The following is a 57,724-nucleotide window of genomic DNA, read 5'->3' as shown; positions in this document are numbered from 1 at the left end:
ATTTTGTAGGTGGCACAAGCACAAGTTGCGAGATCAAGCCAGGAAGCGCAGGAATGTATGGCGATGGAGAGATGGATTGATTTGGCATCCCTAATTTTGACGTCTGCGGATTTGGTTTTCTCTAAGGTTGCTGAGAAAGGTAGCTCCTCTGTTGGTTTCGTCTTTTGGAATTTCATCGGTTTCTTGATAAAGTATTATTTTATTTAGTCTTGTTTGTGCTCAGTTTGATGGAGCATATGAAGTCGCTAAAGCTAAACTTTTGTGGAATTTGACTCTTTTTTTTTCGAGGTGTTTGTGAGCTAGTGGTTGTGTTTGGATTAAACTTATGCTGGGTTAACTTGGATAGATATGAAAACTTAGCTTTGTACTTTGTAGAGTACGATGTGGTGCCTGATCATTATGGTCATTAGTTCTTTGATTGGTGTAGATATCAATTAGCTTTTTTTATTATAGAATCGATCAAATTCTGGATTAATAATTTGTTATAGCTCCTGCAGTGTTAGGCTCTGCTATCCAATATCCTATTATCTTTCCTTACTCATGTCTACCGAACACCTCCAAGTAGGATTCTGCACCGGTGTTGGATACTTCAGAGCTCTAACACCTCTCAGTATCGCTAGATTGTTTCTTTTCAGTTCCACTATATTCCCATGAGGAAAGCTTTTAAAGTGCAGAATTATAGTCAATAATATGTGTTAAATGTTTTCGTGCTACAGTTTGTGTGTTAATACAGGCTGAAAGTAGTTTCTGATATTCTGCTTGATGTGTGGCGTCTGAGGAAGACCCTTTCTAGTTATAGCCTTATAGGTTCCTTACCCATTGTAGTTGTAAGAGCTTAACTGGTACAATTGACCAGGGTAACAACTAACGAATCTGCCTTTTATTGTACGCAGTATCTTTTAGCGTATGTTTATTTTGTATGCGGTTGTAAGAATAAAGGCTCTGATTGTCAATATCCTGAAACTGTTTGCCTGTTCGGGAATTTGGTCCATATCATACTAATATTCCTGTTATCTTGCTAGAGTGAGTCAATATTAGGTTTAGCCATCGGTATTAAACCATGTGATCTTTGAGGCATGTATCATTTAGAAACATGTGGAAGTAGTTGTTCTTGTCAACTATGATTTTAAAGGTAGGGTTTCACGGAAAATGAATTGCAGAGTCTTCTTAGGACAGGCTAGCATCTTCCGTAGATGCCATCTTCAAGGTCGTAAGTTAGTTGTTATTTTAAGAGACTGCTAACTGATTTCACCAATACCGACCTCACTTCTCAAGAATCTGCCTTTTGAGTTTGGATTGGGTAGGATTTGTTTCCTTACACTGAGTTACTCTTATTCTTCTTTTACCACAGATACTGAGTGCATCTACACTGTAATTTGCAACCTTGTCACGAAGTCTGAAAATCCAGAGGAGGTTTTGGAGATTGTGAAGCTTATATCTGCTAAAATTATTCAACATCCTAATGAGAAGCCTACTCTGCGACTATGTACATATATTGCTTTCCAACCCCTCCCCCCTTTATCTTATGAAAGTGGGCAGAGTTTCTCATTAAGGAATAGACTTTGGAAGTTCATTAAATCTGACGTTTGATGGATTTTCACTGCCAATTTTTGTCAACGTGCTTGTGAAGTTTTGTTTTGGTATCTGAACATAAATTGTCTGCATTGTTTGAGTAGGTATCTGAGGTGAAAGGTGATGATGTGATTTGCCTGATCAACAATTCTGCAACATTGGATGGCACTCTTTTCACTTTGCATGCTTCTCAAGTTCGTATAGATATACCCACTTTGTCAGAGAAGGACAAGGAGGTGTGTAATCTGTGTTAATTTTGCTCTGAGAGTGTTTTTATCATGCATTTTCCTGTTCATATGAAGTATAATTTAATGATGAGAGCTTTGTATCCTTGTCCATATCAATTTTTTTGGGAGTACTTTTCCGTTGTGAAAAATCTTACCATATCAAGTTGGAAGATGTTTGTTGTTTTTCTTGGAGCACCTTTTCTAGTGAAGCCTTTTTCCACTTTCTGCAAGTAAATCAATTTTCTACAAGTTTCTGAGTGTTGATTCCCCTGCCATGTTAGCATCGTTAATGATATGGTAATATTGATGAAACTGATCGATGTATATAAGTTTGAGTATGCAATGATGTATTAAATCCTTCCCTGATACAAGGCTGAGAAATTTTGTGGTTGGAGACATGATGCTTGAGTCCCATGACCTTAAATAATTTGATGTAACAGGTCAAGTTATCATGGACATGGATTGTGTTTAATTTAAAAAGTGAAAATGCAAGAGATCAGCTTGGTAGGGTGTTTTCTTGTGGTTTTTCTTTGGTGGGTAGGGTCTGTTGATAATTGATTTAAACTACAGTGGAAGGTTGGGAGGGAGGCCAAAGATGAATTGGATAGAGAGAGCTAAGAATGACATGAAGAAAGTTGATTTGCAAGAATATGTAGCAACAAATCGAAGCAAATGGAGGAGGAGGATCTTTCATAGATGAGAGATTGATTTTTGGCTTCATGCAACCAACCCCATCCTTTTGGGATTAAGGCTTTGATTTTCTGTTTTTATTGATTTTTTTTCTGAATTATGGCGTCCGCTTGGGATGTATTTGAAGTACAAGCTGGTTTCCTGTAAAATATGATTTGGAGGTTGTAGCTCTAAAGTCTAGATAAACCAATTCACTGAATTGACAATCGGAATTTATTCAATTGATATGAAATTAATCAGGCAGCGGGCTTTTATAATATATATATATATATATATATATATATATATATATATATATATATATATATATATATATATATATATATATATATATATATATATATATATATATATATATATATATATATAGGGGAGGGATCCGGTGAGAAGGACACTTTGCGTGAGAAACGTGAGAAGTAATCTAGGCCACCCGATCAATAAAATCCGACCATCCGTTTGCTGCAAAATTTAGTACTAGAGTCCAGCGTGAGTCACAATTCCACGTGAGTCACAATTCCACTTCTCGATATTTCAAACAAGACCGAAATAAAAACATCAAAAGTAAAAACTATTAGGTTATGATACATATGACAATTCATAAATCATGCGGAAAAACCATAAAGCCAGGAAAACATATTATTTACACATAATCATTTAGCATAGTTTAGATGCATACTCTTTGTTGCGTGCCTTCCCTAGCTGCGCCCGAACCGAACAAGAACAAGTCTTTAGGACTCCAAGTGTCGTCCCTCCGTAGATAGTCCACAGCACGTCCGGATCCGCCTTAAGATTGACCAACTAGAATCGCCCTTAAGGTACTCTGAATTTTCGGCACTTTATAGGCAATTGTATGACTGAATTTTGCTCTCAAAAACTCACTTTGAATACTTGAATGCTCGATATAAATATGTGACCCTAGGCACCTATTTATAGAGTTATGAAAAAGGATTTGGAATCCTATTAGGATACTAATTTATTTAATTATAATCCTACTAGGACTCTAATTAAATAAACTAAATCTTTTAGGATTAGATTTAATCATATGACAAATCCCGGTAGCTTTAGGATTCGAGTAGCACACAAACACACACGCACGCACAGCAGCCCACGAGGGGCGCCATGCGCGCGCGCGCAGCCCGCGTGCTCGTAGCCCACTGCCGCAAGCCCACACGCTGCCGTAGCCTTGGCGCGCGCTGGGCCTGCCTTGCGGTGGGCCTGGCGCAGCCTTGGCTGGTGCGTTTGTGGCGCGCTGGCTTGCTGGGCGATGGCCCGGCTTCGTGCTGGGCCTTCGTCTGGCAGGCCTCGTCCGATGCTAATTCGTACGATGCGCTTCCGATTAATTTCCCGATTCCGGAATTCATTTCCGATACGAACAATATTCAACATTTCCGATTCCGGAATCAATTTCCGTTTCGAACAAATATTTAATATTTCCGTTTCCGGAATTATTTTCCGATTCCGATAATATTTCCGATTCTGACAATATTTCCGTTTCCGACAATATTTCCGATTCCGGCAATATTTCCATTTCCGATAATATTTTCCGATACGTACCATGTTTCCGTTTCCGGCAACATCTACGACTTGGATAATATTTATATTTCCGATACGATCCATATTTCCGTTTCCGGCAATATCATCGTTTCCGGAGTATTCATTTCTTGCCTGTGACGATCTCAGCTCCCACTGAAACCAAGATCCGTCGATTCCGAATATCCATAGATGGAGTATTTAATGCCATTAAATACTTGATCCGTTTACGTACTATTTGTGTGACCCTACGGGTTCAGTCAAGAGTAAGCTGTGGATTAATATCATTAATTCCACTTGAACTGAAGCGGCCTCTAGCTAGGCATTCAGCTCACTTGATCTCACTGAATTATTAACTTGTTAATTAATACTGAACCACATTTATTAGACTTAACATTGAATGCATACTTGGACCAAGGGCATTATTTCCTTCAGTCTCCCACTTGTCCTTAGGGACAAGTGTGCATTTCCTAATTCCTTTGTCGCTCGATGCTTGCTCTTGAACATAAGGTAAGAGTTGTCATCCTTATTATGTCCAGAGGTGTTCCTCGGTTTCAGAGTTCAAGTGATCAAATAAACAGATAATCATAGCCTATGATTCATCCGAGCACGGCCATGCATTTCACAGTTTCTAGCTCTCCGAGTGGCCTTGTACAACTTTTAAGCATCTCATCCCGATTTATGGGAGGACAATCCCAATCTTGCGATCTTGAGATTAGACTTCGTTTGATAGGTGATTACCTGAGCGTTGCCTTTATAGCCTCCTTTTACGGTGCGACGGTTGGTCAACGTCAAAGCAACCAGTTCTCAAACAAGTAATCTCAAATCACTCAGGTATTGAGGATTTAGTGTCTAATAATTTTAATGAAATTTACTTATGACAGATTTTCATCTCTTACAGTAAAGTTTCATAGGTCTTGTCCGATACTAGTCTTCCCAAAGTAAGTATCTATGCAAATGATTATGACATTGCCATGTCCACATAGTTCAAGAAACAGAACTACTAGTCATCTTGCATTCTAGTCGTCTAATGTTTTCTATGCGTCCAATTTTATAGAAAACTCCGACTAGGGACCATTTTCAACCTTTGACATTCAAGTTCACTTGATAGACATTTCTTAGTCACAGGACTGGTCCTGACAGTCTATCTTGAATATATCGTCAAATTGAAGGGACTCATCATTTAATAAACCACAAATTAAATGGAAAAATGAATTCTTTTCATTTATTGTGAATGATTAACCAATAATGTTTTACAAAGATTTAAACTCTAAAACTTTAAAACATTAAACAGGGTCATCAAAGCCATTCTCCAATATGCTTGATTCCCATAGCTGCAGTGTGCGAGTTGTGCTTCGCCTGCGGCAGAGGTTTAGTCAATGGATCTGATATGTTGTCATCAGTTCCAATCTTGTTTATCTCGACTTCTTTTCTTTCAACGAACTCTCGTAGAAGGTGAAATCTACGAAGTACATGCTTGACTCTCTGGTGGTGTCTAGGCTCCTTTGCCTGTGCAATAGCTCCGTTATTATCACAATACAGGGCTATTGGTCCTTTAATGGAGGGGACTACACCAAGTTCACCTATGAACTTCCTTAGCCATATAGCTTCCTTTGCTGCTTCATGTGCAGCAATGTACTCCGCTTCAGTTGTAGAATCCGCAATGGTGCTTTGCTTAGCACTTTTCCAGCTTACTGCTCCTCCGTTGAGGCAGAAGACAAATCCAGACTGTGATCTGAAATCATCTTTGTCGGTTTGGAAACTTGCGTCCGTATAGCCTTTAACAATTAATTCATCATCTCCACCATAGATCAGGAAGTCATCTTTGTGCCTTTTCAGGTACTTCAGAATATTCTTGGCAGCAGTCCAATGCGCCTCTCCTGGGTCTGACTGGTATCTGCTCGTAGCACTGAGTGCGTACGCAACATCCGGGCGTGTACATATCATATCATACATTATTGAACCAATCAATGATGCATATGGAATCCCATTCATTCGTCTACGCTCATCAAGTGTTTTTGGGCACTGAGTCTTGCTTAGAGTTATTCCATGAGACATGGGTAGGTAGCCTCGCCTGGAGTCTGCCATCTTGAACCTATCAAGCACCTTATTGATATAAGTGCTTTGACTAAGTCCAATCATCTTTTTAGATCTATCTCTGTAAATCTTGATGCCCAATATGTACTGTGCTTCTCCTAGATCTTTCATCGAAAAACATTTCCCAAGCCAAATCTTGACAGAGTGCAACATAGGAATGTCATTTCCGATAAGTAATATGTCGTCGACATATAATACTAGGAAAGCAATTTTGCTCCCACTGACCTTCTTGTATACACAAGATTCGCCTGCGTTCTTGATGAAACCAAAGTCACTGACTGCTTCATCAAAACGTATATTCCAGCTCCTGGATGCCTGCTTCAATCCGTAGATTGACTTCTTTAGCTTGCATACCTTTTTAGCATTCTTTGGATCCTCAAAACCTTCAGGCTGTGTCATAAACACAGTTTCTGTTAAAACGCCGTTTAAGAAAGCAGTTTTGACATCCATCTGCCATATTTCGTAATCGTAATATGCATCGATTGCTAACATTATCCGAATAGACTTTAGCATTGCAACTGGTGAAAAGGTTTCATCGTAATCCACACCGTGGACTTGCCTGTAACCTTTTGCAACCAATCTAGCTTTGAAAACTTCAAGTTTCCCATCCTTGTCCTTTTTCAGTTTGAAAACCCATTTGCTTCCAATGGCTTGGTAGCCATCTGGCAAATCGACCAAATCCCATACTTGGTTTTCAGACATGGAGTCTAATTCAGATTGCATGGCTTCTTGCCATTGCTTGGAGCTAGGGCTCGTCATTGCTTGTTTGTAAGTCGCAGGTTCATCACTTTCAAGTAATAGAACGTCATAGCTCTCGTTCGTCAAAATACCTAAGTACCTTTCCGGTTGAGATCTATATCTTTGCGATCTACGCGGGGTAACATTTCTAGTTTGACCATGATTCTCACCAGATTCTTCTAAAGATCTCTGAGTTTCATCCTGAATGTCATCTTGAGCATTCTCTAGAGTTTGTTGTTCGACTCGAATTTCTCCGAGGTCTACTTTTCTCCCACTTGTCATTTTGGAAATGTGATCTTTCTCCAAAAAGACACCATCTCGAGCAACAAACACCTTGTTCTCAGATGTATTGTAGAAGTAATACCCCTTTGTTTCCTTTGGATAGCCCACAAGGATACATTTGTCAGATTTTGGATGAAGTTTGTTTGAAATTAATCGTTTGACGTATACTTTACATCCCCAAATCTTTAGAAAAGACACATTTGGAGGCTTTCCAAACCATAATTCATATGGAGTCTTTTCGACAGCTTTAGACGGAGCTCTATTTATAGTGAGTGCAGCTGTATTTAGTGCATGTCCCCAAAATTCTAATGGAAGTTTGGCCTGACCCATCATTGACCTGACCATGTCTAGCAAGGTTCTGTTCCTCCGTTCCGACACACCGTTCCATTGTGGTGTTCCAGGAGGAGTCAATTCTGATAGAATTCCACATTCTTTCAGATGGTCATCAAATTCATAGCTCAGATATTCACCGCCTCTATCAGACCGCAGTGCCTTAATCTTCTTGCCTAATTGATTCTCTACTTCACTCTGAAATTCCTTGAATTTGTCAAAGGATTCAGACTTATGCTTCATTAGGTAGACATAACCATATCTACTGAAGTCATCAGTGAAAGTGATAAAGTAGCTGAAACCACCTCTAGCATTTGTACTCATTGGTCCACATACATCTGTATGGATTAAACCCAATAGTTCATTTGCTCTTTCTCCAACTTTAGAGAAAGGTTGCTTTGTCATTTTGCCAAGTAAACATGATTCGCATTTACCATAATCCTCTAAGTCAAATGGTTCTAGAATTCCTTCCTTTTGAAGTCTTTCTAAGCGTTTCAAGTTTATATGGCCTAATCGACAATGCCACAGATAGGTGAGATCTGAATCATCCTTTTTGGCCTTTTTGGTATTTATGTTATATACTTGTTTGTCGTGATCTAATAAATAAAGTCCATTGACTAATCTAGCAGATCCATAAAACATCTCTTTAAAATAAAACGAACAACTATTGTCTTTTATTAAAAAGAAAAATCCCTTAGCATCTAAGCAAGAAACTGAAATGATGTTTTTAGTAAGACTTGGAACATGGAAACACTCTTCCAGTTCCAAAACTAGCCCGGAGGGCAACGACAAATAATAAGTTCCTACAGCTAATGCAGCAATCCGTGCTTCATTTCCCACTCGTAGGTTGACTTCACCCTTGCTTAACTTTCTACTTCTTCTTAGTCCCTGTGGATTGGAACATAAGTGTGAGCCACAACCTGTATCTAATACCCAAGAAGTTGAATTAGCAAGTATACAGTCTATAACGAAAATGCCTGAAGATGGAACGACTGTTCCGTTCTTCTGATCTTCCTTTAGCTTCAAGCAATCTCTCTTCCAATGCCCCTTCTTCTTGCAGTAGAAGCATTCGGATTCAGAAGTGGGTTGACTGACCTTCCTCTTTACAGATTTGGCGCCAGTTTGCTTAGTTGGGCTGGCCTTGTTGCCACCTTTCTTAGCATTCCTCTTCTTTCCAGATTTCTTGAACTTGCCCCCACGCACCATAAGCACATCCTGCTTATCACTTTTGAGCGTCTTTTCAGCGGTCTTCAGCATACCGTGAAGCTCAGTGAGCGTTTTTGTCCAGACTATTCATACTGTAGTTCAGTTTGAACTGATCATACCCGCTATGAAGAGAATGGAGGATGGTGTCTATAGCCATTTCCTGAGAAAATTGCTGATCCAGCCGACTCATATTCTCAATGAGTCCAATCATTTTGAGAACATGTGGACTTACGGGCTTGCCTTTCTTAAGCTTGGTCTCAAGAATTTGCCTATGAGTCTCGAATCTTTCGACTCTAGCCAGATCTTGGAACATGTTCTTCAACTCACTGATGATTGTGAAAGCATCTGAGTTGATGAACGTTTTCTGCAGATCCGCACTCATGGTGGCGAGCATTAGACATTTCACATCCTTGTTGGCATCAATCCAACGATTGAGGGCTGCCTGAGTGACCCCGTCGCCTGCGGCTTCGGGCATCGCCTCTTCTAGGACATACTCCTTTTCTTCCTGCATAAGAACTATTTGCAAGTTCCTTTGCCAGTCAAGGAAGTTCTTCCCGTTCAACTTCTCCTTTTCGAGAATTGATCGAATGTTGAATGAATTGTTGTTTGCCATATTTAAAACTACAATTGAAAAGAATAAACAAATAAATAACCATTCACAGTTTCTCTTAATAAACTTAAATTCTAGCATACATGCATAATTCAATGTTTATTAAGCATTTTATTCAAGTTATGTGTTCCGGCAGGTGTGAATAAAATGATTCCAAGATCCTAAAATCATTGAAGAACTAAGCACAGTTTGTCGACTTAATCCTAAAACATCTTAGGTAAGCAAAAGCCTTTTGCTAATAGTCTAGAAACTATTCTTGGTTGATAGGTACGTCTAAGAACTTATTAGGTAAACCTATCGATTTTGCCACGACATAAAAGGACTCCTTACTTATATCGTTGAGTTTCACCAAAACTAACATGTACTCACAATTATTTGTGTACCTTGCCCCTTTAGGACCAATAAGTAACACCTCGCTGAGCGAAAACTATTACTAGATTGATGTAAAGGATATCCAAGCAAGTGTATATTTTGGCATGACACCTTTTAACTCAATTTTTAAGTTTGGAGCTTAAGGCTCTTACTATGTTGGTTAGATTTTAAGTGAACTAAAATCCTTAATCATGCAACATAATCAAGCTTTTGATCTCATGCATTTTAAGACATATTTAAAAGCAATAAATAACTTAAAACATGCATAAGATAAATGTGATCTAGTATGGCCCGACTTCATCTTGAAGCTTTAACTTCAAAGTCCGTCTTGAAAATCTCCGTGGGAGGCACCATTTTCTTCAAATAGGATAAGCTATAATTAAAACTAATTACAACTATTTGATGGTACACAGACCATATTTGAATTGAAAAACAACTTTGGTACTTTAGACCAATTACATTCAAATTAATGGTACGCAGACCATATTTTCTATCCTATTTGGGCCATACTAGTCACTTCATAACCTGCAAAACAGTACATATACAATATATACCATTCACCCATTCATTATCATGAATGGCCCACATAGCTGGTTAGTAAAACAATTATGCATCACGTAAACATTTGCAGCAATTAATCAAGGGCACCAATAATCTACAAATTATTCAGTCCTTATTAATTCTAATCAAGTTGTTTTAATCTTAAGGTTTTGTAGACCTAATCAAGAGTTTATGACTAAAAGGGCTCCCACTTAAACCAATAAATTCATATGCTTTACTAATTTTAACCATAAAAATGTATTTCTAGTCTAACCGGAAACATACAAATTTAATTAAAATTTAAAGCTCATATAAATTTATAATTGAATCCAAAAGTTTAATTTAATTTCAAACGTATTTAAATTAATTCATGATTTTAATTTTAGTAAAATAATTAGAATAAATAAAATTTATTATAATTACAATATTCAAAATTAAAATCCAAGAAAATAATTTAAATTATTGATTTTAAAATTAATTAAAATTACGTAAACTGAAAATTTCAAATTAAAATTTCAAAACGATCTAATCTCAACGCAACAACCCCACGCAACGTACGCCCATGGGCCACACGCACACAGCCATCGCTGGCCATGTGCGCGCAGCCCATGCGCTGCGTCGCATCGCTGCTGCTGCTTTCCTTCGCAAGGCATCACGCGAGCTGGTGCTCGCTGCGCGCGCCAGCATTCGATGCACGCGAGCCATCGCTCGCTGCGCTCGCTCGCCAGCGCTCGCTTCATGTGAGCCAGCGCTCGCTGCGCGCGCTCGCCAGCGCTCGCTTTATGCGAGCCAGCGCTCGATTTGTGCGGGCCATTGCTCGCTGCGCGCGCTCGCCAACGCTTGCTGCGCGAGGCATCGACGCTGGGCGTAGCACTCGTGGCACGCGAGCTTGCGCTCGCTGCGCGCGAGGCTCCGCACGCTTGCGCGAGGCAGTGCGCGCTGTGGCGCAGCTCGCTTGCTGCCCACACGCGACTGCTGTGCCTTGCTTTCGCCCTCGCTCATTCGTCCATTACTCACAGCCCACGACACAAGGCAAGGCTGCTGCCTTGTGCTCGTGCACCATGGCCTTGCTCATTGCATTCGTGCCGCATGGGCGACGAGCTCCCTTGCTCGTCGTCACATGCCCGCACTATACAACACCCCTTAAGGGTAACACGTAGCGTCCATTGCTTTGTGCGTGCAAGTTATATTGGCGAATCGCATAAAATTTAAAAAATTTATATTTAAAATTAATGACAAATTAATAAATAATATTAATTTCATAATTTTAGGGCGAAAAATCGAAAATTTATTATTCAATTGATTTCCGATTAACATGGATTCAAGTCTAGGTCATAAAAATTTAAAATTTATCATAAATTTACAATTTTTATGGTGGTTTTTAATCATAGGTATCTAATTAAATTATAATTAATTATGAAAATCAAATTAATTCTAAATTATTCTAATTTTCAACAAATTAATCATAATTACAAATTAGATTGCATAATTAACAAGGCTAGGCATTCAAACTTGTTAAACATATACAGTAGGTCAATCAAAAATTCAAGATTTATCAACAAGAATCGCAAATATTTAATTTAACATCTTAAATTTACAAAATTTTGCATTCGTAAAACTAAAACCTCCGAAAAGTCATAGTTAGGCTTCGAATTTGAGAATTCTGGGTTCGGCAGAAAATTACTATTTTTGTCAAAATTTTAGAATGCCTTTTACATGCGGAATTGACACAAAAATCACTCGATTTGGATGAGTAACGAAGAAACTGCCGAAAAACTGCGTACGTATAATTAAATAAACGCAATTTGCAATTAATTAACAATTACGAAAATTAATCACCCCTTTTAATTCTTGCAAATTTGTAATATTTAACCATGTTCATGCAATTTAGATTATGAAAATAATAAGGGGCTCTGATACCACTGTTAGGTTATGATACATATGATATTACATAAATCATGCGGAAACAACCATTAACCAAGGATTACATATTATTTACACATAATCATATAGCATAATTTAGATGCATACTCTTTGTTGCGTGCCCTCCCTAGCTGCGCCCGAACCGAACAAGAACAAGTCTTTAGGACTCCAAGTGTCGTCCCTCCGTAGATAGTCCACAGCACGTCCGGATCCGCCTTAAGATTGACCAACTAGAATCGTCCTTAAGGTACTCTGAATTTTCGGCACTTTATAGGCAATTGTATGACTGGATTTTGCTCTCAAAAACTCACTTTGAATACTTGAATGCTCGATATAAATATGTGACCCTAGGCACCTATTTATAGAGTTATGGAAAAGGATTTGGAATCCTATTAGGATACTAATTTATTTAATTATAATCCTACTAGGACTCTAATTAAATAAACTAAATCTTTTAGGATTAGATTTAATCATATGACAAATCCCGGTAGCTTTAGGATTCGAGTAGCACACAAACACACACGCACGCACAGCAGCCCACGAGGGGCGCCATGCGCGCGCGCGCAGCCCGCGTGCTCGCAGCCCACTGCCGCAAGCCCACACACTGCCGTAGCCTTGGCGCGCGCTGGGCCTGCCTTGCGGTGGGCCTGGCGCAGCCTTGGCTGGTGCGTTTGTGGCGCGCTGGCTTGCTGGGCGATGGCCTGGCTTCGTGCTGGGCCTTCGTCTGGCAGGCCTCGTCCGATGCTAATTCGTACGATGCGCTTCCGATTAATTTCCCGATTCCGGAATTCATTTCCGATACGAACAATATTCAACATTTCCGATTCCGGAATCAGTTTCCGTTTCGAACAAATATTTAATATTTCCGTTTCCGGAATTATTTTCCGATTCCGATAATATTTCCGATTCTGACAATATTTACGTTTCCGGCAATATTTCCGATTCCGGCAATATTTCCATTTCCGATAATATTTTCCGATACGTACCATGTTTCCGTTTCCGGCAACATCTACGACTTGGATAATATTTATATTTCCGATACGATCCATATTTCCGTTTCCGGCAATATCATCGTTTCCGGAGTATTCATTTCTTGCCTGTGACGATCTCAGCTCCCACTGAAACCAAGATCCGTCGATTCCGAATATCCATAGATGGAGTATTTAATGCCATTAAATACTTGATCCGTTTACGTACTATTTGTGTGACCCTACGGGTTCAGTCAAGAGTAAGCTGTGGATTAATATCATTAATTCCACTTGAACTGAAGCGGCCTCTAGCTAGGCATTCAGCTCACTTGATCTCACTGAATTATTAACTTGTTAATTAATATTGAACCGCATTTATTAGACTTAACATTGAATGCATACTTGGACCAAGGGCATTATTTCCTTCAAAAACATACTCCTTTTAAGTTTTAACTCCTGTCTTCAACCTCCATACCTCAACCCTCTCTCTTGTTTTATGATGATTGTTTTAAGATGATCTTGCATGGAGTATGTGATGATTGAGAACTTCATACTTATTTCTTATTTTAGTTTGTTGGCTTCAGCTTACTAAAATTTATGTACTTTAAGGTTTTTGCTGCAATTTTCCTATTCTTCTTATCCAAATAAACAACTTGTTGATGCTCACGTTTGTCTTAAAAAATCACCATGATACAGAAGCTGATTTCTTGATCCGAAAGGAGTAAATCCATTTGTAACTTGGTTCTTTAGCTGCTTTTGACTTTGTTTTGCATGTACTTGGTTGTCTGTACCTGTGGTTTATATAAGTGAATCAACCTGCCAATTTCCTGTTCTAACCTTATCTATATGTGTGTTTTTTTTTGGGTGGGAATTTATTAGTTTATGCAGATGGAAGATCTGTCTTGACATTCTATAAAACCAATGGAGTCCCATATATGATGTTGCTGCTATCCTAACGTCAATTCAGGTAACAAGTTAGCCTTGAGGAATTTCTTGGGATTTTAGGCACATATTTATAATTAGTATCTCTTGTTTATAGTAGTAATTAGTATCTTCTTTTACATGCTTGTGATTCACTGAAGAGTTCATTTTGATCCATGTTGAGAAAGAGCAAAAAAGTGTGTTGAAATGGTTTTATTCAATAAATATTTAAAGAGCTATAGGAGAGTTTCATCTTTTGAATCCTCGTTCTATCTAGTGCTTTAAGGAACTCCAAGTATAGAGAGGTGTTCTTTTATTCTTATTACATGATTAATATGCATAGTTTTAACTTTCTAAAACTCATTCCAATCTATTTATATACATTTAAGGCTCATTGGGTTGTTATAGGTCATGTTTAGAGCTAAAATGACATTTACGCTCCCAACTTTGAACTAAAGAAACTAAGGACTCATTTTATTCTTATTACATGATTAATATGCATAGTTATAACTTTCTAAAACTCATTCCAATCTATGTAAGCACTTTTAAGGCTCATTGAGTCGTTAGAGGTCATATTTAGAGCTAAAACGACATTTTCACTCCCAACTTTGAACTAAAGGTCCTAAGGACTCATTTTATTCTTATTACATGATTAATATGCATAGTTTTAACTTTCTAAAACTTATTCCAATCTATGTATGCACATTTAAGGCTCATTGAGTCGTTATAGGTCATATTTAGAGCTAAAACGACATTTCCGCTCCCAACTTTTAACTAAAGAACCTAAGGACTATTTGATTCTTATTACATGATTAATATGCATAGCTTTAACTTTCTAAAACTCATTTGAATCTATTTATGCACATTTAAGGCTCATTGGATCGTTATAGGTCATATTTAGAGCTAAAACGATATTTTCGCTCCCAAACTTTGAACTAAAGATCCTAAGGACTCATTTTATTCTTATTACATGATTAATGTGCATAGTTTGAACTTTCTAAAACTCATTCCAATCTATGTAAGCACATTTAAGGATAATTGGGTCGTTATAGGTCATATTTAGAGCTAAAATAACATTTCCGCTCCCCAACTTAATTTGAACTAAAGAACCTAAGTACTCATTTTATTCTTATTACATGATTAATATGCTTATTTTGAAGTTTCCAAAACTCATTTCAATCTACTTATGCACATTTAAGGCTTGTTTGGTCGTTATAGGTCATATTTAGGCTAAAATGAGCATTTTCGCTCCCAAATTTTAAATAAAGAACCTAAGGACTCATTTTAAACTTACTAAGTGTTTTATATGCTTAGTTTTGACTTTCTAAGACTCATACCAATCTATTTATGCACATTTAAAGCTCATTGGGTCGTTATATGTCATATTTAGCATAAAATGACATTTTCGCTCCCAACTTTGAACTAAAGAACTTAAGGACTTATTTTAAACTTATTACATGATTAGTATGTTTAGTTTTAAGTTTCCAAGACTTATTCCAATCTACTTATGCACATTTAAGGATTGTTTGGTCGTTATAGGTCATATTTAGGCTTAAATGAGACATTTTCGCTCCCAAATTTGAACTAAAGAACCTAAGAACTCATTTTATACTTATTATACATTTAATATGCATAGTTTTAACTTTCTAAGACTCATTCGAATCTATTAATGAACATTTAAGGCTAATTGGTTCGTTATAGGTCATATTTAGGCTAAAATGATATTTTCGCTCCCAAATTTGAACTAAAAAACCTAAGGACTTATTTTAAACCTTTTACATGATTAATATGCTTAGTTTGAAGTTTCCAAGACTTATTCCAATCTATTTATGCACATTTAAGGTTTGTTTGGTCGTTATTGGCCATATTTAGGCTAAAATAAGCATTTTCTCTCCCAAATTTGAAATAAAGAACTTAAGGACTCATTTTAAACTTATTAATGTTTTACATGCTTAGGAATAACTTTCTATGACTCATTCCAATCTATTTATGCACATTTAAGGCTCATTGGGCCGTTATAGGTCATATTTAGCCTAAAATGACATTTTCGCTCCCAACTTTGAACTAAAGAACCTAAGGACTCATTTTAAACTTAGTATATGGTTATTATGTTTATTTTTAAGTTTCCAAGACTTATTCCAATAAACTTATACATATCAAATTTTTGTTTTTGTAAGGTCTATACTCCGAGGACTGCGCCTTATGCTAGTGAGGAAATTGATGTGGTTCGTGAGCAATGGGCGATGTTTTTTTACCAGCAAGTATTTATTATTGACCTGAGGAAGCTTGATCGAGTTGGTTTAGATGTATAGAACAATCTTTTATGTTAAAATGCATGCGTACGTTGAAATTGGAACGTATGTATATTTAAATGTATTAGTACGTGCACTTTGGTTTTGGAATATATACAAAACTACAATTATTGTTTATATATTTGTTATACAGGTTGCAATATTCTATTATTGTTATGAAAGGTTTCTATTATTTGGTGCAAAATCCCTAAACAAAATCAGAATTTTCCCGCCAAAAGTGCTTTGTTGCAACGTACATATATATGTGTACGCTGCAACAAGGGTGTAAATTTTGGCAAATTTTCAGACTTGTTGCAGCGTACAAATAGATGTACCCTGCAACAAGTGGAGTTTTTTACAGCGTACACTTCTTTGTACGCTGCAACAAGTCAATGTTTTTGCCAAAATTTTGACACTTGTTGCAACGTACATGCATATGTACGCTGCAAAAAAGTACTTTTTGCAGCGAACATTGTACGCTGCAACAAGTTCAGACTTGTTGCAGGCCCCCCAGTTGCAGCATACGATGTATGCTGCAACAGGGGTCTAAAAGCCCGCTGCATTAAGGGTTTTTTCTACCAGTGTGACGAGAATTTGACTGCAAGATAATTAATTAAATTCATGATTATCACAATGAAAACGACGAAATATTGTTGACAAGAGCAAAGATGACCAATAAACAAAACAACATTGATTATCACGTTTATGTTCATGTTGTACATCCCAACATCAAGAGCAAAGATGACCAATAAACAAAACAACATTGATTTGTGTGGTCTTGCTTCGTTGTTTGGTATAAACTTGTTCTCACTTTCATAAGCAAAGATACTAATAAACAAAACAACATTGATGTTGGGATGTAGAACATGAACATAAACGTGTTGTTTATTAAATTTGTGTGGTCTTGCTTCATTGTTCGGTATAAACAACACCTTTCACTTATAAAGTTTTTCTATTTTTCTGTTAGCATAATGGGTTCGAATTTAGTATTTGTAACAATTATCTTTCAATTATAAAGTTCCTCTGCGTCATAATGGGCACGAATTTAGTATTTGTAAGTTGTAACAATGATGTAGAAGAGCTTCAAGCCTGCAACCTAATCCTACAACCTTTAAAAGCAAGGAGTTGCATTTGACTATTCATTCAATAGTGAAGTACCTAAAATGCCCTTCAATTTCTTCCAAATTTTCGTTTTGTCCTCTTTCTCAGATGTAGGCACGTGGTTGCATCTCTTTACATTCAGCCCTGACCTAGGTCTTTCTTCCTCTTCCTTTTGTTGCTCGAGCTTCCCCTTTCTCTTTCCTCCTGATTCTCTTCTTGGTATAATCTCATCCCCCATCTCCTACTCAAATTTTTTCGACCACACAATTCACGAATGAAGGGAGGTTGGATCTATTAGATTGAGAAATTAGGGTTTAATTCAACTATCGCAAAGATTCTCTGCCTTTGAATGGTAAGCTCTTCAGATCTGAAATTGTTATCATTTTCAATTGTTTTAGAAGATTTACCAGTTTTTTCTTCGATTTCCTCTTTTTGTTCTTCGTGATTGTAGTTGTTTTTCTCATTTTCAGAAATTTCTTGGTGTTTTAAGGTTAATGTTGTGTTTTGCAATCTGATTGTGGATCTGTTGATCTTGAATTTGATCTCGATTGCATTTTGTAGGGTTTCTACTTCTAGATCTTTTGATTGGTTGATGAGGCGGTGAAAGCAACGGAGCTTCAAGTTTCTTCAAGTTCAGTAGGATAAATTACACGAAAAAACCCTCACTCTGCCCAAGCCAAGGTGATTACGTTTCTTGACTCTCTCCCTTTCTCCTCTGCTGATTGCGTTTTTTAGGGTTTATGATATCATTTTTGAAGCTAGGGTTTTGTTTGATTGGGTATTTGAGTTGGCATAGACAAACGTTTTCGAATTTAATAGTGTAGATGTGTGTAATTGTAGTTGTGATTTTTTATTGTATTCATTATTCAATTGGTAAATTTGGGTATATTGAATTGATTGAAATGGTTAGTGGGTTGGTAATTAATTGAGCTAATAATCACTCATTATATAGAATTGATTGGCTGTTGTTTTAAGATGTGGAAAATTAAGCGAGCTCAGGGATTTGATTAAGTTGCTGATTAACCCGTTTCATCTTCAGTACGTTTTTACTTCAATTTATTCACCTAGACTTTAATAGTTTTTTCCCCTAATTTGCTATTTATTTTTTACTTCGTTATTTAACTCCTTGTATGTTGCATTTAATCTATCTTGATTCATACTCCTAATTTGGGTATTATTCAATCAATTATGGAGTCACAAATACATTTGTAGAATGTGAAAATATGTCAGAAGATTTTAATTGGGTTTTGCTTGGAGAATCTCGAATCTGGAGGCTTTTGCTTGGAGATTTTTGTTTGAAGAATGAAATTTGAGTTTGTAGGTGGTGTATGATAAATATAGCTGCGTAAAAACTTTAAGATACCACAATAGGGAAATCTTAATTCTTAGTTTTGTTACTGATGATATACTTAGCTAAGGTTGCAGATGCGATCAATCGACTGGAACAAAATTTCATTGTTAAAATCACAATGTTAGAATTTAGAGTTATTTTGGCATGTAAAATGAACTTATGAGTTACTTGAATTTGGAGGCTTTCGAATGAGCTTTGGAAAATGAAAATCGGGTTTATAGGTGGGTTATGATAATTTCTTTATCAACTAAATAAATGGCAGAGAATTTTCGATATCCTGCTAACCTTATTGCTTAAGAGCTTTTATATGAAATACTAAGCTACAAGATGAACTTAATTGATGGTGCTGAACTGTTGATACAAAGAGATTGTTTAGGGGAAAGGACAGAAAAATGATCCTAAAGTAAACCCTGAAGTTGTAGTTGGGGGTGGATGTTGAGAACAGGGTGTGGTCTTGAGGAATTGTTGTAATTCTTGATTTTTTTTTGAAAGTATGATTTCGGAGATATTATCGGTGCATATAAGCTATCCTCTCTGATTGAGCCACCTCTTTGGGCAAAGGGGAATTGCTCCAATGATATTGGATTACATTTTATTATTGAATTTTAGGGAACCCATCTTTGCCTGGCCTTTATTATTTCTCCATTCATATTTTTGGTGACTGCCTCAATTCGCATTGGAGTTTCGGTAGGGTTGAGGAAAAAAAAACTTACAGTACTTTTAGCATTTCATGTTATTGAGTTTTTAGCATCCTCCGGATTCCGCCTAGCTTTATAAGGTTTTTATGTGCTTGCGCACCTTGACACTCAATCAAATTTTGCTGACACTTGAAATAATTGAAAGCCTATTTTCTAGCTGTTCCGTGTTTAAGAGTTTAACATTTTCATACTATGATGGTTTGGACTTGAAAATCAATGCTCCTAATCTTAAGTACTTGCACCTAGAAGTTGTATTCAAAGATTTATGCCTAGAAGATACCCCACTGCTGAATGTAGTTTCTATCTCTTTTTATATGAACATTTTGTGGATACCCCACTGCTGAATGTAGTTTCTATCTCTTTTTATTCAAAGATTTATGCCTAGAAGTGTTGTACTCAGGAGCATTTTGTGGAACTCTCTGGTTGCAATTTTGTCAAGCGCCTTGGTGGCGTACCTAACATCAGAAAGCTAAGTGGATATGTTTACTCTATGAAGGTAACATGAGTACATTACCCTTATTTATCAACTCGAAAATACGATTATGCTGCATTCTTATTTTGTTATGCCAGTTAACACATGAATTCCAGCAATCTTAATTTTGTAATAAAGTAATTAAACGAACAAAATAACACCTGCTGGTAATTACTAAAGCATACGAGTAATAAGGGTTTCTTTGTTTTGTTTCTCGTGATAGGAAATTTGTATTTTCAGAGACATTTTCGCCTGCAAACAGGCCATACTGCTGCTTACACTGGCAAGTCGAGCTGTATATGGGTGCTGATGGTGTAAATCGTGTAATGTCTCGCCCGTACCCTCACTACACCAGTATTTATCTCAAAACGAGTGTTTTTATTATGGTGGAAGAGGACGACATTTTAGTTTGAAGCGTGCAAAAAAGGCTCGTATTCTGGTAACTATCCCTTTTCTTAAGCTAAATCAAATCTGATCAAGTCGCGTGATAAGGTGATCTAGATCAGGTTTTATTTAATTTTCTCTTGTAGTTGGTATAATATAAGCATGATAAGTACGGAGTATTTATATAAGTAGGGTGTGATGTGATGCTATGTATGTGTGTAATAGGTAATGGGTAATGGGCATGATTCAAGTCTAAGATTGCTGAAACCTAAAGCTTTAAGTTTTACATAGATCACCTGCATGTCAATATAAAATTTGCTTGCATAACCGTTATTCGTTCAATTCATTACGTCTATGTATTAGCTAAAGAAATATATTGTTGGACAACGTATATGAGGCTGCTTTTCTGCAATCTTAGACTTGAATCATGCCCATTACCCATTACCGACTTCTTTGGTATTTGTTTTGAATTGTCACCTTACTTTAATAGACTAATTAATGCTTTTCTGCAATCTTAGACTTGAATCATGCCCGACTGCTTTTTTGAAGTCAAGAAGTGGTATCCTCTTTTGAATTGTCGTGCGTAAAATTACCAATTCTCTTTATATGTGTAGAGATGAAATCATGTACGTAATATCTGGAATTTATTGTTGTTTCCGGAAAAATGACCTCTATGAAGTTGTTGAGCGCATAGCTAAAGGTGAGCAGACATGACAAAATGTAGTTCTCGTTTGTGAATTAGCTATGAACCTGTGATGATATGTTTATCTCATTTTAAGTATGTTATACCTGCTTTTATGTGTAATTTTATGTCTCCAATCCCCAAATCCCCCCATCAGCTTCTAAAACCTCAAAAGCATCATTGTGAACCCGTAGTTGGCTACTAAAATCATATAGTTGGAAAAGCTACGTAAGTTAATTTTCATGGAAATATGCTAATGGAAGTATGGAACTACCTAAGAGACTAAAGGAGAGAAGGCCCCTCGATTTAATTGTTTTTAATTAGTTACCAAAATCATTGAACTTGGGAAATACGCTTATGTGCTCCCACTGAAGAGGAGGTCTTACAGTTCGCTACTTCGTCAGATTGTGAATGGTTTATTGCATTCCCCCCCCCCCCCCCTCTATTTACCTCTTTTAGTTCTTTAAATAAGTTTTTCTTAATTTCATCTATTGCAGAATCCATCTCAAGCATAAAGTACCATCTTCGGCTGGATATAAATACTACAGTAACAAGCATGAATGTGGATCATGGCAGAAGGCAAAGTGTCTTCATTCCAGATACATAATAAATATTCATCGTACTAACTACTCAAACTCTGTAGTGTGCGACTGGAGACCTTAATGGGCACATGTGAGCCCTTGTAGATAAGGTAAAACTCAGTTTAGCCACTACTTCATTTTCAGTGTTTTAAATTAGCATAGTTTCTGAAAATATCTGTTGAGTTTTGCTAAATATGAACCAGAGCTCACGACATGTGTAGTAGTCATTGCCGTTTAAGTTAGATCTTTATCTGAAAGGAAAACATGCATGCATCGGTAGATATCGATTTTGTGAACTTTTGTAGACGAAGTAAACAATTAGAGACCATTGCCTGTGTTTTTTACTTCACGCCTTCACGGTATACCACAACATGACTAAAATATGCAAGTGGCCAATGAATAGATACGGTTCAGGGCAGCTGCTTGGGTTAGGGATATCACTGAATGCCTCATTCTCTTTAGATGTAGTTTCACTCTTGATGCAGTCCTTGCCTTTATTGTGCCAACGTTTAGCTGATTTAGATTTAGCACAAATTTAATGATTATGGTTGTATGGATTTGTGGTGGATCCTGGAATATGGGTTTATTTATGAATAGGGTCAAGAAAATACAGGAGGGTTAGGCTATGGCTTCAGTGCTACTCATGTCCTTCAGAATGGTGGTGGATTTGTTAAGGGATGGTCTGACTCTAATGGGTGTCTTCTAAGCTTGTCCTAAGTTATATTTCGTACTTCATTTTTAGCTTAATTCTCCTACATTCTGTTGTAGATGCATCATTTTGTACAAAAACTCTGTCAGATACTCAGATTTATTCAAAATATAGATATCCAAGTTGGACATTATTTTAGTTAGATGGGACTGAATGTTACCATTTAGTAAGAAATCAGCAGATTATTACTTATGAGAGAAAATTTACCATCATATCTATGCTTTTGTTGCTTTTATCATCTTAAAATATCTGATTGAAAGATGTCTACTCCTTTTGCAGCTTGTTCGCAACAATCCTCGTAAATTCATGCCGTCACAAGCAGATGAAGAAACTCATCAGTTATCCTACTCATAGAAAACACTTGAAATATATCATTACCCTTCTGTGAGAGCCGTTGAAGGGGAAGGTGATGAATCTCTGGTTAGTTGCAACACTATCCATTATATAGAGTAGAGTTGTCCATTGCTAGAAGCAATTATTCTTTCTTTTATTGATTTATTATTTTATCTCGTTATTTATAATTTAACAAAAGTGTGACAGGAGTGGTATGGACATAAAACAAGACTACTTTAAAAAAAAGAATATAGATGACTCTTAATCGAGTAGTTCTATAACAAGTATGATTGGTATTCACTTATTGTTCTTGTTCTAATTTGATACTTTTAGGCTGGAACGATTGCTATTAGACATAAGACACCCCCTTGTTTCAGATTCAATGTTCCACCGAAAGGAATATTCGCAACCTGAATGTTAAATCGAAGTCCTGAATTATGGATGTGAACATAACAACTGAATTATGGGTCTAATTCATTAATAGAAAGCACGTGGTTTTGGGTATCAGAAAATCCCGGCTATATTCAATACACTTCTGATTTTTCAAAACTGAAAGCTTTTTTTTTTTTTTGAAATATTACCTCAAAGTAATTGTTTATGTAAAGAACATTACGAGTAAGACGGTCATAAATAATACATGAAGTCAAAAACAGGACAAGACATGTCTATCAGATTTTGGTTAAAAGTCTGCTGGGAATTTCTTGCTTACGTAAGTTACTTCTGCTTCTTTCAAGAACAGCAACCTTCATTGATCATAAGATTTATTATATTAATCATATCTTTTGAATAAAGTTTCAAACTCCGTATTATACCTGTATGGTGTTTGATAGGGCTTATTCTTTTTTTTTTTTTGATAACACAAATGAGAAAGAACAACTAGGGAACCTTCCTGGCAGTAGTGGCCAGGATGTGAGCCCTTAACACAAATAATCTAGCCACTTTCTTAATAATGCAAGAGTTATAAGTAAGAGCTAATTTCTTGACATCTCTGAGTATTGCTCTGCATTCCAGCGGCGCAGCAGCCTCATCTTTGTGTTAGATGCAACAAGTTAACATATAAAAAGTAGTTATAATTTCTTTTCTGCAGTTATAATATCTTTTTGTGTTAGATGCAACAAGTTAACATATAAAAAGTAGTTTTCTGTGTTAGATGCATGTTGTCTTCAAAAAATTACCTGAAAGAACTGAGGCATGTATTGAATAACTAATTGTCTGTTTGATTTCCAAATTTCCAATTTAGATATCTTGATAACAAGAAAACTGCTGAAGAAATGGAGCAGCAATTCCAGAATTCTTTAGCCATTGATTACAGTTTGAAAGATGGAGAGACCCTTGTTCTTCAGTTGAAAAAAGTAAGCTCGCTATTTGTCTGTTTCCTCACTGATTAAATAAATAATTTGCTACTCGAATGAATGATAATCTGTTTATGCTCAGCATTTTATTGTTAGAAACCTGGTGGCAATATAAAGCTGAAATCCTTTGATGAGGGTGTGAACAACCTATGAATAACAGATAAAAGTAAAGCTAAAGCTCCCTTGTTTTCTATCAGACCGCGAAAAAATAAACCATGAATCTATATATTCTTGCTTAATGTCCGCTCAGAATAATAATAAATTGGTGTAGCTTAGTGGTTAATCTTCTTGCTGTAACTCTATCCTTTGAACGCAGAAGTCTTGTGTTCGAGTCCCGACCCTACACTCTTCAAAGCTGTAACACTTTTTTCCTTACCCGTGACCATTCATCTTCATGGTTTCTTACTTTCTAAAATGTTTTTGGCTTTGTTTTTTTACTTTTACCATTTTCTGATGTTTTCATGATTTATTTCTTGCTCTCTTTTTGTTTTTTTCTTCTGATTTTAGTACTGTATTTATATTTTATAATTGCTTAATTTCATTGCATTTTTTAGGGGTCTAATTATATAATAACAATATGCCCCCATAAGTATTGAAAAAGATGCAACTTTTTTTTATACAATAGTGTAGTTTTGTCATTCTTTTTGTTAGTAATTTGTAATGAATCAGATTTCTTATAACATGTAAAAACTCATCGTATACACTCGTAATAATTTTTTTCTTGAGATGAATCGCTGTAAATTATTGTTTGGACTGATATATTGATTTCTATTGCTCTTAAGCCTACACACAAATTCCTAAATCTTCACTGCATAATTTTGTTATGGATATTAAGAAAATTTATTACCTAATGTTCCCTAATTCCTCTTAACAAAAGGGGCAAAATAGAAGGATAAGCAATTTTGTTTTTTAAAAAAGTAAAAAGTTGGACCCCCATTTCTATATTACTGAGTCCTCCACAGTCCTCCACCACCAACCCTCTCACCAACTTCTTCTCCTAAAACTCCTAGATCCCCAAGTTCTAATCCTAATAAAATATTCGAAGAGGAGAAAGAAGATCCCAGTAAAGAGCAGGTTCAACCTGATTTTAATTTTAAGGAAAATCAAAGTTCAGAAGATACAACAGATGAGGACTTTAAGGATTTTCAAGCAGCTGGCTGATTTTTTAACTCGTATAAATAAACTTCTGTTCATAAATGAAATTTCTTTCGGACAAGGCTGGTGTACATTGTGCATGATCAAGTGTTGATCCAAAGTCTATGCTATGCGAATTTTTAAGGCAGGGCAGTGTTCAGAAGGTGAGGAAAGGAGAAAAGATTGACATTTACACAGATGTGTGGTGATGGTGAGTTGTTAAATTGTTAACTTTTGGCTTAACCCAACTTTTTCGCTCGTTTATGTGATAGTTGATAGACGACATACAACGGGAAACAGGTACAAGATAAAGCTATGGATGATAGGAAGACATAACAAGTTGGGTTAATACGTTCTTTGTAATTATTTTTGTGGAGATGGGGGGTGTTTAGGGGTGACTTTTATGTATACTCTTATTCAGAGTTGGGTCTAATCTACTCAGCGCATTCTGTCCTGCTCATATCACTTAGTTTTTGGTTGTGTCAGCTGTTCTTAGTTGTTCTCTCAAAGTACTAGCAACACTGGTGCCACAGTTCTATTCTCCGAAGTGTGCTGATGTTTTTGTGTTCTGGCTTGCATGAAGTTTGCTGGTCCGTGGCAGTGCAACAAGTTAGCTCAGGGTTGCTGGGTAGTCTGGTTGTCTGTTGCTGGTTGTGTTTGTTGCTCCGTGAAGTTTTAACCAAAGTGGTCAGGTTGACTTGGTGTGGTGTTGTTTGCTATAAAAACATAGTCCCAATGAGTTTGCATAATAGCCCCAGAATTGTCGTAACTGATTTCTTATTTATATACCTCATGTGTTTGCATATTTGTAATTTTTTATCATTTCAGATCCTCAGTTGTCGAAAATGGAGGTGTTGCAACATGATATATCAGCTCCCTTACAAAACTAATGTTATTAGTAATCCTTAAACAATAGGTTTCTTTCTAGAAATGCATGGTTATAATACTAATTAAACATGCTTGATATATTTTAATAAAAATAACTACGCCATATGTTTGTCCCTACCTTGGGGGACGGCGCGCGATAGCGCGTCGGCCAACAACTAGTATACTAAAAAAACAAAGAAGCTGCAGTTAAGGTTTAATGAGTTTTGAAACATCCTATACAATAGAACTAAGAAGTCCATAATTATAATCTTCCGTTTCGTCTTTCCTGAATTATTTTCAAGGCTTCCAGCATCAAATTCAGTTTAAGAAATCGAAGGAGATAACATTACTGGGCAAGTTTCAAGCCTCCTCTGAGTCGCTGGTAGTCAACAGTTGTTCCATTTCATCATCTTATCAGGTGTTCATGGTTTAAATTACATACTTGGTGTTGTGATTAGCCACTTTATTTAATTAAGAATGCCTAACATTCCACCCAAACCTCAGTAATGAGGATTGGATCAATACAGCACCTCCTCTCTAATTCGAAGTCCTGATGACACTTTCTATTCACATCAGAAATTTCCACTTCCATGACGTATTCAAGTACCACAGTAACTTATATACTTACGTAAATTGGTGCAAGATTAATACAATGTTCTGCAGACTCAATTGCACGTTGTTGCAAGAACGCATAACAATACTTGTTAATTAAACAAGGTGCTGCTACATAATTACCATGACAACTGAAAAGACAGAGTTTCCCCTTTGAGAGCTCCATAAGATTTAACCGTTCTCCGGGCTTCAATTGCCCAATTATCCAAGAAAGTGGTCAAGTTGTTCAGTGTCAAAATGTCAAGTACAGTACCACTCTTCAAACTTCCCACATTAATCAACTTTATATCCTTTAACAAGTGACGCCAGCATTCAAAATTCCGAGAGCAGTAACAATCTGGTTCTTCTTCTGCCACCAAGCTTTTCAATATCCCCTGCAAAAACAGAGATGTTAACCAAAATATGCACTCCCTGAGAAATCCAACAGATAAATGACTACATGTAGGATTTCCTTTTTTTTAAAAAAAACTCTATTTTAAATTTTGTGTAAGTAGTAAAAATCTCCAAAATGCATTCATCTTAGAGAAAAAAATTCCACTCTTTCCCAAGCTTCAGGTGAAAAAATATATACTACAACAACAACAACAACAACAAAGCCCTTAGTCCCGAAATGATTTGGGGTCGGCTAACATGAATCGTCGTAAAATATAAATTCTTATATCTCATGCATCTTCAAATTCGAAGTCATATGAAGTATTAGCAGAAGCATATTCGTTACTCTCTTCTCAACGTATTCGTATGTTTGCTAAATTTTACACCACCATGCACAACTAAACAAGGAGCTACTGTATTAAAATGCAAACTAATAACTCGTCATTTGTCAACTGTGAACAAATAAAAAATGATAAATATTTGGTGAGTTTTTGAGCAATGAACACATACCTTCAAAAATTCAGGTGAATAATAATTAAGTTCTAATGACAGAATTCTGGGACGTAAGTTCCAGAATAAGCCATCTAAAAGAGCTGCATAGTTTACTGATGTCAATGTATGTGTAACCAGCTTCATATTGTTGAGTTCAAAGGGCAGAAGCTGGATTTCCTTATAGTCCTCAGAGTTGAAGGATATCTCTTTACCCTAACAAACCAATAAACATATAATCCCAAAATGAGCAAAGAGATAATTCTTATGGACTTAAAATAGCTATTATGAAGTTGAAGGGTAGACATACTGATGTAGCAGTCATAGAAAGACTCAGGTCTTGGAATTTGTTATCTCTGAGAAAGTTGTTCAACCTCATGAACCAGATACTGTCCATATTTCCAAGACGAACAGAAAGTTCTGCAGTCCGATAATCAGCAACACTGTTTGAATATAAGCGAGGCATGGTCTTACCACGATATTCAAATATATGTACATTAGGTGTATCAAACTCTGCTTTCACCAGTTTAGTGCAATTGCTAACCTGTATCACCTTAAGAACTCGACTTGAGAGCTTCATAACTTTTTGCAATACACATCCACCCAAAAACAAATGCTCGAGCAGGGGAAAGGATGAAATCATTTTCTGGAGCCACTTTGCATCTATGGGAATGCCGCACAGAGACAAACGTTTTAGATTTTGGCAAACAGAACTGACAATGATTTCACATGCCGTCTTATCTTTATCAACACTACAAAAATCGAGTTCTTCCAACGTTGGTACCTTAATGCTAAACTTCTTGACTTTGAGGTCTTTATGAGGATGGTACACCATCTTCTTCAGCTTATCATGATCACTAATTTCAAGATTCTCAAATCCCAAACAATTCTTCAAAGAGAGTACTTCCATCGAACGAATGGAGAAAATGAGATCTTGAATTGTATCCTGATCTATAGAAACATCCCTAAGATACAGCTCAACTAGAGAGCAGAGTCTAATAGCACTCTTGTCAAGACGGCTGCTTAATAGAAGACAACCCCTTAAAGTTAAAACGGCTAATGATTCTGTTGCAAGCAACTTCATAGGTAGGTCATATAATCTTTCTCTTCCCACAGTAAGATACAGATCAAGTTCTTGAACACGCAAACCAGCAATCAATTCCATCCAAGTATCAACACGAGTGGCCAAATCGTTACTCACAAGAGTAATATGAAGAAGAAACTTCTTTACACAAAGATTCTCCTCATGAAATCTACACAGTTTCTCATCAACATAACTCATGAACTTCACTCTTCGATTAAAAATCTTGCGTCGCTCATCTTTAGGCATACCAAGCTCCTTGGGATTAAGTATATCCAATTCTCTTCCAAAAAACCATTCATCACAATCTAGGATAGGGAAAGTTTCACAAACATATCGCCACCTCTTGGATATAAGACTAGTTTGGGCGGCCTCTTTTGTCGAAAGATATGACAGTATTTGGTGAAGAATGAAGTCGGGTAGTTCGGAGATTCGATCAACATAACTTATTACCTCACCCATATCACTGTTCAAACATTCAAATCAATATCCCATCTCTCACGTTAAGTTATTCAAATGTTTCTAACTAACTCAAAGTACAAACGAATACAAATACATACACGGTTCTATAAAAAGAACAGCATTCAAAGCCGAAATATCAAATAAATGATGCAATACAAGGCCTGACAACGTTCCTAATTGACGCCAATCTTTTCTAATTCCCGTTGTAGTCCCGTTATCGCTTTTGGGTCAATTGGAAACAACCTCTCCGCAATTGCAAGGGTAAGATTGCGTACACCCGACCCCCCTTACCCCGCTTCTTACGGGAGAAGCGGGAGCCTCTTTGAGGCAATGGGGTAATGATAATGATAATGATAATGATAATGATAATGATAATGATGAAGTTTAATGTTATGTGTGCCTCGAATCCTCGTTGAAGGATATTTGTGTCATTATAGTGGAATGACTGACTTCAAATGGACATATCTCATGATTTACTCATTAGATTGAGTTGATTCAAGTTGGAGGTGAAAGCTTGGTTTAATAGTTTCTGACGCGTGGTCATAAGCTCGTTTGGATGAGAAACGACGAAGTTATGACTGTTTTACGAGAAATTGCCATGAAGCAGGAGAAATTCGACCAAACATGTTTGAGGTTCGACCAAACCTACTAGAAGTTCGACCATACCCTTTGGTGGTTCGGCCAAACCCAATTGAGAAGAAAAGAGGCAGAAGGTTCATGGTTTTGGAGGTTCGGTATAGGTTCATCCAAAATTCCAAACTGTACGGGCGGGCTTTATTTTTTCTCCACAAGCTTCAATCGATGTGGCTTTTTCTTGTCCCTTGGATTGTATTCATGCCTAACACTATAAATACCAAATGTAATAAAATTTCAAATCAAGAGAGAAGTGTGAGCGAAACACAAGTGAGGTTGAAACCTAAGATCTAACCACACCAAGAATACTCTCTTCTCACCTTTGACAATTCCTTTTTGTAATTCTTTCTCCATTTATTGTTTTCATTCATTGCAACATTACATTGTCATACAAATAAACACTTAAGCCCAATAGGTCATTCATTCATAACATTTAACATTCTCATACAATAACACATGGTCAACAAATCCAATATCATTCTTATACACTAATATGAGAGGTTTGAAGATTAAAAATAATCAAATCAAAACAAAACTACACAATCAAACAACTCCACTGAGGTAATTTATAGCAAAAAAAAAAAAAAAAAATTCCTAAAACTGATCTAAATCGAAGTTCAAATCGATCAGATATTTCAATTATAACAAAAATCAAAATTTGAAACCCTTTTGTCATGAAAAAAGTACAATTGTTCAAAAATCGAAAGCACCCATTAACATAATATTAATTGCTTGGCAGTAAATTCATTTGATCGATATATGAATTCTAAACACATAATTCAATAGAAATTCATCTAGCTTGTATGATCATGATAAAAACATAACATATAAATCGAAGAAGCAGACACGAAAGATTACCAAATTAATCAAGAAAGAAATATACCGGGAAAATTGGGGGGGAGGATTCGTCTCTGTTGCCGGGCAAATGGGGTGAGAGAAGGAGAGAGAAAGTTGAAAGAGGACACTTCTATGTTTGAAAGCGGTTTATCCGTTTCACTTGGCAATTGTCTGGCCTATGATCGGGCCGGGCCGGGCCAATTTTCGTGACAAAGACCAAAACTCGAAACGTGTTGAGAATATGGCTCTGCAGCCTCTATTTGTGTTTGTGCGTGTGCAGCTGGTGCAGTTGGTGAAATGCACAACTGTTGGTCCTCATCTTTGCGAGGAAGTATATTCGGATAACCTTATGTAATAGTATAATACTGTAATACTCTATCCGGTTCCGAATACTTGTACCTCTTTCTTTATAAAGTCGTTTAGGATTACTCGGTTTTATAAATGATAAACTTTTATAAATATTATATCAACTACCCTCTTCACATGTCATTTTGTGATCTCATGCACTCTTCCCCTACCCCTTTAAAAAGTTGACACATATATCTATCTATATTAAAAAATACTCCCTCTGTATTTAATTAAGGGATACACTTGCCTTTTTCGGCCGTATTTATTTAAGAGATACACTTGCCATTTTTAGTAACTTATCAACCCCACCATCTAATTAAATAATATATCTACACCCCACCCCACCCCCACTCCCTAAACTGACATGGTTCCCACTTGTTTTTTTTAATTAAAATATCTACTAAACTCCACTTGTTTTATTACTTTATTTCATTTAATTCTTTTTCTTAATACTCGTGTCCGACCAAGTGTATCTCTTAAATAAATACGGAGGGAGTACCACACTATCAACTACTCCCTCTGTTTCTTTTTGTTTGTTACGTATTTCTATTAGGTTGTTTCACAATGTTTGTTACATAGGATAATCTATCCTTTTATAAATTTATTATACTATCATTTTTTGTGCCAAATTTTAATTTTAATTTTAATTGGTCTAATTTTTTCAACTCATTAAATTTCTTTACAATTTCCCAAATATGTTAAGTTAGCAATCTTTGTGCTTTTTCATTATTAGTTCATTTTGATGAATAAAACAATCTTATTGGTTGTTGTAGTGATTAGTGGGTTGAGGTTTTTTTGGATTTATTTTTTTAATAAAAAAAAAAAGAATCTTTATTATATGTTTGGACTTCATTTTATATTTACTCGCTATCATACTTTAGATGACAATGATATAAATATACCATGGTGCGATATTTAAAGAACCGTGAAAGTACAACTTTTCATTTTATATTTAGTCGCTATCATACTTTAGATGAGAATGATAGAGAAGGGCAAAAGACGCTACAATTTGTGATGAGGATGTCTATGTTATTGGGCCTAAGACCGATCTTCTCAAAAAGCTCGTAGATAACTTTCGTGAGGTAGGACTCAAGGCCCGGCTCATCTCTAAGCCCGTTCCCTCTTGGATCCGCATGTTCCCTCTAGGATCCGCATCTGGAAATGGGCAGACTTGGGATAGTCTTTGAATGTGAGCCTAGAATGCCCAACTGTTATAACCAAACGCGTGTCACGAATCATTGAGAACAAACCCACAAATATAATATAGGACAAATAGCAAAAACAATAATAATAGACACAAGTGTTTATGAGGAAATTTAGATTTCCTCTGTTCTTACAAAATAACACAATAACCACTCAATTGATGATTCCTATCACCAATGTATTTTCCCCTCTTATTTTCTAGCTAGGTCTAAACCCCTTTTATAGGATAAACTAGAAACTCACGTCTACTAGAATTATACTTGCTCCCCAAGTATAAATAATTCCAGAGATTGTTACATACCAAAATATATCTACTTTCCTAATTACAATTCTAATTATTGTAGGAAACAAGATATTAAATCAAACAAGTCCGTTTCGTATTTTTGTCAACTTAACTAAGTTGTGTTTATTTCCTAACACCAACAAAGGTCGAAAATGAGGCTCACCTTGAAGCAATTAAGCATAGTCTGAGAGATATATAAAGCATAGTGTATAAGGGAAAAGTACGTAGAGCTTAGCATTGATGTCGATCGACTTGGTCCAAAGTTTATCGAGAGCAATTTAATTTCATGAAGGAGCTACTTTGTTAGTAGTTCTCGAGCCTTACTCAACCTTAGTCCCAAACTCCCAGTCATCATATCTCCAATAATAGTTCCCTGCAATGATTAACAATAGTAAGATTAACATCAATAGCTAATTCAGTTTCAAACGGGGATTTTGATTGTCGTTGATAAAGCTCTAAAGATCAACCTTTCCACCAACTAACTCATCCATTCACAACGACATTCAACTTTAAAAGTTTGATTTACGGAAGAAAAATCTTTACTCGATCCTCTAAATTTTCCATATCAAATGTGCCTATGATCTTCATCGTGATTCCCTACACTTTCGCTAGAATCTTGCACCAATGTTTTGACCGTACAAACGCATGCATCAAAAAATATACCACCCCCGTTTGAAAATGATCTTTACACTTTTCGTTTTAGTCTGTTTTATAATATTTTTTTACTTTGTGCTTATACAACTTCAAATTAGAGTTGTATCTAAACCATACATTTTAAAATCAATGGCTCATATTAGTGGGAAGGGGAAATCAAAGGGTGGATATTGATGAGAAAAAATAGGTGGGTTTTGAAAAGATAATATATGAGCCATTGATTTTTCATACAGTGGTTGGTATTGCCCAAACTCTATCTTGTAGAGTTATTTTAGAACTCTAAAGGATCCGAAACCTTATACATTTATCTGACTTCATGCATATTTTATTATATTCAATCACCTACCTTTTTACACATTCTTCCTCTTTTTATCATAATATTTATGTAAATAGTAATTATAAAGATCATTTTAAAACGGGGTATTACATACGAGCAATTAATCAATTGTTCAACAAAGTGCAATTTTTTTTTTCCTCCAAGAATCAAAAGTCAAAATACATTTCCGACCTTTGAATATTTTGTTTGTTCCCTTAACAAGGCCAGGCAGCCAATTACACAAACTACGTACCCCCTTTTTCATAAGCATGCACTTGAGAATAAGTTCTTCATCTTACTACTACTTTTCTTTAATTTATTCACACATTCGCATCAATTTTTTGACAAAATTGATCGCTTAAAGATCATTTAATGATTAGTACAACTATGAATCTTAATTATCAACTTCCCCTCTCTTTTCATCTTTCCGCTTATTAGGACATTAATACGTTTACTAATACATGCAAATTCTACACTTTCTAACAACTTGTAGTAAATCTATCATATTTTTAATCCCAATTTACTATTTTACACTTTATGTCTATTTACCACCGCCCCTATCCCAATCAGTAATCACAAATTCTTATTTACATGGGGTGTACGATAATTATCGTACACCGAAGTTAAAGTTAACTTAAAATGCTTAAAAGTTACCCGTATGTATGCAAAAGTTATCAATTTTTTTAGTGATTAAATTTTTCAATTTAATAAAAAATATTTCTTTAAAATTACTTATAATGTATAAAATTAATTATTTTACCTTTTAAAATGTTTATCTATCAACTTTTTTTAATAATATAAAAGTTGGAAAAAACTGGGTAAAAGTTAAAGAAAACTGGGTAAAAGTTATGTTGGTGTACAATAAATTTATTGTACACCTTGTGCATGTAAGACCTTTTGATCAATAATTCAGCAAGATTTCGACCCTAAGTTATCCTCTTTTCTAAAATTTCTCATACGATTAAACATAATCAGCTTCCTATGTAAATCCAATAAGCACTAAGGTTTAATTTTCTATATTCGGACATATCTTCATGTTGATAAGGCTTTATATACTTTGATTCTTGTTTCTTCGATTAATTGGAGGCTTAGAGTTAATAAATAAGCTAGTCTAAATTAATGATGAAGACGATCAACAACAATATTATTATAGTCGATCAAAGTGATAATTTCTTATTAATCTTGAGATTATGGCATCTATTCCGTTTAATTAAAGTCGAAAGTTATATTTTAAATTTTGGATTGTTATAATTCTTATGCTCTCTTTAAACTTTAATTAGTAGGATTATTATAAATATAATTAAAAAGACTAAGACCCCATATGTCTATGGACTATATGATCTGTCATTTCAGTACAGACACTATATGGAATGTATCTAAGAAAAAAAAAAACGCAACTTGCACTCTTTAAGCCGTGTAACAACAATAACATGACATGCTTATGTGTCATGAAAATAAATTTGAAACTAAAATATTTAACTTATAACCTATTATACATGTTACAAAAATAGTAGAAAAATCTTAATATTCTAATTTATTATAAATATAATAAATGTTTGTTTTCTTCTTTGTATCGACTAGTATCGACTATCTTATTTATATATTTTCATAGTAAATTTTTTATATTGTTAGTAAAAATATTTTGATGATGCATGGCCTACGTGGCACTTATATGTATTATTTAAAATCCGACACGTAAAATTGCGACAACTAAATGTTGTCGTAATTTACGACCTTTATCATTAAAAAAAAAAGAAATTTATCATCATTATAAAAAAAAAAAGACATTTATCATCATTCATAAAAAGAAAAGAAATAGTGATATTGATATTTATGTTCCATTTGTTTCGATGGATCTCCGATCCTAAAATTACATTGCTAGAATACTAGTCCTTATCAAAGACATAAGCAAGCATTCAAACACGCAGGGGCGGACCTACATGTACCTTGAGGGGACCAAAAGGACCCCCATTTTTCTGGAAAAAAAAAATAATAAAATATGAAAAACTGTATATTAGTATATGTCTATTTAATGTCCGCTTAAAACATTAATGTATTGGTGTAGCTCAATGGTTAATGTGGAGGTGTTGTGTTCGAATCCTGACACTTGGATTCTTCAAAGCTATTGCAGTTTCATTTTTTCCTTTACCCATGACCATTCATCTTCATGGTTTCTTACATTCTAAAATATTTGTCTTTATTTTTTTCCTTTAGCATTGTCTGATGTCTTCATTATTTCTTTCTTGCTCTTTTTTTGTTTTTGTTTTCTTGTATAATAATGTTAGTACTGTATTTTATATTTTATAATTGTTTAATTTCATTAAAGTTTTTAGGGGTCTAATTATTTAACAAAAATTTGCCCTATAAGCATTGAAAAGATGCAACTTTTTTAAAAAATAGTGTAGTTTTGTCATTCTTTTTCCTACTTGTCAATATAATTGTTATGAATTAAATTTCTTTTAACATATAAAACTTGTTGTATACACTTGTAATTTTTTTTCTTTGAGATGAATCGTTGTAAATTATTGTTGGACTAATATATTAATTTTTATTGTTGTTAAGCCCACACACAAATTCTTAAATCTTCAATGCATGATTTTATTATGGTATTAATAAAATTTACTACCTAACCGTTCCCTGTTTCCCCTTAACAAAAAGGGCAAATAAAAGGATAGCATATGCAAACAAAAGAAAAAAAAAAGGTAAAAGTTGGACCCCCATTTCTGAATTCCTGGGTCCGTCAGTGCAAGCACGCACGCCATGCAATATATATGCTCATGCATGATTGAGCATAGCAAGATAGGATATCATTGTAAAACGTTCCTCGTGTTTTGTAACTATCTCGAAAAGTTTATTCGATAACGCGTACTCGCTTCGTTCCTAAAATATTGTCTCATAGAATAAACCTCGCTTTATTGATATTTGAGTGTAAAATGTGCACATATCTTAGAACAAATCCATCGAGTCGAGGTTTGAGTCTGAATCTGATCCAATCCAACAAATTTACGAAAGGAGTTCATGATAATTAAGAAAGTATAAAAGGCCGGAGTTCATGATAAGATATAACAGATATGTTCAATCGAAAGATAAACTTAGTGTCTCATGATAAGATGAATATAAGTATTTATTGTACTTATATATTAAAAAAAAAAAACAGACTATTATTATCTTAAAGTAAAAATTAAAAAGATAATTTCAAGAAGAATTCAATTAGGATCAAATTAGCTATAATCCTTGTCAAAGTAGAAAATGAGTTGGAATTAAGCCTTCAAATGCGGTCGCCGAATAGTCCTTACTCTTGCCGTACGTGAAGAATTATATAATGAGATGCCGGAGATATCATATTTAGTAATTCAGAATTTTTTAATAAAAATTTGTACATTACACGGGCATTAAAACTAGTATTTTTATAATGATGACCAACTATTTAGTTGATGGTTTCAAATGTACGGAGTATACTCCGAACGTTATCATCAAGATTCTCATATCAATTTGATAAATGCCTATGTTTATCAACCAATTTGCCAATTCTGGACAAGGCAAAATACAAAATTGATGACATTTCAATGTTTCAAAGAATGATAGGGCAGTCAAGCCTATAAAAGTGGTTATTATTACATAATCAGGTATTAGGCTAATAGCTACGGAAAGCAAAAACAACTTTCGGGCATATCAGAGCCATTAACAGTTTAAATTATTGCACTAATTATAGCTTTAGCAACTTACTAAACATATTATACTCCTTTTAATCAAGATTTGAGCACAAAAGTTGCAAGTTGTAATAAAAGAACATTTCTTTTTACACCGATGCAGATCTGAAATTCATGCAGAAGCCGATCGAAGACAGAGCTTTCCTGTTCTCTGCTGTTTTCAGCTTATAATTACTTATTCATGAATCTACATTTCCTATTATATATAGCGACTCTTGAGACTATCGTATAGCCGCATATTTGCTTGTCTTCATACAACTCGGTAAAATATTATTCATGGGAATTTATTATTTTATTTTTCTATTTTTATTGATGACAAACTTTTTTAAAAGAAGTAACTAATTAAGGGCTTAAGGCAAATTATACCTACTAGGAAACTATGCCAAACAATGTACAAAAGGTCTTGCGCGCACAAGGTGTACAATAAATTTGTTGTACACCAAGATAACTTTTACCAATTTTTTCGTAACTTTAACCTAGTTTTGATTAACTTTTATATTAGTAAAAGAAAAGTTGATATAAATGATTAAATGATTAATTTATACATTGTTAGTGGTTTTGAAGAAATATGTTTTTACTGAAATGAAAAAATTTAGGAAAATTTGGTAATATTAATCCAACCTTTGACCGATTTTCTTTTATTAAGCCCACCTACGACATATTTTTTAATAATCCCACCTTTATTACCTAACAACTTTTATTGGGCCCAACAGGTCATAAAACTGTTGTAAGCGGCATTATTTCTCTACATGGCAGTACTCTCTCTCGATATATTCAGTCATCATCATCAATTCATCACCATCTCGTTGACTTTTTCACCGATTATCGGCCACTTAGGCCCAATAAAAGTCGTCGGGTAGTAAAGGTGGGATTATTAAAAAATATGTCGTAGGTGGGATTAATAAAAGAAAATCGGCCAAAGGTTGGATTAATATTACCAAATTTTCCAAAAATTTATGACTAAAAAATAGATAACTTTTACACATATACGTTTAACTTTTAAACATTTTGAGTTAACTTTTACTGCGGTGTACAATATTTATTGTACACCCTTTATAAATAAGAATTTGTGAACAATGTAAACTACGTCCTAGATTGCATCTCCATAGCTAGCTAGGAGCCTAGGACTTTGCATAACATAACTTTCCTTATTGTAACACCCTCTTGCAATCGTTACGGTAGTAAAACGAACGTTATGATTGAAAAAATAAATAAAAAAGTCATGATTGTCCTGTCGTCTCAAGGTACAAATAAAACCAATGTACTTGTCCTTTCATCTCAAGGTACAAGGAAAACCAATATAAAACCACTTTATCGATCTTCGCTTCGCGGGAAGAAGAAAAACCTTTAAGTTACTAGTTAATTTAGCTTTCCTCCCCCTACTTCGACACCTAACGACAAACCCGGCTCACGAATCAATTGATTTCGAGTAGGCATCGCTAAACAGCTTTCCCCTCTAGATTACATATCTTTGCTTGTTAACGCATAAAAATTTGTATGTCTATTTTCATTGATGGAAAATTTTATTGCGTACAAAAGAGAAGTAATTTAGGTAAACTACGACTATTAGGAAACTATGCTAACCAATGTAAGTAAACTATGTCCTAGATTACATTACATCTCAATAGCTAGGACTTTCCATAACATAACTTTCCTTATCGTAACATACTCCATTCGTCTCTTTTTCTTTGCTCCATTTTGAATTTTTGACCAAAAAACTGTTACAAAAATTGGTCAAATAGGACAAAAAAAATTAGACGTAGATATATAGTAGTATACTACGGTTAATAAACGGATCGATATCTTCTAAGAAAGATCAAGTTATAGTTATTCGGCCCCTTCAATAAACTTGATCTTCCTTAGAAGTTATTCCCTTCAATAACTTGGTGTCTATCTTCCCTTGATCCCTAAACCTCCTTGTTTTATAACTTAAATTCACATTAGGGACTCCATAGGATGGGATTTATAGCAAAATTAGTTACAGTTTGGTGATATATTTGGTGTACTAGAAATGCAATAATGTTTAGAAAATAAATAAGGTCAATCACATAAATTAATTGTTTAATCATTAACCACATAAGCACATGGTCCAACGTTGAAGATCAACACTCCTTTCTCCCTTCCTAGAAATAATGTGGGTCGGGCAAAATGCAAGTGTCGTGGAATCGATTTTTTTCTGAGTTCTTCAAGTTAAATTTCAATGGTGCCAAAAGAGAAAGTTCTTCTACAAGTTTGGGATTTGTTATTCGCGATGATGAAGGATCGTTGTTAGTGGTGGAAGCCAAGACTCTTCTTCAGGAGGACTTCATCCTATTTGCCGAAGGTTCCACACCTCGAGAAGGAATCAAAAGTCTAGTGGTGATGGGGTGCAAAAATCTTTTGAAGGGGATAATTTGGTGGTATCAACTCGATGAATCGGATTTGACAGGTCCCATGGAAGATTAGTGGGCTCGTTGAGGATGCTAGTCGAGATTTATCGAATTTGGATTCATTTTCGGTCATACATTGTTATGGGAAGCCAATCAAGTGGCAAATTTCTTGGCGGAAAAAGGAAGCTATTGTCCCCTACTATGTTGTTATGATTTTCGTCTTTTGATCATTTCCTCTCCCTCGTCATCCAAAATGATGAGTAAGGCTTGTCCTCTCAAAGCGTTTAACGTGATTTTTTTTACTTATAAAAAAAGGTGCGTTTTTTTCCTCTAGTATGCGTAGTATTTTGACATTTGAAAATATTGACTTTTAAAAGATCGGATTTTTCACCAAATGCCCTTGAGGTTTGCTTTAATGCACCAAATACCCCTAAACTTTCCAAAATGCACCAAATACCCCTGACATTTAAAACAATATCATCAAATACCCTTATTGACCATTTTCCGTCTATTCCGTTAACTTTTCCGTTAACATTTCTTTTCCTCATTTTTCTTTATTCTTTCCCCTTCCCATGGAAATCTTTATCCTCTTCCTCAACTTGAATCCAAATCATCAATTATCCACCAATTTCTTCAAATGTCGCAGCCATCCACTACTATTGTTTGTTGCTAGCCAGAAATCTCCACCCACTATCCTCTTTCTTCCGATCTGCATTTTCGGTCTCCTCTCTTCTTTTCTCTTCCACCCATCCTTGTAGTGAAGCCCAAACCCAAAATTCGTCGGGATTTTTTGAGCAAATCCAAAGCAATTTCGCACAAAAAAAACTGAATTGTATATCGAATTATATACTTAATGAGCTTTAATTTTCATCTGGGTATCTCGAATTTTCTCTTGAAATTTCAACAATGGTGATGCAGATTTCTGGGATTCAAAAGGAAAGAAACCAGATTAAAACTTGTGATATGATGCAAGTTGTGGTGCTTGGAAAACCCGAGGTAGCCGACTGTGAGCACCCAAAAAAATCACCGAACATTGTAGCTTAAACCTAGCAAAAAATCAATTTGATTCAATTGGGATTTTCGTCAATTTCACTTTTTTTTGTTGATCTGAAAAATTGATAAATTTTGACTTGGATATGGGAAAACTAGGTACGATTGAAGTAATGATCGGTGGTTGAGGGATGGTGTTCAAATGTCGGAAGCGGCGGAGCCGTGGTGGTTGGATTTGGTGGTTTGGGGAAATTGGTTTCAACTAATAGAAATTAGCATTGGTCTAAGGGATGCAGTTGGCCGACGTATGTAGCAAGCAAAAAGGGGGAGGGGTTGGTCTGGATGTGGAGGTTCGAGTTTTGACAATGGTGGATAAGAAGAGGATGATGATGATGGCGTTTAGCAGAGGACAGAAGTGAAGAGGAAGCCCAACAGATGTTTTGGGTTTTTTTTTTTTTTTTTAAGATAATAGTTAATTAATTATTTTAGGGGTTTAATTCATTTAATTAAGGTTTAATATTAGGATTAATAGAGAAATGGGTTGAGTAAGGGCAAAAAAGTAAACACACGCTAACGGAGACTTAACGTCTGTCAGCCTCAAGGGTATTTGATGATATTGTTTTAAACGTCAGGGGTATTTGGTGCATTCTGGAAAGTTTAGGGGTACTTGGTGCATTAAAGTAAACCTCGAGGGCATTTGGTGAAAAATCCGTTAAAAGATTACACAAAAATTAATGACATTTTAGTTATTTTGGTGGACACATCAATCGCCTCACAAAAGTTCCCACGTAATCCGTAGTATGTACTTCGTACTATTCAAGTGGTTGGATTATAGACATTTACGCCATCCGTCTCTTAATACTTGTCCCGTTTTTCTTATAAAGTCGTTCCATAATATTCGTTTCATTTCTAAAATTAACATACTTTTACTAATATTATATCATTTCTCTCACTTAACCATAGACCTACATATTCTCCTACTTCCTTACAAAAACATTAAAAAGTTATCCCCTCTCTCACACCCTCAAAAAAGTTTGACACATTTCCCACTAAGAGCATGTACATTGGGGCTCTTGGAGTGGCTCTCCAAGTACCTCTCTAATAAGAACTATCTCTTGGTCAACATTGGGGCTCTTGAGCAGCTCTTGAGTAGCTCTGCATGGAGAGCTACTTCAAGGTAGCTCTTGCCCAAAACCCTTCAAAAGTTGATTCTTGTTGAAAAGTGGGGGGTAACTTTAAAAATTGGATAGTAAATTTGGTTAAAAAGAAAATTAATTGTGGACCACCAAATGGTAAAAATGATAATGGAGAGCTCATTTGAGGAACTAACCAATGTTGGGTGTTTTTAAGAATGAATTCTTGAGTGTGTCTTGTAGAGAGATAGTGGTAGAGAGAGAGGGGAGAGTCCTCCAAGAGCTCTTTTGAAGAGTCAACCAATGTACAAGCTCTAACTATATTTAAAAAAAAATCTCACTATCAACTACCGGTCAAACCGATAGTTGCCTAAAACTTTATGCCGGTCAAACCGATACAAGTATTAAGAGACGGATGGAGTACAGAGCAACACACAGATTTCTAACAACAGCGGTTTTACATCGAACTCATAGATGGAGTAGGTGGGCATTTTGAAGACAACCCTTACTTGATTTTCGAATGTGGAACTTGGTCTAATCTAATGATGGTAAGTTGTAGTCATACACTGAGTTGATGCAACTTCAGTTCCCATTTAATCATCTTTATGTAAACAGAATTTTCCCACTAAAATCACGCGACTAAAGTTTAAGCCATCTTCAGGGTCGGGCCACACCGCCTACTTGCCCCAACAATTTAGAACTAGGCCAAGTAATAGCTCTTTTAATAGTTCCTTAGGCCTTAGCTCAACCCAACTTGTGTTCCCTCGTACATGTAGGGATGCTAAATTCGGTCATTGATCTGTTACAGATCTGATCTAATAAAAAATTATTTTGTACACCGTCATGCTCATGCGAATTGAATGGGTAAATTGATTTTTTTGAGTCACTTCAGTTTTTGTCGAATACCGATCAAATCAGGTCAATTTTGGATTGTCCGATCCTATGCACACCTACATTATTTTTTGGCACTATTTTCCACCATTTTATTTAATACTATAATTTATATAATTATATTATTCTTTTGGTGTTAATTATTCCACATCGTATAACTATTAGATTTTTGTTATAAAAACTAATTATGTTCCTATGATTGCACATTTCCACTGGAAGCTGGAAAATGACAAATAGTGTTACGTAATAAATTTACTTTTTTCCCTTTTTTCCTTTAATTTTATGATTTATGATCAGTCTGTCATACCTTTTATAATTTCCCTATATTTTATAATTTTATGATTACTCAGTCCTACTTTTTTGAAATTTTTAATTGAAAACTTTGAGAGATATCGACCAAATAAAATTCCACCATGAATCCTGATACGGTGGTACACTGATACCCCTCTAAATTAAAAAGTCAAAGCTACAATATGTAAAAACTAGTAGCTGAATTCTCAAATCTCCATAAAGAGAATATAAAGAACGGTTTTTTCATGAAATGCCCCTGAGGTTTGCAATAATACACCAAATACCCCTGCGCGTTTCAAAATTCATAGAATACCCCTATTTAAACTTAAAGTGCACCAAATACCCTTGGATTTAACGGCCGTTAGTACTCCGTTAGCGTTAATTTACGTTTATGCCCTTATTCACCCAATATTCTACATTTTAACTTTAAAAAAAATCTTATTTCTTCTCTCTCCTCTCATCTCCTCTATTGTTTCTGGCCCTTCTTAAATACTCGCCCCTCTTCTTCTTCTTAATCGTTTCTCTTCTCCCCTCACCCTCCTCTTTCCTCTCAATCTCACATCTCTTTTTCCTGGGTATCAAAATGGTGAACCCAACCACAACTTTTCCTTCTTCAAACCATCTTCATCAAACATCAATTGCTAACTCAAATCCCCAAATAATCGAACCCAAATTTTCTAGTGAATTGAAATCGTGAATTGAAGTTTGATGAAGAAGGGGAGGTTTAAGACGATGACGAATGGTGATGATATGTGGGTTAGCACGTGCCCATGAACATGAATTCATATTTCTGTTGAAATTGAAGATGTTGAATTCAGATTTCATGTTGCCCCTATTTTCTGGGCTGATTTTTTTTTGCGAATTTGGGGGTTGGATTCGAAGGACGGAGAACAAAAATAGATAGAGTAGAGAGCATAGAGGGTAGCGCAACAATTAAGAGAGAATACATAACTAAATCGAGGGAGCATATGAAATTAGAGGAGATTTTGGAGCAACATTTGTTTTTCAGATTTTGATTTTCGTTGGTTTTCCTATTTTAGATTTTGGACCTGGGTTCTTCGTGAGCATAGAATAGCAGCGGCAGCAGCAAGGGGCGAAAAACAGCAGAATTTCGGTAGATTAGAGAGATATTGTAGACACTGGAATTCGAATTTGTAGTTTAGATTTTTCGATTTTAGGAATTAAACTCTCAAAATTTAATGTTCTCTTCTTCAACATTATGGGTTTTTGTGTTAGAAGGCTGTGTATGTTTCATGGTTGCTCCTGCTGTGTATTTGGTGAAGGCTGTGTATGTGTTGTAGTCATTCTGCAGGTTCTGGTTTCTGCAGGTTCTCTGCAAGCTCTCCCTTTCTGCTTGATGCTGCTGTGCAATACTATGGTCTTTGTATCAGGTGTTTGACCTGGTTTTGGTTGTGCTGCTGCTGTGAAGTTCTTGTGTGCAGGGTGTCCAGTTAAGGCTGGTTTTGAATACCTGGTTTTGGTTTTGCTGTTGCTGTGCAGTCCTTGTGTGCAGGATGTCCAGTTAAGGCTGTGGTTTGCTTGCTTACTGGTTTGCTTCCCAGCTGCTGATGTTGTGTTTATGCTTGTTTGTTCTTTGCTGCCCTGGTTCTGCTGGTTGTTTTGCAGTTCGAGTGGCTTGTAATTGATGTTTTTTTGTGTTTTAGTTAGGGATGCGGTTGTGTTCCCCTTGCTGTTTGTTTCCTTGTTATTTGGGTTTGTTCTTAACTGGTTTCTACCATTTTGGTAATAAAATTTGCCTTATTTACCAAAAAATTTATTATGGGTTTTGTTCTTCAATTTTCAGATGTATTGATCTTCAATTTTGGGCTTCAAATTCATTTATTAATGGTATAAGTTGTTTGGATATTTGGTGCAAAAAACTTTATAAATAGTTGTGTATTATGCAAAAAGTTTATAAATAGGTGTATTTGGTGAATTATAAACATGACTTAATGGAGGACTAACGAAAAGTCATAATAGGGGTATTTGATGAACAGTACAGAAAAAATAGGGGTATTTTATGAATTTTGAAACGCGCAGGGGTATTTCGTGCATTATTGCAAACCTCAGGGGCATTTCATGAAAAAACCGTATAAAGAAAGGAAATCATTAATTTCTTAATTTTTTTTTTATATAAAGGAGGCTTAAAAAGATACTTATAATTGTCAATAGCTAAATCTATGTCTCTTAGTGCATTTTTTTTAAAGGTAAGGAAAAAGAATAAAATAACTTAGGAGCCCCCGCTCGAGGCTGGCTCCTAAGTAATCGTCATACACAATCTTAGTTAGGACTTGACTATTATTATTCTGAATATACATGTATTGGAACTAGGTGATCGACATTTGCTACCCAATATAATGCTCCGTTGGCTTCTCTATAGATGTTGATTGTGGAGAACTTTAACATGAATTCCTCTATATCTTCGATGATGTTGATTGTGGAGAACTTTAACATGAATTCCTCTATATCTTCGATGATGTTTTGAAGCTTCCAAGTGGTTTTCTAAACACCTTTTACTGCGTTAATGACTAGTAGGTTATCACCTTCAATGTGTAAGTTGGAGATGTCCAAACTTAGGGCTTCCTGAGTTCCCCATGTCCTTTATGTAGTGCCATTGCTTCCGTCATATAGACTTCAGTTGATCCAAGATTAATAGCGACCATTATTTTTATGTGACCATTGGGGTCTATGATAATGAAACATGTTGCTGCTAAGCTATCCTTGCGAGAACCGTCAAATTTGAGTTTGAAGGCTCCTGGTGGAGGAGGAAACCATCTCACCATGATGGTGGGTGGGGGGGGGGAGATGGTTGGCAAAGATGAAGATGGAGGGTGATGAGTATTGGGGGGGGGGGGGGGGGGGGGGTAAGGGATTGAATAGAATCCAGATGGAGTCTATAATCCTATTCTTTATAGAGATGGTAGGCTTTGAAGTAGCATCTCAAAGAAGAGAAAGCAGTATGAGAAAAGATAACGTTATTTCTTTCTTTCCAGATGGACCACATAAGGAAAATAAATTTCGAAAGGGTGTTGGGGTAGCGACGTAGCTCTTTGAGAGCTGTATATAAATCAATAAATCTTATAGTGCAATCAAGCCAGTTAATAGTTAGATGTGCTTCCCAGACTTGGGTAGAGAAATTGGTATTAGTTTACCAAAAAATTAATCGTAATATTGAATAGCCATAGTTTTTAATAATCTATTGGACTTGCAAATTAATACGTATATGTATACGGGTTTTATAATCGCACGACCTCTAGCCATAATTTTTTTTACAACGGGCCCTAGCCTAACTTAATCTTAAAAATAATAAAAAATATTTGCCACATTCTAATTATCGTAATATTTTTATACGGAGCCGCATAATAATTTATTCGCTCATATTATTGAAATCTCAAATGCATGTTTATTGAAAATTTGACTAATATATCATAATTAACTATATTTTAAATCATAAGATCTAGATGATTAAGTTTCCAGTTTCCTTATTAATAATATGTTTGCAACAACAAAGTACTTTTTATATGTTAATGTAAATGATTGCATATCACTTTTAAATTTCGTGCAAATTTTGATTTATACATGTAGATGGTGCATCACAGTTGATGATGATACAATTTTGGATTTTAGATTGGGCTGAATTCACTAATGTCGACCAAAAATTTAAGAGTAGTCTACTAATTTGTACTTACATAATTAGAATACAAATAAATTAGAAAATCAATCAAGTATAAATAAGAGTATATAAAAACAATTATATAGGCCCAATGTGAACTAACAAAATGAGACCCTTAGCTATGTACTTTTTTTTTTTTTTTTTTATGACGGGTCCTATATACCCAGTAGCTTATCTTAATCTTAAATATCAAAATTAACTTTGGCTACATTCTCATTATTGTAATATTTTTATACAGAGCATGGATAATAATTTATTCGCTCATGTTATTGAAGTCTTAAAAGCATATAGATTGAAATTTTGACTAATATATCGTAATACTCCGTAACTATTTTCAAAATCATAAGACCTAGATGATTATGTTTCTTATTAATAATATGTTTGCAAAAATAAAATATTTTTATATATTAATTATGTAAATGATTGCATATTAATCTAAAATTTTGTGCAAAATTAAATTATATATGTAAATGGTGCATCACCTTTGATGACGGGGCGAGTTTGACTTTATAATGGGTTGACAACAAATATAAACGTAGGTGATTAACTAATGTTGACTAACAAATAGAGATTAATTTGTTGTTGATGGACGGGTATAAGGATAACATGTACCCACTTTGGTAATGGGGCGAGTTTGAATTGATTGGATTTGAGAATACTCACACAATCCTAATTATGTATGTCACTTTTGAATATAATTTTATCAATATTATAGCTAATATGTATAATCAATTTTAAAACTTCGTAATAAACTTATGCCAAAATATTTAAAAGTTAGTTGAACGGAAAAGTGGATTATTATCGAATATAGGGATGTCAATTTCAGGGGAGTGGGTTTTGTGGGTGATCCCCCGTGCATCTGCCCCAAATGGGTGGGGATGGAGGAAAGTTTTGTAAATGATGGGTTAAATTTTTTTTTTTGCGGGTGATGGGGCGATGATGGATTTAATTATATTGGACCCGCACACGTCGATAATCCTACATCTAATTGATTATGAATATATAAAAATATTTACTACTAACTTACATATTATATATTTTTATATTTACTCAATTACTCTAAACAGGCAAAAGAATTCTCAAATATTCCATAATAGAGTTTTGAAATTCAAACTCTCTTACAAAAAAAAGTTGAGTCTAGGAATAGGTTTGAGGCGGGTGTGGATACGGGGGGTGATGAAGATCAAGAGCTAGGGGATTCACTTTATTTTATACATTTCGAGACAGAGATTGGGAGAGGTAGGTATGATCATCCCTTTCGTGGATGGAGGAGATGAGAATGAGAATTGATTACAGGAGGGTACAGGTGTGCAAGTCTCGCACCGCCTCAAAGTCATCTATAACTAAATAAAGTAAATGGTCTACGTAGGTGTTAAGTGATCGGGTAATGAGGTTGATGGGGCGAATGTGCGAGTATTAGGTGGGTATTACTATTGAAGTAAAGAGTGAATGAGATAACTTGCTTGATACAAGTGGTGAAAGAGAATGAAAATCATTTTATCTGCGTACCCTTATTTCTTTTAATCGTTTTAATTGTTTAATAAGACACCGAATAAGCAATAACAAATTTGGCGATCATTAATTTTAATTTGGAGAATATCTAAAAGGATTTTTTGTCATTTAACACCTTAAAAAAATTAGTTTTTGTAATTAAACACCTTACTTATTTTTTTATTATATTTAAACACCTTAAAAATCTAAAAATTTATAAATCAACACCGCTTAACGATTTCCATAAGAAAAAACGTTGATTTTTAATCATGCTATAACTTCCAAAGCATAATTTGATGGTAGAAGGAGTTGTTTACCACCATATCATGCCTTGGGAACTTTAGCATAGTTAAAAACTAATGTTTTTTCTAACAAAAATTGTCAAGTGGTGTTGATTTCTAAATTTTTTTGTTTTTTAAGGTGTTTAAAAACAATAAAAAATAAGTAAGGTGTTAAATTACAAAAACTGGTTTTTTTAAGGTGTTAAATGACAAAAAATCCTATCTAAAAACTCTATTTTTATGATAATTGCCTACCATATTTCATATAAATTTATATTTAGATTATGAATCGTGCATCGCACGGGTACTATACTAGTTAGTTTTAAATACGGAGTAATTGTGATAATTCATCCCTGCTTAGTAAGGTGTACTTCAACTATTATCGTTTTCCAAAAGCAATCACAATTTGTAAACATTTCAAAATTTGAGTGTTTACTGATTTATTAAATGACGGTTTTCTCTCTTAATTTCTTCCACTCTTCTATAGTTACGACGGCGAGGTTCAGAAAACCGAGCTCAACTTTTAATGGAGTCCGAAGAGAAAAATGATAAATTTATAATTTTATTAGGAGAACTTACTAACTTTTATAATTTTTATGGTAAATTTTATTGAGAATAAACACAACTTTATAAAAGAAAAAATAGATTTTACAGAGAATAATGGTAACTTCTTAGTTGGTGCCTATTAATCTACGTTGTACAATAATATTATTGTAATCCTGGAGAACCCAAAATCTTTTGATGACAATCCAAAGATATAATCAAATGTTTTATTTTAAAAATCAGCGTATCACCACGTGTGACAATATGATTAATCAAAATGCTAACGTTGATTTGTTACTTAATATAAAAGGATTACGTACATATTGAAGAGCTTTTATTTATTACCTAATGCTAATGTACCTTTTAAAAACAGTTATTACATAATTATGTAAAAGGATTATGTACACATTGCAGGATAAAAAAAAAAAATCATTTGTTCAAGTGTTCAACCAAAACAAAGTCACTTTCTATACCCATCCCTCCAAAACTATAATTTTTCCAAACGGACTAAACTCTCGTATTAAATTGAGAAAGCTAACAACTGTTTACAAACATCAGTTTCTATTAATTTTCAATTAAAAGAATACTCACTTTTACCCGAAATATATTACTCTATTTTATGAAATATCTAATTAATGTACATACAGTATATAAAAAAAGAATTAAAATCCAAAGATATCTATTTTTCATTTTATACCAAAAAAATGACTAAAGATTTATTACCTTATTATCTATACACACAAAATCTTCCAATTAAAGAGGATATTTTTCCTTTTCTATTTTTACCGTGATTGACTTCCTTATTAATAATTTTTTAACATTTAAGACCCTACATGCATTCCTTGTCTATAAATATTGGGAAATTTTTAGTTTTTGCAATTCAAGTCTCATCTTTCTCTTTCCCTCTCTCTCTGTTTCTTCATCTTCCTCCTTAAAGCTTTTCAAATAAAACCATTAAAAATGGCGTTAATACTGAGATTAATGACCGCAATTGCAGTAATTATGTTAAGTTGGTTTATTAGAGTAGCGTATGAAACCATATGTTTTTATTGGTTAAGTCCAAGACGCATAAAAAAGATAATGGAAAAACAAGGAGTTCGTGGCCCTAAACCTCGGCCTCTTATCGGTAACATCTTAGACATGTCGTCCCTTGTATCTTCCTCCACCTCGGAAGACATGCCTACCATCTCCCATGACATCGTTGCCCGTCTATTACCACATTACCTCCTTTGGTCTAAGGAATATGGTAACGCATTCGAATCATTATCTGATATGATTTGATCTGGTCTGGTCTGGTCTGGTCTGATATAATCTGATCGATATCACGCATGTAAAGTAACTAAATGCATTTATTTTGCTAAATCTGCAGGAAAAAGATACGTATATTGGAATGGGTTCGAGCCAAGGATGTGTTTAACAGACCCCGATATGATAAAAGAATTGCTTACAAAGTACAACCCATTGTCGGGGAAATCATGGCTACAACAACAAGGATCAAAGAATTTCATAGGGAATGGCTTACTAATGGCCAATGGTGATGCTTGGTTTCATCAAAGACACATTGTATCCCCTGCTTTTATGAGTGATAAACTTAAGGTATACTTTTCGAGTTTCCGAATCCAAATTTTTTATTTTTTATTATTATTGAGTGATAATGATAATAATAACAATATGCCCCCATTATCTTCTTTTTTTTTTCTTTTGCTTTCTTTTTAATTGGATTGTTTTGTTTGTTATGATGCAGAGTTATGCAGGGTATGTGGTGGACTGCACTAAAACCATGCTCCAATCGCTCGAAAACACGGTCGGGTCGGGTCAAAACGAGGTTGAAATGGGGGAGATGATGACTAACCTTACTGCAGATATCATCTCAAGAATTGAATTTGGGAGTAATTTTGAGAAAGGAAGGAAGATTTTCCATCTTCTCAATCTCTTGCAAAAACGTTGTGCTCAAGCCAGCAAGCATCTCTGCTTACCCGGAAGCCGGTACGTTTTACTTTTTTTATTGGTCGAGAAATTGACAGTGATACCAAACATGCCTTACTTCGAGGTTATTATTGAATCTATACTCAAATTATTGAAAAAAAATAAATACTCATTCCGTTTCTTTTTGTTTTTTACGTTTGGTATTTTGTACGCGTTTTAACGACTAACTAGTTTTTGGCCCGGGCGATGCCCGGATTAGTACATTAATAACATATACAATTGCTTATATATTTTCTTGTTGCAATGATAACATGAACACAACTAATAGCTTAGTGGTAAATGCTTTAATATTTAAACTCAAGATCTTTAATGTGTATAAAGATTACATGGAGTGAACAACTCATAAGCAGAGCGCCACGTGTCATGTAAATTTTCTTAGACACGTCTTATAATATATACGGAGTAGTATAGATTAATGTGCATTGAGATTATTCTAAGTTTTTCTAGGTAAACGAGGAAAATTAGGTTTATTTATAATATTTTCACTCTTATCAAAATTCTTATATTGAGAAAATGTGAAAAAATTAATGTTCTTATGGAAAAGTGTGAGTGATTAAATGACCCAATTGATTTAATTGGTTAATATAATAATTGGACACAAAATTTGATAAAATATTAAATCATTTATGTTATAATATAAAATGAAATGTAAAGAACATTTTGGGACACCAAAAAGGAAAACGTAAAGAACAAGAGGAGACGGAGGGAGTAAATTATGCCCTGGTCACAATTAGAGGTCTTAATGATATTTACTAATCTTTTCGCGCTTTTATTTGATTCTGTTTTCGTGTTCTTCTAAGCTCGAATCATAGTATGTATAGTCTTTTCCATCGTTATCAATCAAATAAGAGCACTTTAAATCTACATTGACTTGTAATTAACCATAACCAACAAAAAAAAAATTGCAGGTTTTTCCCTAGTCAGTACAACAAAGTCATAAAGGCGCTGAAAACGGAAGTGGAAGAATTACTAATGGAGATAATCGAAAGTCGAAAAGCTTGTGTCGAATTGGGAAGAAGCGACTCGTATGGAAAAGATTTGCTGGGGATTTTAATGGATGAATTGCAGAATAAAAAGAGAGATGGATTTAACTTGAATTTGCAATTGATAATGGATGAAATTAAGACTTTCTTTTTTGCTGGGCACGAAACTACGGCTCTTTTGCTCACTTGGACTACCATGCTCTTAGCAAGTAATCCTGAATGGCAAGAGAAATTGAGAGATGAAGTTGCACAAGTTTGTAATGGTGCTACACCTACCATTGATCATTTGCCTAAGCTTCGAATGGTAAGTAATCGTCTATCCTATCACTATATTTTTTTTTCTTACGTATAAACTACAATAGATATTTCTATCACGCACTGCAATACTGCTAAAAGATGTCTAAATTTTTAATATACAATTTTCCGTCCACATCAGTAACTTTGAAAAAAGAAACAAAACCCAATTGAGCGCTTTTACCATGGCAGTTTAGCACTTTAGCCTACTACAAAAAGAGTTTCTACTAACTTTTATTCTCTATAATAACCGCCAATTTAATTAGCGATTTTGCCACAAGTTTTTGTTTTTGGCAAAGTCGTTGATGTGGACGTTGAGATGAGAATTTTGATTCAAGAGGTGTATTTTAAAAAATCAGGCATTTTTAACATTAGAAATCAGTTGAATATATACGAAGTATGTGATTATTGTAAAAGTAAAATAGGCAATCCTGTATCCTATGACTATATTTTTCGTTAATTTTGAACAATCATCACGCATCAAAGAGAATATGTGGTCCGATTTTCTACAATGTTGATGTCTAAATTTTCAAAATACACATTTTTATCAAAGCTAGTTGAGTTGGCAATTTTTATCATGGTGTTTTAGCCTACTACAAAAAGAAGTTTACTAACTTTTTCGCTATAATAACTCAATTGAATTAGCGATTCTACGACATGAAAAATACCTTTTTTTATTTTTGCAGAGTCTCTTATGTGGCATGTGTGATGAGAATTTTGGTTACAGATGACGTATTCTAAAATTTTTGACATTTCTAATATTAGAAATCGACAGAATATGTGATTAATGTAAAAAATTAAATAGTAATTATTATAATACTAAAAAAAACACCGTAAATCCGTATTACTTGTAGGTACAATATCCCCTACCTAGATTGGCCAGAATCAACTTTTTCCTTGGAATTGCAATGATAGACAGCAAATCCGCAATCATATGCAATTGACTAAAACAAAGTTATGAAAAATCAATTTTAATTTGAATCCCAATAAAAAAAAAGTCGTATCTTAGTTAACGGCTAAGCGTTGACTACTTGGTAAGTGGAGTTTCACTAGGTACACTGAAATTCAAGGTCATTGGTTTTGCACATTCTTAATTGTGTACTTTCCTACCAAGAATCACTGTCAGAAATTGTCTCTTCCTTCATTTTCATTCTCTGTATTCGGATTAAGTTATCGTATTACTATTTGGATCGTTAGAGAATTATTAATCGCCTTCTGGTCTATTTTTTATTACTAGTCCAAAACTGTGTACTTGATTAAATTAACATAAAATGTTAATTGTTGTTTTGCAGTTAAGCATGATAATAAACGAATCATTGAGATTGTACCCACCTGCCACTCTTCTACCTAGGATGGTATTTGAAGACATTAAGCTAGGTGACCTACTCGTTCCAAAAGGATTGTCGATATGGATTCCTGTCCTAGCAATTCATCATGATAAAGAATTATGGGGTGAAGATGCAAACGAGTTCAATCCAGACCGTTTTGCTTCCAAATCTTTTATTTCAAGTCGTTTCCTTCCATTTGGTGGCGGCCCTAGGAATTGTATAGGGCAATCTTTTGCTCTCATGGAAGCCAAGATCATACTAGCTATGTTAGTCTCACAATTTAGATTCAAAATCTCGAGTAGTTATCGTCATTCTCCCGTTGTAGTTCTTACCATAAAGCCGAAGCATGGAGTTCAAGTTTGCTTGGAACCGTTACACACTAGCTAGAGCTTAGACAATGGTTGAGTTTTATTTACAATTTTTCCATACAAATATTTTTTGGCGGAATTTATAGAGTGAGGTTTTTGGTGCATGCCTTATTTTGCACTTATATACCTCAAAAGTTTTGTAGATCATGGTGCTTAACAAAGAGGCTCCTTATTTTATTTTTATAAAGGAGGGATAAATGGACCGATGACAATTTAACAATATATGTATCTTTTGAAATGTTTTCTCTTTCTTTCTTTGAATAACACAATTAGGGGTGTGCACATGTCTAAAATCGGACCGGAATCGGTTGGATTAGAGGACCGGTAGAATCGGTGGACCGGGATTTTCATAATTCACGGATTGAGGACCGGATCGGAAAGAATCACCGGACCCGGATCGGAAAATCCAAGTCCGGTTCGATTTTGGACCAGCTTAGACCGTTTTTTTAAAAAATTGCGATTTACAATCTTAAATTTTTTACAATTTTATCTTTTTACAACCTATATTTCTCTTTAAGTATGTCATACATCAAATCATAAGCTTATTTAAAAGGGGATAAAGGCCTATGACATACAAAAAATATCCAAAGTCATTTAATGTACGTGGGTTACAACTTTTGGGAGATATTCAGTTAAATATTTTATGAAAAAAAATAATCAAAATCCATGCATGCACGAGATCTAATCTAGTTTGACTTAATCTTTACCGGAATAGATTTTTAAATTTAACTAAGCATTGATTTCAGTAAAATATACATATATATTTTATAATATAGTTTCACTAAATCTAGATTAGTTGATGAACCAAGTTTCTGGTATATCATAGATTTGATATCAAATATCGCCAACAGACTACAAAGTACATCATTTCCATTTTGTGACACTCTTTACATATTTTTTTTTTGGTTCAATTCTTTGTCCATTTTCATTCTCTTGATAGATGTTTGTGCTCCATGACCTCAATGACAATACTGAAAGTGCTTTCAAGCTTTGAATTCGAAAAGTCACCAAGTCGATTATGTTGCGTAGGGTCCAGATTTCATTTTAACTTCTGCTTGCCACTTTCCTTCCTTTTTGTTTTCATTTCAAATTTGGATTAACTTTTATAAATATACTAGTTTAGGATCCGTGCAACGCACGATTACTACTAAAACAATTTATTATTTTAATAGTAACTAAAAAACTTGTGATATTAGGAAAACATGAAAGTAAAAAAATATATGAAAAGTATAAATTCAAAGTTGTGTAAAAATATATTCAAATGAACTAAATTTGCATATTACTATACAAAGTTAAAAATTATAGTCGCTTACTTGTATGTAGAACGATCAAACAACGTTAACCAAACCCGAATGACTCAATACTAATTTTCGAAAAGACCCGAGCATAACCGAGTTAGTCAAATACAACATATTTTGAATTGAGTAAAATCTTGATCAATAAACTTATACTCCGTATGTTAGTCTACTTACCATGTATTATTATTTTAATTAACATTCTTACTTACCATTACCATGTATTATATTATTAATAGTAGACTAACATTAGAAGTTCATTTATCAATATTTTTTATATTTCTAATCAGATTAAAAAGTTATAATAATACATAATTAAAATTATACTCCCTCCGTATTTATTTAAGAGATATACTTGGCCGGACACGGGTATTAAAAAAAAGAATTAAATGAAATAAAGTAATAAAACAAGTGGGGTTGGGCAGATATTTTAATAAGTAAAACAAGTGGGACCCATGTCATTTTAGTGGGTGGGAGATGGGAGTGGGGTGTAGATAGATTATTTAATTAGATGGTGGGGTTTCAAAGTTACTAAAAATGGCAAATGTATCTCTTAAATAAATACGGCCGGAAAAGGCAAGTGTATCCTTTAAATAAATACAGAGGGAGTATCATAAAGGAGAAAATAATATTGATTTAGCTTTCCTCCAATAATATACTATGCAGTACACATCTATGGTAATTAAAATATATTTTTATCTTAGTTTCCTAAAAAAATGTAATGTAATTTATTTATTTTAATGTAAAAAAATAAAAAATATTTTGGCGTTAAAATATTGCACCGGGAAATGACACGTGTCATTCCTGGTGTCTCTTTTAGTATATAGTAATAGATTTATTTAGTGAACCTATAACATCATAACTCGGGTGGCGGGATGTACAATCTACTTATAACTTTTATTTAAAATAAATATTAGAAATAATACATTTATGTGGTGCAAAATATTAAAATATTCCAGTAAAAAACTTCTTTCTAAAAGAAAATTATAATTTACATGCAGAGTATTTTTTAATTCTCCATTTGCAATAATAAGAATTTACGGTCAAACTTTTCAAAGTTTGATCACAAAATTTAAAGTATCGCCAATAAAAAACAGAAGAACTACATTAAAAAAAAAAGTGATTTTTAAGGGGTAAATATTTAGAAGGGTAAATATAGTTACCTTTATACTATGTACATTAGTAGTGATCGATAAAGAGTAAACATTTTGTTAAAAAACAACGTTATCAATATAAAATTGATGAGTTTTATTTTATATTCGGGTGACGTGATCATTGCAAGGTAATTTTAAATTCGTCATGTAATATTTATTGTATTGAGTCTTTATTAAGAGCTTGTTCCTATCATATTTGTGTTTAATTAATCCCTATTTGTTACATTGTACTAAAACAGACATCAGAAGTGACACATGTCAATTCTTGGTGCAAAATTTTTCCGCTAATTTTTTTTTTCTAAAAATATATCTACTTTATTTCCTTTTAATTTTCTATCCTTTTTTTTTAAATTGTTTACGTGTGTGTATATCAATTCTTAATGGTTTTAAACGATTAATTAGAATTATTATTTTAATGATTAACGATTAATTTCGAATTAATTCAAGCGTTTTAAAACTAAATAAAGTTTCAGAAAATTTAATGAACATGGATAATAATTAAGTTTCATCATTTTAATGATAGGAGGAGATTTCTAAATTAGTGGATGGAATCACAAAGTGGTCCCTGTACTTAGGTATTCAAGGTACGTACAAGTCTAAGGTGACCAACTTATATTCATGTGAATACATGTGGTGATTTTATATTGTGATTCTTGTTACTTGAAATATTATGGATTCATGTTTGATTGTGTGAGCAAGCATGTTTTGGATATTATTATGTTTGTTGAATTGAAGTTAACAAGCATGTTATGATTGGTTATGTTTGTTGAATTTAAATAACAAGCATGTTTTCCAAGTATGTTATGCATGTATGGTTTTATTCGCATGCAAGGAATTATTTATGCTATTGTACGTAAAGTCTAGCATGTTATTATCCAAGTTTATTTGTGTCTTGTTGCGCTATTTCATTACTCACATATGAAGGGTCTGCTCATGTAAGCCACCGCATGTGTAGGGTAGACTTTTGAGTCATATTTACTATGTCACATATGAATGGTCTGCTCACGTAAGCCACCGCATATGTAGGAAGAGTCAAAGTGAATTGAATTAAGAATTATTTGTGCCTAGTGACAACCCACATGTTAACAGGCATGTCGTGGACTCAACATCATGTTGGGAAGGAACAATGGAGTAATTTTCACTTGAGTCTTGAATGCGTTGATCACAAGTCCTAATGATTCTAAAAGAAGTATTGTTTGGTTGTTCGTTTATTAAATGTCTTATTTAATTGTGTCTTGAGTCGGCTTTGTGAATAAAATGTTAATAAACGTAAAGTGCAATATGAACAAGCTTCAAAACTCTTGGAACGTATATACTTTGAGTATGAACAATGGGGGGAGTACCTTACCAAGGGGTTTGTACTCTTATGTATGATACAAGATGTTGTTTCATTTCTTTTATGCCCTGAAATTCCGTCGGTATGGTCCGACAATTGGGTTATTGTTATTATTTTGGTGTTTGGTGGGCTCCCAACACCCGTCCAATGGACATTTATTTTATAGGCCCTTTCGAAGCTTATTCTAATTAATCTACGAGTCAAGAGTCGCGTCAAGAGTCGAGTCTTGTCCTCATGATTAAGTGTTTACTTAGTTGGCTTTTGCATGTGTTTTAATTTATTGTTGGAATGAAGCATGTTAGATATAAAATTTCGTTCTATCTTGGTTGACTGGTTGTACTCAACTTTCGCTGATTA

At 34.6% G+C, this 57,724-nt stretch overlaps 2 protein-coding genes and 1 long non-coding RNA gene across 4 annotated transcripts in view; 2 read left to right on the top strand and 1 right to left on the bottom strand.

Moving 5' to 3' along the window:
* LOC130466146 (uncharacterized) overlaps window positions 1–16,439 on the top strand; it is an 18,339-nt gene extending 1,900 nt beyond the window's left edge. Inside the window, exons 2-4 of the long non-coding RNA XR_008926166.1 lie at window positions 10–139; window positions 13,965–14,052; window positions 16,184–16,439. This is a non-coding gene — a long non-coding RNA (uncharacterized lncRNA). The remainder of the gene's footprint in view (window positions 1–9; window positions 140–13,964; window positions 14,053–16,183) is intronic.
* A 9,902-nt stretch (window positions 16,440–26,341) lies between these two features.
* On the bottom strand, window positions 26,342–30,744 carry LOC110777142 (F-box/FBD/LRR-repeat protein At5g56420). 2 transcript variants are annotated; one of them, XM_021981756.2, is made up of 4 exons: window positions 30,494–30,744; window positions 27,745–28,981; window positions 27,456–27,650; window positions 26,342–26,947 (listed from the first exon to the last, which is right to left on the bottom strand). In XM_021981756.2, exons 2-4 carry the CDS (start codon window positions 28,975–28,977, stop codon window positions 26,693–26,695), a joined length of 1,683 nt encoding a protein of 560 aa, XP_021837448.1. In that variant the 5' UTR covers window positions 28,978–28,981; window positions 30,494–30,744; the 3' UTR covers window positions 26,342–26,692. The 2 variants fall into 2 exon arrangements, with proteins under 2 accessions (XP_021837448.1, XP_056696798.1); XM_056840820.1 differs by having other exon boundaries at window positions 27,745–29,821; window positions 30,494–30,743.
* An 18,756-nt stretch (window positions 30,745–49,500) lies between these two features.
* Window positions 49,501–53,831, top strand: LOC110777143 (cytokinin hydroxylase). The gene is made up of 5 exons (XM_021981757.2): window positions 49,501–49,869; window positions 49,993–50,219; window positions 50,368–50,609; window positions 51,518–51,896; window positions 53,179–53,831. The coding sequence occupies exons 1-5, from the start codon at window positions 49,584–49,586 to the stop codon at window positions 53,599–53,601; spliced, it is 1,557 nt and encodes a 518-aa protein (XP_021837449.1). The 5' UTR covers window positions 49,501–49,583; the 3' UTR covers window positions 53,602–53,831.
* Window positions 53,832–57,724: the final 3,893 nt, after the last annotated feature.

Source organism: Spinacia oleracea, chromosome 1 (genome assembly GCF_020520425.1).
Source record: "Spinacia oleracea cultivar Varoflay chromosome 1, BTI_SOV_V1, whole genome shotgun sequence".
NCBI lineage: Eukaryota > Viridiplantae > Streptophyta > Magnoliopsida > Caryophyllales > Amaranthaceae > Spinacia > Spinacia oleracea.
The sequence above is the reverse complement of the archived record's forward strand: the minus strand, read 5'-3'. Positions and strand labels throughout refer to the sequence as shown.

Excerpts from the sequence above, each read along its gene's own strand:
- LOC110777142 (XM_021981756.2), bottom strand. The coding sequence starts at position 28,977 with ATGGGTGAGGTAATAAGTTATGTTGATCGAATCTCCGAACTACCCGAC. Across the intron at positions 27,651-27,744 it reads TTTCTATGACTGCTACATCA|GGTAAAGAGATATCCTTCAA; the intron begins GTATGTCTACCC and ends TTGGTTTGTTAG. Across the intron at positions 26,948-27,455 it reads ATTCACCTGAATTTTTGAAG|GGGATATTGAAAAGCTTGGT; the intron begins GTATGTGTTCAT and ends CTGTTTTTGCAG.
- LOC110777143 (XM_021981757.2), top strand. The coding sequence starts at position 49,584 with ATGGCGTTAATACTGAGATTAATGACCGCAATTGCAGTAATTATGTTA. Across the intron at positions 49,870-49,992 it reads CCTTTGGTCTAAGGAATATG|GAAAAAGATACGTATATTGG; the intron begins GTAACGCATTCG and ends CTAAATCTGCAG. Across the intron at positions 50,610-51,517 it reads CTCTGCTTACCCGGAAGCCG|GTTTTTCCCTAGTCAGTACA; the intron begins GTACGTTTTACT and ends AAAAAATTGCAG.